Source organism: Trachurus trachurus (genome assembly GCF_905171665.1).
Source record: "Trachurus trachurus genome assembly, chromosome: 19".
In the NCBI taxonomy this organism is placed as follows: domain Eukaryota; kingdom Metazoa; phylum Chordata; class Actinopteri; order Carangiformes; family Carangidae; genus Trachurus; species Trachurus trachurus.
Window position 1 is genome coordinate 10,008,329 of NC_139913.1, and position 53,493 is coordinate 10,061,821.

The 53,493-nt window shown below is 42.5% G+C and overlaps 6 protein-coding genes across 10 annotated transcripts in view; 1 reads left to right on the forward strand and 5 right to left on the reverse strand.

Annotated features, from left to right (window-relative positions):
• Positions 1-1,638: 1,638 nt before the first annotated feature.
• Positions 1,639-3,663, reverse strand: nat9 (N-acetyltransferase 9). Its single transcript, XM_083994016.1, has 6 exons — positions 3,486-3,663; positions 2,932-3,041; positions 2,656-2,796; positions 2,504-2,563; positions 2,279-2,373; positions 1,639-2,187 (listed from the first exon to the last, which is right to left on the reverse strand). Exons 1-6 carry the CDS (start codon positions 3,560-3,562, stop codon positions 2,038-2,040), a joined length of 633 nt encoding a protein of 210 aa, XP_083850142.1. The 5' UTR covers positions 3,563-3,663; the 3' UTR covers positions 1,639-2,037.
• Positions 3,664-4,460: 797 nt separating this feature from the next.
• Positions 4,461-15,548, reverse strand: syt15 (synaptotagmin XV; the record flags this gene model as incomplete). Its single annotated transcript, XM_083994084.1, has 8 exons — positions 15,514-15,548; positions 8,101-8,311; positions 7,460-7,599; positions 6,434-6,726; positions 5,959-6,126; positions 4,989-5,097; positions 4,716-4,898; positions 4,461-4,606 (listed from the first exon to the last, which is right to left on the reverse strand). Exons 2-8 carry the CDS (start codon positions 8,244-8,246, stop codon positions 4,461-4,463), a joined length of 1,185 nt encoding a protein of 394 aa, XP_083850210.1. The 5' UTR covers positions 8,247-8,311; positions 15,514-15,548.
• A 411-nt stretch (positions 15,549-15,959) lies between these two features.
• Positions 15,960-19,544, forward strand: LOC311002664 (elastase-1). Its single transcript, XM_083994085.1, has 6 exons — positions 15,960-16,168; positions 16,272-16,381; positions 17,567-17,661; positions 17,742-18,022; positions 19,035-19,198; positions 19,309-19,544. The coding sequence occupies exons 1-6, from the start codon at positions 16,033-16,035 to the stop codon at positions 19,486-19,488; spliced, it is 966 nt and encodes a 321-aa protein (XP_083850211.1). The 5' UTR covers positions 15,960-16,032; the 3' UTR covers positions 19,489-19,544.
• Positions 19,545-19,759: 215 nt separating this feature from the next.
• On the reverse strand, positions 19,760-23,421 carry timm23a (translocase of inner mitochondrial membrane 23 homolog a (yeast)). Its single transcript, XM_083993768.1, has 7 exons — positions 23,039-23,421; positions 22,867-22,925; positions 22,677-22,770; positions 21,898-21,982; positions 21,751-21,809; positions 21,309-21,419; positions 19,760-20,545 (listed from the first exon to the last, which is right to left on the reverse strand). Exons 1-7 carry the CDS (start codon positions 23,142-23,144, stop codon positions 20,424-20,426), a joined length of 636 nt encoding a protein of 211 aa, XP_083849894.1. The 5' UTR covers positions 23,145-23,421; the 3' UTR covers positions 19,760-20,423.
• Positions 23,422-28,255: 4,834 nt separating this feature from the next.
• qki2 (QKI, KH domain containing, RNA binding 2) lies at positions 28,256-44,073 on the reverse strand. 5 transcript variants are annotated; one of them, XM_083994275.1, is made up of 9 exons: positions 43,338-44,073; positions 40,673-40,821; positions 39,400-39,516; positions 35,597-35,740; positions 34,318-34,405; positions 33,799-34,083; positions 33,036-33,059; positions 32,230-32,304; positions 28,256-29,787 (listed from the first exon to the last, which is right to left on the reverse strand). In XM_083994275.1, exons 1-9 carry the CDS (start codon positions 43,477-43,479, stop codon positions 29,765-29,767), a joined length of 1,047 nt encoding a protein of 348 aa, XP_083850401.1. In that variant the 5' UTR covers positions 43,480-44,073; the 3' UTR covers positions 28,256-29,764. The 5 variants fall into 5 exon arrangements, 4 of the variants coding, with proteins under 4 accessions (XP_083850401.1, XP_083850400.1, XP_083850402.1 ...); XM_083994274.1 differs by having other exon boundaries at positions 32,230-32,307; XR_014596249.1 differs by lacking the exon at positions 33,036-33,059 and having other exon boundaries at positions 32,230-33,035; positions 43,338-44,071.
• A 6,271-nt stretch (positions 44,074-50,344) lies between these two features.
• prph2a (peripherin 2a (retinal degeneration, slow)) overlaps positions 50,345-53,493 on the reverse strand; it is a gene marked incomplete at its 5' end in the record, with an annotated part of 5,197 nt that continues 2,048 nt past the window's right edge. Inside the window, 2 exons of the mRNA XM_083993597.1 lie at positions 50,345-50,559; positions 53,090-53,336. Coding sequence (XP_083849723.1) covers positions 50,353-50,559; positions 53,090-53,336 — 454 coding nt within the window. The 3' untranslated portion in view covers positions 50,345-50,352. The remainder of the gene's footprint in view (positions 50,560-53,089; positions 53,337-53,493) is intronic.

Consider the following 53,493-nt stretch of genomic DNA (forward strand, 5'->3'; position numbering starts at 1 on the left):
GCGCAAAACTTGCGTTCCAAATATCCCTTTGTGTTGATTAGTTTTTTCTATCTTTCTCAGAATTAACTGCGTGAATCTTGAAGATTAAATAGCAGATGATGCTAACTGGCACAACTGGTGGCACTGAAGCTAACGAGGATGTCATTAGTTTTGATAGCAACAGGTGGACAGTTAAATATTTAAATCAATTCAATTGTAAAAGAAGGAAAGTAGGAGTCATTAAATGATAATTAATGAAAACATTCATCATCATTGAATTTTTTTTTTTTTTTTTTAATAATTTAGACAAAATAAAAATAATATGAATATTCATCCTTAACTCGTCTGCAGAGTTTGGAGATAACACACTGAGGTTTGGGTGGCTTCAACAGAGGCCATGTGGTGCAGTATAAAAGGCGTTAGATCAATGAAGTTTATGCACTCATGCGTTTAATCTCCACCACCACCCTTCCTGCTCTGAATGAGAAATGAGAAAATAATGAGAAATGCAGCCGACTAATGCTGCAATTAGGAGGAATATGAGACGAACATGTTCGCCATGATGCACAGACGTGTTTCAGCCAAATGGAAACTCATCCTTTACTGAGATTTATGTCTTCCTTTACTTCAATGTCTGCATTAATATTTCGGAGGAAAAAAAACATCAGTTTTTAAATGTAAAAGACAGAAAATGGAGCAGAGTGGAACCACATTTATTTACTTTTTACAGTAGCCTAACTTTAAAAAACTTTAAACACAGAATCTTTAGGTTCAACGGGACAAGGACTCAAATGCAAACTGACTTCCAAAAAACCACCAGATGTTTCTGTCTTTCATCATTTCTCTCTCTCTCTCTCAGCATCAGAGACCACCACAAATGCTTCTGTAAATCTGAACATTAAAAAGAAAAAAAACACAGAATTTTTCATTATACAGTACATTTCCCCCATTAAAAGTGTCTTAGGGGAAACTGCCAATTTAATGTTACTTTGTGGCCTTTAATGTGCAAGATAAAGCTTCCCTTCTTCCTGTGGTTTTTAATTTTAAAAAGACACTTTGGGCACACATTTTGAAAAATATGCACTTACAGGGAGAAACATCCAGTCCGGCATCGACCAGCACACTTAAAGAACGAGCTGCAGCCTGTTTGTTTAACATGTGCAGAGACATAAAGAAAAAGTGTTGCGCATGTTCCCGGTAATGATCATTATCGGGATACTGTGTTCACATGAACATAGAGAAACCTGGTTGGTTATTCATATCCCTGTTTACATGACAAATACCAGTGTCCCGGTTTCTGACAATTGCATCTTATTTGCACGGGCGCATGTGGTGTTTACTTTTTACAACACAAACGGCAATTAGGGTCAGTACAGTATGTGCTGGAAAACATTGACTTAAACAGCTGAGTGTTTCAGTGCTTTTTTTCCCCATCGAAACATTGAACAATGTCTAATTCTTTCATTATCAAAAGACAAAGCTCCGTTTCCCACTCCAAAAGTGTGAACGGTCGGTTTGCCGCCGCCATGTTTGTTTTGCTGTCAGAAACCAGGATAAGGCGTATACATGCCACAGTTCTCCGGGTAACAAAATCGGGTTTCTAAAAACAGGGATACTCAAAAGTTTTAGTCTCTTTTCCACAATCACCATGCAAACAGATCTGTCACATCTGGTTCCTCCTGTAAAAGTGTCCTTGATTGTGTGATTTTTTAAACTTATTTCTGGGCTGTAACTCACTCTTTCACCCTCTGATACCATGATGCAGCTGTGGTGTTTCTGGTTTAGCAGGCTCATGCTGGACCGGTGACAGGTGCGTCTGAAAGTTTTTACTGCAGAAAAGTGGCCAAAATGAGTGTGTTCACCAGAGTTTATACTGTAGATAAAATCCTGTGTCTTCTGCTGAGTCATTTGACCTGGTGTGAATGCTGATTGAAAGGGTTCAATCATTTCCATCGCAGACAGATCAAGATGTTGAAAAGCAGCTTTCCTGTTTCCTCTGGGTGCTGTCACCTTATCAGAAACATGATCCTCTTAATGGCCTCAAGTCTTTAGGATGTTTCACTGTGAAACCTCTTCCTGTCCGTTGCTGCAGGTCTGAGTGTAGTCCTTCTCCTTCATGAATCTCGTGTCGTCCAGCAGCTTCGTCCGAACCGACTCATCCACCGTCATCTCCAGAGTCACCTCTTTGAACACTCGACACACCGACACCTGTTGACGCACACAGGGATGATAATTAGATCAATTTCACAAAGCTTCTCCGTGCTCAGGCCTCTCTCTCTCACACACCTGATCTTCTTACCTCCTGTAGGCCGAGTTTCTTGAACATACCGATGCTGACCTCGTTGTCCAGACCGATTTTGGCTTGAAACTTTTTGACCCCGAGTTTGGTGACTCCTGGTGAAAGACAAGACAACGACACTGATCAGAATCACCCGGCTTCTACTCAAAAGCTTTTTTTTTTACTGAAAAACTTCAGGTGTAAGTTGGTGCAGTTGCTTTTTGCCACAGTGTTATAATAACTCACCGTAGCTCATCATCATGCGTGTCACCTCCTTCCCGATGCCTCGCCCTCTGTAACTGGGCTCTAGTAGAAACAAAAAACTTCATTAGATTATCTGAATTTTTTTTTTGTTTGATGTTTTAAAACCATTTTATGTGATTTTGCATCATCTCCACCTGCTATCATGATCTCCAGCTCAGCTAAGGATGTGTCTGTGGGGTCAGTCAGGAAGATGTTGACATCTCCCACCATGCACTGCTCCTCTTTCACACCGGGCGCCGCCCACTGCTGCTTGTCCAGAATGATGAATGTGCACTCTGGCAAAAATGAAACACAAACAACACAAACAGCTCTGCTTTTTAACAAATCTAAAGGATAACGACCTGAACGTATGAACAAGCCGATTTAACTCTGAGCTTTTATATTAGTGCGTGTTATTACTGAGGCCTCACTGTCATTATCTTCCCTCCAGCTCCTCTGCATGTCGTACTCCTGCTCCAAGGTCAGCGGCTCTGAGGCCGTCAGCTGCTGCAGCTCAGGAGACTTCATCCACTCATGATACCTGACGAATATACAGTAGAGAGATGAATAAGAAAGAAAGAAAGAAAGAAAGGTGGAAAATCCTCTTTCAACCTGATTCAAAGCCTCTTATCACTTTGATTTGAGTTTTTACATTCAAATGTTCCACAATAAAGATCATTAGTACAATTATGGCCATCATCATCATCATCATCATCATCATCATCATCATCATCATTATTTTTGTCAACATTATTATTACTGTCTAATCTGTATTGATCTAGTCTGTGAACACAGATGTGACAAACTGCATTGCAAACTACATTTAACAGAAACTCCATCAGCCAGGGTTAAGTGTTGGATTTAAAACAATAAAAACACAAAGTAAGGAAAAGTTAAGCATAACAATAACAAGGGGAACAAATGACAGCAGAGATAAATTCATGACTGAATAAAAAATAAACACATCAGACTAATCAGCTGTTACCTGGGCACGTGCTCTGCATTATAAGGGACCAACACAACACTGTGTCCCTCCAGTAAAGTGTTCTCGTTTATCTTCATGGCGCCACAACAGATAGAAACAGATAAAACCACCTCTGTGACTGAACACGGGTCTATAGTCTCATCAACACTGATCCATGTCGGTGTCCATGTTGCCAGGTTTCACTTCCTGCTTCACGCTCGTTGGTTCAAACTGCGGCTGCTCCGACTGACGTGAAGGAGGAAGTCTCCACCTGCTGGACACAATGGAGCTGTACACGGAAACAAGTGGATTATAACATGTTAAAATCTGGTTTCAAAGAGATGTAATTCCCAGGAACGACACTTCTTTCTCAGCTCCAAAAAGCTGTAAACATGTACAGGACATTAAATGTAACTGGGATTTTAATATCTGCATTTATTAAAACCAAATTATTACCACTCTTCCCCACACCAGGACAGTTTTCTGGAACAATAACTTGACTATTGATGCCCTGAATTGATTACAAAAGATGTCTTGACTATTTTATCTGTTATTAAGTTATAACAGTGTTAACATCGTGTGCTCTGTTTATTTACAGGGTATTACCACTGATGTATTATGTGTCATATATAGTTTTACCAATTTATACTAAAACTACAGAACATGGATGGATCCAAGACATATATTTTTGACATCCACAGTATGATTTCAACTTTTGTGTGTCTTAATTAAGACATCAGAATATCAGTTTGAATGTTATTTCATAAACAACAATTAGCTTTTCCAAAGGTCAAGGACTTGAAACAGTTTGTAAACATAAGTTAGGGCATGTTAATGTTAATATTCACTTTGAAAATTTAACATATAAAGTTAATATTTTATAGAATTAAACATGATGTAACCTGGGACTATTCCCAGTGAAGGAACTCAAGGATTCTTCAGGTTTTGCAACAGTATATTTTATTTCTTTTTACAATATGTGTAAATGATTCTGGGCTAAGTGGCCCTGCAGAGTTTGTGCCACTGCTTGACCGGCTCCTGCGGCGTGTTGACCATGTCCATCCAGTGCTGCAGCTGCGGGCCCCTGGCGTACATGAAGGGCCCCAGCACGACGACTCCCAGCTGGGCAGGAGGGCGAGGCTCTGGGACAAACATCACGGAGACATACAGTAAACAAACACGTTGACAACACAACACAACAGCACCGCCTCTCTACAGATAATATAATAAAACACCACGTTGACCTCTGACCTGAGCGGACGTCATTCGGCTGCTGCAGCTCGACCCTCAGACAGGCCTCGTCCAGGTGCTGCGAGCGGAGTTTAAAGGTCGTCCTGTGGTCGAAGTGCAGGTCGCTGCCACCTCTCACCGCACAGCTGCGTTTGATCTTCACCACCTGAGCGTGGATCTGTAAACTCACCTGGACACACACACCTGATGCTGAATTATTTACACTGGAAACATGCTCCTCCTCCTCCTCCTCCTCCTCTGTGACCTGGACGACCCCTGACCTCTGACCCCTACCTGTTGCTGTGAGCGGCTGCAGACCTCGGGCCCTCACAACCACCACCGAGAGGCGCTGCAGAGTCGGACTGTAGCAGAGAGACACCTGCACATCACCCAGCTCCGAACACTGAGAGGGAGGACACAGCCAATTACCAGCCTCACTCATACTGTGATATAATATAGGACATATAGTTATGTTGCCACAACCACCACATATACATCCTTTGGATAAATGAAGATGTAATATACAGTGGTAACATTTGCATTATGTACATATAATAAAATGCCTGCATGATCATGTTGCAACCATATATGGTAATGCTATTTATTTATTTCATATGTTAGTTTATTAAAACTGCATATAAATCAAAAACGTGTGTGCTTATGGCAAGGAAAGGCAGCTTTATTTATATACCGTAACGCATTTCATACTGTGGGGCAACTCAGTGTGCTTCACATAAAAACATAACATTTAACAGTAAGAATTGGACACCACATAAAGACATACAATTTAAAAAAAAATTTAAATAAAAGCAACACATCGCATCATTTGCAGATGTGGTGCAACTTCAGTGTGTAATGATATGGATAAAATCCCAAATAGTAAAAATTAAAAACAATAAACATACAATTATAGCAAGAAAAAATAACAAAAGAAAGTAGGCTATAGGAAAAGTAAAAACTAGACTAAAAGAGAGCATAAAATATGAGTTTGTGGCAAGAAATACTGATTTGTATTAAAACAAGGACTTGAGGACTTACAGAAATGTTTTTAACCTGGATTTACCTGGATTGCTGTTTTCTTTGATTAATTTTATTCTGACTTGTGGAAGCCAGATATACTGAGAGGTTTTGGGATGTGTGTGTGTGTGTGTGTGTGTGTGTGTGTGTGTGTGTGTGTGTGTGTGTGTGTGTGTGTGTGTGTGTGTGTGTGTGTGTGTGTGTGTGTGTGTGTGTGTGTGTGTGTGTGTGTGTGTGTGTGTGTTACCTGTGTGTCGTCCTCGGTCTCCAGGTCTCTCCACAGCACCCTGCCGGCCTGGCCGAGCTCCCCCTCCAGAGGGAACAGCACTCTGCCCACTGCGTGACGTTTCCCCTGCTGATCCACACTCAGCACACACACACTCAGGGTGCTGCGCGACACACACACTCTTGACACCTGAGGAGGAAACACACACACACACACACACACACACACACACACACACACACACACACACACAGTTTCCTCAGTACGGACACATTTACCAAATATAGGTGTATTAAAGTTGCAGATGAAGCTTTTCATATGGAAACAAAAAGTGCCTTCAAAAGTGAAATAGCAGCTTTTTATCATTATTGAACGTTATAATAATCATAGTTGTTTATTTTGTTATTTATTTGCTTTTAAATCCGATTTTTTAATTGATGGTTATGATGTAAATTATTATCCCCAGTGACATCATTTCCTGTTTGTAAGCTTTCACCTGGAAGATGAGGCAGTTGTTGAACTCGGGGTCGGGCCCGGTGCCTCGGGCCTTGGCCTGACGGGGCCTCCGGTCGTCGGGGAGGAGCCGGAGCTCCACCAGCGTGACGTTGCCGTGGAAACGCGGAGGCAGGTTACCGAGGCGCAGCAAGGAGACCATGAGCTGCTCGCCGCCGTGCCGGTACTCCACGGAGAAGCAGAGGCGGGTGGCCATGCCGGGCGGCGGGGCCACCACCTGGTTCAGGGGAGGGACCGAGTAGAGACCGGCCAGGACCGTCCCCACAGGGAACCAGCCTGAGGGGGACATCCGATCAATTAATCAATTGATTATTTTGTCTATTAAAGGGATAGTTCAACATTTTGGCAAATTGGCCCAATGCCATAATCTCTGTAGTCATAGCAGTAGGTTTATTACCTTTAATTGTCGGTGCAAGCTATTTTTAGAACGGCGGAGCAGAGCCGCGAGCTGCTCAGAGCTACGCTACGGAGGCTAATGGGATTTCTTGGTTTCTGTCATCAAACGCATCAAATACACAATCCAACAACTCCACAACGCTCTGGTGGACAAGTTGTGACCTGCACATTCACCACGCTATGAGATAATAACAGAACGTTATGACGGAGTTGTTTTAGAGGTAAATTCATGAAAAACCGCTGATGTGCGTTCCCATCGGCAAGCAGTCTCTGCATTTGCCTCGAAAACAACTCTGTCTCCTAACGTTCTGTTATCTCATAACGTGGTGAATGTGCAGGTCACAACTTGTCCACCAGAGCGTTTTGAAGTTGTTGGATTGTGTATTTGATGAGTTTGATGAGGGAAACCAAGAAATCCCATTAGCCTCCGTAGCGTAGCTCTGAGCAGCTCGCCGCTCTGCTCCGCCGTTCTAAAAACAGCTTACACCGACAATTAAAGGTAACAAACCTACTCCTAAAACTATAGGGATTATGGCAATGGGCCAATTTGCCAAAATGTTGAACTATCCCTTTAAATGATATGGAGTCAAAATCAGAGGCTGTAGAGACTCACTCTGCACCGAGAGGGACCCGCGATGAGCCAGGATGTCCCGCCGTGTCTCCAATCTCATCTCCACCTCCTCCTGCTTCTCCACGTCGCCATGTTTTCGTGCAGTGAAACGAGGAGGCAGAGTGAACGGGATCTCACTGGGCCTGTCACACAGAGATACTCGACGTCAATGATGGATATTGACCTTTTTATTTTACATTTACAGAGTTTACACACTTCACAGTTTCTAAAGTCAAGTAGCTTTGCTAACCCGGCCTGGTCCGTCAATTTTTTTATGTCCCCGGAAACACTTTTGTTGTGTTGTAAGGTTTTGTGAATGTGTTTGTCTAATTGATGATATTGTTTTCAGAATTTCAAGCATATTGTATCTTTGCATGTGTTTCCTTATGAGCTGCAATGCACTGAGCCCTCAGGGCCACCGTACTTTGACACAAAAATTACAAAATGTTTAGTCTGGTCACCAAACGTAGAGCAGAAGTGCAACACTGGTAGACCTGACTCTTAAAACACAAACTATGTTGATAACAGACTCAAATCAGCTGGTTTAAATTTTTACTAGTTAGTAGGCTACTTTGCAGATTCTGGTTAATAAAATAGAATAAATCAAAATATATTTAAATGTTTGATGTATGTCTTTTACTAACGTGGCCCAGGAGCACTGAGAGACTAGGATGACCGGAGCAGAGCATGCTGGTGCTGCTGGTACTGAGGGTGCGGTGGAGAGCAGCTCCTGGTATTGACGCTGATGGTTCCTCTTCTTCCTCCACAGGCAGAAAACCATCAGACCCATGAGCAGCAGCAGCAGCGGCAACAGGAAGCCAGCAGACAGACCGACAGCCAGCACCGACCCCTGGTCTGAGCAGATAGACATGCAAACATGCAAACAAATAACGCCTGAGGTCCAGTTTGTGCTAAACAGAGTAAAGTTTGTGCTCACCTGCCATAGAGGAGTGTTTTTTTTTCCGGTTCTCACACCAGCAGGAGGTAAAATGTCTTTGTCTTTGTCACTGTGAAGAAGCTGAAGATACCTCCCACTGCTAAAGTTATTACAGCGACCGCGTTTTACAGTGTGGGAGTCACATCTGGCTGATTCTCACCAAACTGTTATCACACCACACTCATGAACCTTTAAAGGACCAAAACACTCTTTTAGCCCTTTTTGAATTACATGTAGGGCCTACTTACAGTTACAGTTGTAATATATGTACATCTATTTAATTTCTATATATGGCATGCATGTGCATATAAATTAAAGCACATAAAAGTTATGAAAATAATAAATGTATTGTAAAAAATATATATGAAACCTATGATAAAAGGCGGATTAGTGTCTTTCCAAGACATTTTTGCAATATATGCTGTTTTATATTGTTTTGTTACATTGCTCAATTTGAAATATATAACCATGATAAAATAAAATGTATGGGATAGAATATAATGAAATGTAAAATACTATATGTATATCAATTGTAATAAACAATATAAACATAAATAATATTACACTCCAATAACATAGACTCTGTTTATATAGATTACAGATGATTGTGTATTTTTCTTTCCACTCATGTGCAAATGCCCATGTCATGTTATGTTTACTTAAAGGGTCATTCCCTCCTTACTTGTTTATTTACGTATATTATAACAGCCTTGACAGCTGATCTGATCTTAACTCAGATCAAAATGCTCATTAGCCACTAATCCTCCCACTGTTGTTTCACTAACACACACATGTGCACACACTCTGCCTGTCCAGAGATTGGACGGCAGCTAATGAGATCACAATTAATCCTCAGAGCTAAAGACAGAGGGATGGCCCGCTCACACACACACGTACACACACATACACACACACACCTGCACATGCACACAACCACAGACAAAGAGAGAAATCCCCTTATTCACTCTGACGCCAACTCTGACATGACGTCCGGTGAAGAGAGAACAGACGGAGCAGGAGCTCGAGTCCGGGGAAAAGAAAACTGAGTGTGTTTTCAGGCGGTGAGAGCGGCCGAAGACGGAGAAGTTGATCTTCTTAGTGTGTGACTGAGGAAGAGAGTGAGGGATGAGGGGACGAGGAAGGAGAGACGCCATTTAACTCCACCTGCTCTGTGGTCGGGGCAGAGGGCAGAACAGGCCACGAGGCTTCATTAACTCACAGGTGAGAGCTGGTTTTTCTCTTTTATCTGAACATTTGCATTTAAATAAACATCAGATATGTTAATTAGAAGGATTGTTTATTTGTTTTTTCTGTATGGACAAATAATAAAATAACTGTGGCTGAAACAGGACTGTCAGTTTGGGACAGGAGTGAATTCAACATTTTAATATTACTATGATTCATGTGTGTATAGCATTGATCAGAGAGGAGCATCTGAATAATCTCAGTTTTAAAGTCATAAACACAAAGGTAAATGTACATAAAATTATATCAAAAGTAATATTTATTATAACTCCTTATTATCCATTTTTTTCTATATCTCTTTGTCTCTTGTGCTTTTTTGTCTTCTGTGAACTTTGGCCAGAGGCTCCCGTAAATCCGCCTCAATCAATCCACATTTTTATCTCTAACAATCAAATAATCTGGATTGTGTAATCTCATTAGGCTAATCTGGGAGTGCCTGTGAATGTGTGGGTGTGTTGGTGTGTGTGTGTGTGTGCATATGTGTGTGTGTGTCCTGACTGAGCAAAGAAAGAAAAGAAAAGAAAAGAATAGAGGAGGTTGGAGAAGATTGAACAGTAACTGACAGTTACCGACACTCACTGACAATCTTATATTTTGTTAATTTGATATTTACAATAATTAAAATATTAAAACGTATTTTAGTTTGAAGTTTCTACAGGGTCACAGTGAGGACAGGGTGCTAGGCTGCAGTTTCCCTCTGTTTCCAGTCTTTATGCTAAGCTAAAATAGACCAAGCCTACATCGTATTTTGATCAACATTGTGTCTCAAATTATTTATTTTACTAGTAAGATGTGTAATAAGTGCGATAATGTATAGTGAGCAGGATGGACGGCACCCCAACACGAAGCTTCAGGGTTTCAGTCAGACTTACTAGTGAATAAATAATTTGAAGCAGCCCAAATTTCATCCACCTGCCCAATGCATCGTTTAGGTTTTATCCGATACCGGTGCCAAACCGGTACTTTTGAAATGGTTCCCAAACCGGTGCTTAAAGAATGGAAAACATACCAACTTTGTCCCAAAACAGTGCCTTTTCATTTTTAAGGTGTTTTGTGACATGCAAGTTGAACACAATATTAATTTAAATAGCCTAATATAAATATAACCAAAACTGAGAAAAAAAATTAACCAATATAAAAAAATAAAATAACTGTCATAATTATCATAATAAAAACAACAGAGCATGTGAGTGGAGCAGAGGACTGGACAGGTAGTGGTGCAACTGATCGTTGTTGATCCGTGATCCGTTTGGACCGCTCTCCATGGATCGACACGCAAGTGGTCCGTGGATCAGTTGATGAAAAAAAAGTTTTGCATGTACTGTGATAACACCGGACACACCGCCGCAGCTGAATAAATAGGCAATTAAAAAAAAAACTCTGCTTGAGCTGCCGCACACAACAAAAACTGACATGACGACACGTGTAGCGCCACACAGCAACAGAGCTTAGGGGGCGGGAGGTTCAATGGCACCGAAATGAAGCACCGAAATCTGTGTTGCTTTTCGGTCTGGTTACCGTTTACCGTCAGCACCGGTTCCATTACCGAGTATCGGCACCCATCACTACTCTGATGAAATCAAAAGTAGCCCAACTGGGTGGAAAACCGCCCAATCTGGCAACACTGATGATTAGCGTCTTTGTTAGCAGCTAACGGTTGCTACGGTGACCCTGAGAGCTCAAAACACAGCAACAACAGCAGGTTTCATTACTAAACTGAGCCCAGTTGCAGCTACCGAACCCAGAATAATCTATTACGATACTGTAAGTTTACGGATGAATTCAACTGTCTCTGTTTCAGCAGGTCGCTGGTGTTGCCATGGCGAGGCCGGGGCGCCCGGCGTCGGAGAGCTACCAGCGGGTCTCCTGCTCCGTCAGTCAGTCGGCGTCCTGCTCCAGCAGCAAGGCCGGGCTGCTGGGGCGGGAGGAGGAGGAGGAGGAGGACGACGACAAGGCGCCCATCTTCTCCCTCTCGAAGAGCTCCATGGACGTAGTCACGGCGACGGGCCCGCCGCACAAGCGGGACCCGGCCTGGACCCGGATGGGCCTGCGGCGCAGCTCCAGCGCCAGCACGCACTCGGAGCAGAACTCGGCGCTGCTGCAGCAGATGTATCCGCACATGTGGGAGAACCAGAACCAGAGCCAGAACCAGCTGCCGCTCTCGGCCCAGAACCTGAACGGCGGGCGGCTCGCCGACGTGCAGCGCTGGAGCGTCTGCAGCGGTAGCACGCAGAGCCGCAGCAGCACGCCAGACACGATCATATGGAGAGGAGGGAGCTCGCGTCCCTGCAGCCTGTGGAGCCAGGAGTCGGTTGCACCCAGCTCCCCCATGTCCATACTGACCTCGCCCACCACTCCCTCGCCGTTCGTCTCCCCGCTGCAGACGCCGACTCTCCTACCGCCTCCAGATCTCCTCCCGCCTCCGGCTTCACCGCTCGCCATGTGCACGGATCGGGAAGAGGACTTGCCCGTGTCCTCGTCCGCGCCCTCGCCCCTGCCGCCTCACAGCTTCTCGCCCGTGCCGCCGTCGACCTCCCCCGACCCGCTCCAGCTCACCGCCGCCGCCACCACGGAGGACGAGAGCTTCCTGGAGAACAATCTACTCACTTTCCAGTTCCCCTCGCCGATCCCGTCTTCTGTTAGTTTAGCGGAAACCGACGCGCCACCGTCAGAAGTTGGGAGTCTCGTTGAGGAGGAACCAAACGATCCTGGAGACCAAGAGCTACCAGAAGGAGGAGGAGGAGAGGAGAGTCCAAAGCAAACGTCGACGCCTCCTCCTCCTCCTCCAGGAGAGGGAGAAGAACCAGGAGGAGAACCAGGAGAAGAACCAGGAGAAGAACCAGGAGGAGAACCAGGAGGAGAACCAGGAGGAGAACCAGGAGGAGAACCAGGAGAAGAACCAGGAGGAGAAGGAGCCTCTGTTTGTCGTCTTGAGCTCCCGTGGCAGTCGGAGCTGATCTGTCCAGCAGGACGAACTTGGAGGTCGCCGCTTGTTTCCTCCTTGAGCGACTCGCCGTTGGGTGAACGCTGCTGCCGGTGCAGAGACGGCATCATCACCACCACCAGCACCATCACCAACGACGACGACGACGAGGCCCCGAAGACGGAGGAAGGTACGGTGACGTCTCGGCTGGAGCTGGTGGACGCGGAGGTGCAGACGGTCTCTCCCATCGCCTCCTGGTGGGACCTGAGGAGGGACGTGTCCGCCACGGGCTCACACTCCATCCTGGGGTCTCCTCCCGGCTCGAGGCTCAACCTGAAGTCGTCCGTGGGGTCCGCCTCCAACCTGGTGTCCCCGTCTTCCAGCATGTTCGCGGGCAGCAGCGGCGAGGAGGAGGAGAAGGAGAAGGAGAAGGAGAAGGAACGAGGGGACGACCCGACTTGGGACGTCGACTCCTCCAACTCCTTCCACGACCTGGAGAGGAGGAGGTCCTGTCTGAAGATCCAGGGCGAAGACCGGGACGAGCTGGGGAGGCGGAGCAGCATGAAGCAGGTGCAGTGGGACGAGGACGGGATGACGTGGGAGGTGCACGGGGCGTCGGTGGATCCAGAGGTGCTGTGCACGGCCATAAAGAAACATCTGGAGCTGCAGAACAGCCCGCGACCCCCGAGGCGCTCCTCGAAGAAGAAGAAAGCTCCGAAGCCGCCGATCGTATCCAGCGTGGTGATGAAGGCCTTGGCTCCTGCTGAGCCCGAGAACCCGCCGCCTGTGGTCGCCGCGTCATCGGAGGCCGAGGGCGTGGAGGCCGCGGAGCCACAGGGAGGAAAGGAGCCGATGGAGGAGGAGGAGGAGAAGAAGGGAGGAGGAGGAGAAGGAGGAGGAGGCAAAAAGGAGGAGACGGTGGAAGCTGCTCGGAAGATCAGCAGAGCAGAAGGAGAAGACGCCAAAGGAGAAGAGGAGGAGGTGTACGGCGAGGAAGGCAGCAGCCACCCAAAGTCCCCGTCGTCGCGTGGCGGAGCGCTCAGCCGCAAGAAGAGTGTGATCCGGTCGCTGAGGACGGGCTGGTGCGGAGGCTCCAGGAAGGCAGCGAACTGATCGAGTGAAGCCCATTGGTTATCAATAGCTGATCAATCCATCATCGACTATAACAAACTCTTATCCTGCTGTTGTCTAGATTTTATTTTCATCGTTGAGTAAAAAAAAAAGCTGCAGATGAACTCTTAGACAACTTTTCTCTGTTTCCACTGTTTAGAAAAAACAACCACCAACACGTTTGTTAATGTAGATGTTCAATAAAACCAGAATCTGTCTTTGTATTTCTGTTGTTCTGCAAGTTTTTGTTTCATTTGTGGACATTGTTATAAAAAGAAAAACATAAACAACTAATTGCAAAAGCTTTTCATATTTCTGTATGTTAATTTATGTTATTTATTATCATATATTAAAGCCTGATAAGATACAGGGTTTTTGAGTGATTGATGAGTTTGTTACAGGGAGACATTACACAGTAAAAACAACTATGTATAGACCTCATTTACATAAAATACCTCATCTTTGAGCTCAAATTCAGTCCAGTTTCTGTTTTCAAACTGTTTACACTGTGTGACTCGTCAAATTTAACTATAGATGCTATAAATTTGAATAAAACACCAAAAAACCCAAAGAAAATAGTGATCAGTGTATGAGGAGCGAGTTTTTTTTTGGTTCTGATGTTTTTAACCTTCACATCCGAGGGATTTTCTAAGCAGGACAAAAAAAAAACACCCAACTGAGTCTGAACTCTTCCCTCTCTCTGACCCAAACCGTCCCCTTTCTTCCCAAACTAACTGAACTCAAAAACACACACAGGGAGAGAGCGGAGTTGTACGTAAACTTGGTGAACCACCACGGTGCAGAGATGTGACCATTCAGGCGCTGCCATTCACATGAGCGGGCACATTCTCTCTCATTCACCACAGTGAAAACAGCTCAGCTCGCTAGTGGCTTCCACTGCAGCTACTGTTGTCATATTTTCACAGATGTGTGTGTGCGTGTGTGTTTGGAGCAGGCGGTCGCTCTTCATCTGTTTATTCCATCGTAAAGAATATGAACATTGTTAAACTGTACGATTGATTTAACCAGGTTTTTAGGGGCTTTAGTGGAAATGTCCCAGAAAATAATGTCAACAGTTTCATTTGGGACTATTCCTTATGTACACTGTGTAAAAAAAAAAAAAAAAAACAGTCATAAGAAGTCCTGAAAATCCTGTAGAATTTCAAACCTTTTTTTTTTTTTTTTTTTTTTTTACAGATTTTTTTGTTGTGGTTAAATTTCACAAGGCTGAGGCTTAAATTGTTCATCAGTTTATTCCACAGTTGTGCTTAGAATACAAAGAAAATTAATAAAATATATTGAGAAAAACTGCAAAAAAGTTTTTGTGTTTTCTCCAGCTTTTAACATTAATACATTTTTATTTTAAAAAAGTTTGATTTTTTTTTTTTTTACAGGATTTTTCTGTTGCAGTTTTTTTTTTTTACAGTGTAGGGAAACAAAATGTGTTTTAACATATATATATATATGTTTTTTTTTAACATATATAAATAATATAACAATGTTAAGCATAATGTATCTATAGTTTGTATTTTCATACTTACTTAATGATGGATTCAGCATTTATCAGATTTTGTTGATCCAGAGTTTTAAGCATTTACAACTGAGTCTATAAATTACATAATAATAATTACCATCAGTGTAGTAAGAATGTTTTTAAAATGTGTAGTTATTACAAAGTGTTACCAGAATAAAAATGATTATTATAGCGTTAGATCTAATAACAATAACACAAAAGCAGCATATATTATTTCCCTTCACTCTCTTCAGTAGAAACAATATTTGTATGTTTCGTAATAACTAACTCTCAACAGTGTGTAGTTACGATAAAGTGTAACCTCCTACCTTTAACATGAGTGAATGTCCAAACGAGCCCTGTTCGGTCTCACGTATTTTCTACTGAGTCATGTTTACACAGGTCGAACTAGATGTGGGATATCGAAGATAAAAAGGTCACGCTCAGGTCACTATGTCACCGCTGTAACGCATGTGACATAATGTGTTGTTTGTTGTTTGTTTGTGTACACCAACGCCTGCGCTGCCTTTGTCCTGTGTTGCATGTCCGTGTACCGTGACCATACTATATGTATGTGAAAGTGCTGATGGGACCCCCACCCGCCCGCACGCACCCGAAATCCCCTTTTTTCTCTCAGCTGCAGTGGAAACTCAGAGCTGCAGGAGAACAATCCAGCGCTCGTCCTTTGTTGTGACACTGCTCATTGTCCCTGGAGTTGTGTTGTGTTGTGTTATGTGTGTGTGTGCGTACTATAATGTGTACCTGTGTACAGACATCTGTGTGTGCTCGCTTGCGGCCTGGTATAAATAGCGTGTGGTGTTTGCCGGCGGCTGATTCTGTGGAAGACGATGGCTGCACCGGGACCTCCTCCTCTGCTCCTCCTGGTGACTGTGCTGCTGCCGCTGCTCTTGAGCAAGGCGTCGCTGCCTGCAGCCGCATACACACTGACGCCCCCCGGACGACAGCACAAAGTCCTCCACCTGGGTGAGGGGGAAAACGCACACACATACAGACACACACGTGACAAAACGTGGAGGATCCCGTGTCTGTCCTTGTATTTTTACCTGTGGTGCTTCTCTCCTCCTAGACTGGCCCAAGGATTGTGGGATGGCCTATTTCAAGCCCAACATGGCCGAACGGATCGTGTCTGGGAACGAGGCCAGACCTCACTCGTGGCCGTGGCAGGTCTCTCTGCAGGTAAATCTACATCAGGTTCAGTTTGTTTGTTTGTTTGTTTTTTTTAAAGGATCTGGAATCACGGACACTGAGGCTGGATTTCACCAGTGGGGTTTAATTTAACCTGAGATTTAGCTCTAATCAGAGTTTAGTAAAACTTGGTTTAAAAAAAAGACACATGGACCAATCACACTGTTTTTAAAGATAAAACACATGATTATCTTGTAAAACATGAGGCACTGTTATAGATTAAACTAGTTCCTGATCAGGTGCAACATTTATATTCTGCCTATATATATAGTCTTTATATTTAAACCAATCTTTATCAGTAGTAATCAAACAGTAACAAAATGCTTGAAAACCATATAACAATATACGATGAAAAAGTAAAGTGTGCGTTATTAATATTTGTGATTTAAATGCTTTTGAAAATAATAAATGCAAGATTTTTATTTATATGAGCTCTATTGTGTTTTTTGTATTTTTACTAGTACAATTTTAGTAAAAAAAAAAATCAAAGTAAAAGATGAAATACTTAACATAAAGTATGAAATTATCACCTAATATCTGCATTATAGTCCACATTCAGTCGACTTTTACCATTTATTTTGTAATTTGATGGTCAATACACAAAAAAAACATTGTTTTTCAGTGAGGATATTATTTTTGAAACCACTGCAGCTGTGCCACTCTTTGCATTATTGTAGTGATCATGGTCAAAATTAACCACAGATGCTATAAATTTTAATAAAACCCCCCAAATTAAGCCAACCTCAGTCACACCATTTCCAATAAACTCAGTTAAGTAAAGAATTTAAACTGAATTTAATCAATACGGACAAGGGTGAATATCAAAATTAAAATGAAATGAATAAATTGTTAAATAAACATATGATGATGAGGTGATGGAACCAACATAAATTTGAAAGAAGTGATGGAGGAAAACATTACATTTCAAGTCAACTAGAAAAGTACAAAGGTGTGATTCTGGGCTACTTTTACACTGTAATCTGTTTTTCATTTGTGTGTTTGTCATTTTTGCCTTTTGTCACAGTCAAAGTTTTAGTGTTTGTGACTTTTGAACCTCTAGAAGAAGCAAAAAAAACTCATTTCTGGAGCAAGTTTGTAGAGAAGTTTTGCAGAAATGTGTTGTAGCAGTTGTTAAAAAACTTGAGACTCACTGAGGTGTGTTTTTGTGTCGACCAGGTTCGTCCCAGGGGAAGTAAACACTACATCCATGTGTGTGGAGGAACTCTGATCCATAAGAACTGGGTCCTCACTGCCGCTCACTGCTTCCAGAAGTAAGAAAACATTAAGTTGTGTCTGAGTGTGTGTGGAAGTTGTGATTAGACTGTGACTCAAACCTCTCGGGGCCTCTCAGGGGTAAAGCCGAGGACGCCGGGAGCTGGAGGATCATTCTGGGGAAGCACCGGCTGAAGCGCTCCGAGACCGCGGAGAGGATTTTCCCGGTGAAGAGGATCTACCGGCACGAGAACTTCCGTTATCCGGCTCACAGCGAGCTGGACTACGACATCGCCCTGGTGAAGGCCGGCACCGACATCGTCCCCTCCAACTTCATCCGCTACGCCTGCCTGCCGCGCAAGCAGACCAGCCTGAAGCCGGGGCACTACTGCTGGGTGACGGGCTGGGGAGACACCCGGGGTGAGTGGGGGAGGGGACGGAGGAGGAGGAGGAGGAGGAGGAAGAGGAGGTGGTGCATCTGGAGGAGGAGTTCATGTGCAGCTTTAAATTTGTTTTTCAAGGCTTAAAATTTAGAATATTGAAGATTTTATTACTCAAAAAAGTTTGTTTAAAATCAATTTGTCAATTTGTGTGGAAGCACAGAGATGCTGTTATTATCTGAAATTTAACCACAATGCAATATTGAATTGGTAGTGTTGACTTTTCACTAAATTTATCTGCTAATTAATTATGTCTGACTTATACACAACGCATTTTCTATTTTCAAATTGGACAAATGAATAAAATAAAGTTAAATTTGAAAAAGTGGATTCAATTTAGATTCAATTTCAAATTTGAATGACAAATAATTACATCCTTTGTGCCACCATAAGAATAGACCAAATGAATAGAACAGTGGTATTTGTGTTGATTTGTTTTGTTTTCCCCCTTTTTCTGTTTGTTATGATGTAAATAAAAAGAAAATGATAAAGATTTTGACAAGATGCTGGCACTAGATGAAAAGTCAAGTAGCTACCGGTCTGTGAGAGGAACTGTCCAGGAAACGTTACAAGACAGAGTTGTTTTAGAGGCAAATGCAGCGACTGCTTGCTGAAAAACGGGAACGCGCATCAGCGGTTTTGCATGAATTTACCTCTAAAACAACTCTGTCTGGTAACGTTCTGTTATTATCTCATAGCGTGGTGAATGTGCAGGTCACAACTTGTCCACCAGAGCGTTTTGGAGTTGTTGGATTGTGTATTTGATGAGGGAAACCAAGAAATCCCATGAGCCTCCGTAGCGTAGCTCTGAGCAGCTCACGGCTCTGCTCCGCCGTTCTAAAAACAGCTCGCACTGACAATTAAAGGTAATGACTCTACTGCTATGACTACAGGGATTATGGCAATGGGCAAATTTGCCAAAATGTTGAACTATCCCTATCGCTGTGATCTAAAAATGTATTTATCAATCTGCTCTGTCAAACATCTTCCAGGTGGGAAGGAGAACGTGTCTCTGGCTGAAGCCTTGAACCAAGCTCGACTCCCCATCATCGACTTCAAGACCTGCCGGCAGAAGAAATTCTGGGGCGACCGTGTCCGCGACTCCATGATCTGTGCTGGGTTCAGAGATACAGAGGATCCACCTGCTGCATGCCAGGTAGGAACCACCGGATAAACCGACCTTTTACCTTGTCAAACCGGTTGAATCAATCACTAAAACATGGCGTTGTTGTCGTGTGTTTCCTTTCCTCCTTTTGCTCCTCTTAGGGCGACTCTGGCGGCCCTCTGCTGTGCCAGCTGGGGCGGGACCGCTGGGAGGTGCACGGCGTGGTGAGCTTCGGGCCCATCGGCTGCACCGTGGAGAACAAGCCCAGCGTGTTCACCCGCACCGCCGCCTACATCCCCTGGATCGAGGCGACACGCATCAGGGACTTCTTCCTGCACTGAGCGGGACCACGTTGACTCAGCGCCGACAGCAAACATAAGCTCTGCTCCGTTTTACGTCCGACGTCCACACACGACTCCACGCTATGTTTTTTTTGTTTTCGCCATTTCTGGAACCTACGCAAACAACCACTTCAAGTTGTAAATAGACGTTCTGAATGTGCCATTATTATTTTATAACACAGCATAATCTACAGTTTACACTTTTGCAAAGTTGGGACCCTAGTTTTTACTTTTACATCCAATAAAACTGGTGAAAAGCAAAAAAAAATCTTTCCAATTTTTTTTTATTTGTTTTTGATACAGTTGTTTTTTTCTTTAATGGAGACACATTAATAGTAATTAATGCACTTCCAGCACAGCTTTACAGCGACTTCTTCTCACACAGTAAAACAAAACCCGCCGCACGCAGACACGCTTCAATAAATTACAAGAGTAGAACTGACCGAGAGGTTTTTGTTCTGCGTTCGCACGTCTCGCTCTTCTGCACCAGAAGAGTCTTTCAGTCCAGTGGTGAAGCTCACACCAGATGTCTGACAAATCATATACGTACATCACCCGTTACGATGTCACGGGTTCACTGATTTCAAAAACTAAGACTAACAAGCCTCCGATCAACAATGATAAAACAGCTGACACGCCTCTGTGGGACTTCCCTCGACAGGAAAACCTCAGAGGATAAATATTACGATGGAATTTAACTTCTTTTTCAGACGCATCCCAGAAAGCTCCAGGAAGGGAAAGTGTCTCAATAGTGGCGGTGGTGTTGGTTGGTGGTGGTGGTGGGGGGGGACCAGCGAACTGGGGCCACCTCACACTTCCCTGGAGAGCAAGCACACTGCTTTTGACCAGAGTCTTTATTCCTGTGGTGAAAGGCTGCGTCCTTGAGGGAGATATTTGGCCCCGGTGGTGTTGAAGTATGAAGACGAGGTGACGGGTCAGTAGAGCCTGGAGGACGGGGGCGGGGAGCCGGTGAGGTGGTCCCAGTTGTTGTAGAGAGCGTAGGCACCAGACAAGGCTAATCCGACCAGACCGCCGCGGGCGATACCCCTCACTCCACCTGTGAACGCACAACAGGAGCAGGATGATGAGTGGAAACAATCTGACAAACAGATATAAAAGCAAATCATTCTGACTTTTTAACCGCAGCACAACAGGTTTTAGCCTACCTGTATTTTATAACACTGTCAAGTTAAGCTGCGCAATTAAATGCAACGTTGAAAAGCAAGCAAACAAACAAAAAAAAACATAATATCCAAATCTCAGAAGCTGCAATTTTTTTTTCTCCGCTGAAGATAAAATGTGTGTGTTGCTATGAAAACACTCTGGACCATATAATATTCTCAAAATGTGCTGTAATCAAGCATGTTTGGTAAAAAAGCCAACAAAAATCACATCAACAACTTTGTATTTTTTTGAAGTTAAAATGAAAAGTAGTGACCTTTCACGCTAAAATCAAAACATCTGCTCAAATAATCACAATATGATGTTTTTTGCAGATCGCGCAGCTTTAACTGACTGTTGCCTGGATAAAACAAGCCGTCTTCAATACTTTTTAGATAAATAAACTGAAAATGTAATATAATATACATAATATATTAATTACACAGATTATCCATTAAAGGAAAATAATCTTTAGCTGTTTAAATTTAATGATTTCACTTGTCGTTGTTTTTGGATGAGGTTGTGAACTCTCAACAGATGACTTATGAAATCCAGATGTCGTCTTGTGCGATTTAATACACATGTGAAAATACTTAAAACACACACACAGCGCACACTGATGGCTGATATACGAGTAGGGCGTAAAAAATAAAACTTACTTCCTGATTTAAAAAGCATCCCAGTTAACGTCCCAGCAGCCACTGTGTTGAGGTCATCCTCTGCTCCTCTGGCCTTTTCTATGGCCACGCCGAAAACACTGTACAACAACGCTGCAGAGAGGAATTCACAAAGTTTAGTTAAGGGCAGGAAAACTGTGATTCAAAAGAAAGAAACTCAACAAAACCAAAATCAATCAATCTGCACTGACTTTTTTATTTAATTCTAATAAACCAAGTCACCTCAGTCACTTTAATAAACTCTTTATATTATATTATAAGTATTTTTGTATTGCTGCCATATGTTTATTCATTAAGTATCCATCTATCTATCTATCTATCTATCTATCTATCTATCTATCTATCTATCTATCTATCTATCTATCTATCTATCTATCTATCTATCTATCTATCATAAGTCCCTATGATCTTTTTTCTGACTCACCGACTGAGCCCAGAGAGTTGGCCCATGATGCACCCTGCCTGGTCACCATGTTGAGGATCCTGTGGAGACGAGGAAAAAACATTTACTTATAGGACGGGTCAAGACACCGGGCTGCTGCAACAGGAGGAGCTTTGTTTCAATACTCACTGTACGTTGCGGGGTTTGGACCACGCCATGTCGCTCGTCTCCTTCAGGCCCATCCTGAGACCGTTCACCGCTCCAAACGCTGCTCCTGAAGCCAGGACAAAGAAAGAGAGAGCGGCGGTGAATGATTAGCTAAAGAAACTTTCAGCCATTTCTGTTTAGGTTATGATTATTTAAAGTGTAATTTCAAATAACCAAATAGATCTGCCACTATAACAGCTTCACTTCTTTAGGAAAAGTTTCCATGAGATGTTTGCAACCAGCTGAGGAGAAGCATTTCCTTGTGGACGAGGGTGTTGTTGTGTTTTTGATTGTTTTATATGCTGGTTATTGTGTCTCCAAGACCACGTTTCATGTCTGTTTTGAGCATGTATGCAATTGTTTGTCTTTGGTGAAGCTGTCTTGAGTAGAACTTCCTCAAACTGTCATGGACAAATATTATTACCTAATACAAATGTGTGCTGAAGCATTACAATTTACACAAATCAAGACAATTTTGCTGAAAACATATAAACACAAGCTAATGTTGCTACATCATGCTCTAACAAACATTACTTTAGTCTCATCTGCTGTGATGGAAAGTAATTTATTTGCATAATGGCATTTACCACAACTTCAAACTTCTAAAACTATTGCTCAGTTATTAAAACGTCATTATTCATTTTCTGTTGATCTGTTAATAGCCTAAATGTTGCAGCATTTACATTGTACCATATATAAATGTAAAATATGAGGAAGCTGTGTGTCACTATGGAAGTTGCAGGTGTTTCATTGTTTCTTACCTGTCATACAGGAGCCTCCGATGGTGAAGAAAGCCAGTTCAAACCTCCCTCTTGTTTTATTGGCACCTGTGGGTAGAATGAACTCATCTGTGTCCTGAAAGAAAACAAAAAACAAACAAAAAAACAAGTTTAGGTCACAGAAATGAACGAAGACGTGAATTTGCTACACAACTCTGCTGCTTCATCTCACCTGGACCAGGTAACGAGGGTCGACGTTCAGGTAAGGGGACAGAGGGCTCATTCCCGTCACTGAAATCACATTATAACACATCGTTACCATCAGTTATATCATAAAACTGAATGTAAGTTACCGTTGTTAGCTCTGAAGCTAACCGAGGCTACAGCAGGTTGGTGACACTTACAGGGGACACCGGCCAGCTCCGTGTTGGAGTACTCCGGTCCTCCGCCTCCAAAGAGACCCCCGAGGCCTCCTTTCATCCCCCCCGATCCTTGCGAGTTGTTGTCCATGGTTTTTATCTGTTTGTTTGTTTCACCTGGAGAGAAAACTGGAGGCTAACGCTACCTGGCTAACGTTAGCTGTGTCGTAACTCTGGACGTAACTCGGGGCGACGAGCTGCTGGATCCACCGACACCGACACCGACAGAGACGGTCCTCACGGTGTGTGTGTATGTGTGTGTCCGAGGCGGATTTAACGAGAGAAAACGCCGTTTGTTTCTTAACAAATTAGTTTACTCGTCTTTGCATCATACCCCTGACCTCCAGCTTCCAGCCGCATGCTCTGCCGTAAAGTGACGTGACGTCGAACGCTGCTCTGCGTCATTGCGTCACAAAACAGATTATAAAATGTGAAAAACAATGATACTCGCGTAAATGTTTATTTAATTTGTTGATTTTTTTTTAGTTTGTAGTTTATTAAAATGTGAAAATAGACTAATAAAACTCGTTGAGCTGACGTTAGTAAGTCCGACTTTTTTACGACACTTAAACAGATCCGGGATCTGTTGATTTAACTCAAGGGCAAACAAAGTGAAGGAGATACAACAGTTCAAAACTGACCTGGAAGCGGGGGACACTTTATAATAATGTAATATTTATTTATTTTATTTTATTTGTCACATATAATTACAAGAAATTACAGTGAAATTCTTATGTAGCTACCTTTTGGTCATTGCATAAAAGTACAAGTAGGCCTACAAGAATATAAAATAAAATATTTAAAAGCAATAGAAGAGGTAGTAGTGCATTTAAAATAAAAAAAAATACTAGAGATAAGTGCAAATATAGCGTAGCCTATATAATTACTTATCCTCATCCTCTCACTTTATATGTTATTGGCTAATTTGGTTGACATGTTGTTTTCATCTAGTGAAAAATAAAGTTAGCAGCTATTGCCATTGTCATTTTTAATTTCCCCCTCACATTAGATTGTTGGATTGATTCCCAAACTCAGCAGCTGGTGTAACTCACTTGGAGATTTTCATTGAGTTTCTCTCGTAACAACCACCTGCTAATACATTTGTCATTAGATTGGCCAAAGCAATTCACATTTTTACACTTCTATGACCTTTTCAGTTCTCACAATCTGACAATATCACCAGTCTGACTTACTCCAGGGACAAAAATCTTAAGGGGACAAAAGAAGACAAAAACAGGAAATACTCACATTTTTGGCATCTGCCGCACTCACTAAATTTCTGTCGCTCATCTCAGTGCCATTTTCACATGCTGTTTTCTCCCACGCACACAAATGTACCATATGTCCGTGTATCCACTTTCCATATATCACATAGGCCTATTGAATAAAACATGAATGTGAAAATTCGGGTATGTATAAAACCAATCAGATGTTGGAACATTTTGATTATGAATATGTGTGTGTGCTAATATTGTAGACAAATGTCACATACTGTAAATATATTTCCATCCCAAACCACTTTCCCAGAATGATAAGACATGTTTAAACTTAATGAGGAATGAATAAGAAACAAATAGACACAGAGAACTGTTACATGCATACATACATACATATATAAATTGATTATAAATTGTTCACATACAGTATAAGTTTGCATTGCAACATGTTAAACACAGAACAACTCATCTTGTATTTCTAATATACATTTTACTATACTCCATAAACTTACCTCTTCATACATATGTGATCATAATATATCTGCTTGTGTGTAACATATATAGCACCATAACTCTTGATAATGAGACATACAGTATATGTTGTATACATACATGTCTGCATGGGCTGCTGGTCATGTGTTGCAGTTTATAATGAGTCTGGTCAGAGTTAAAGGGAGGACGTCTTCAGATGTGACACAGGGAGGCAGCAGAGAGCTGCTGGTGGCGGCAGACTGCAGCGTATGAGGGTCAAACCTGTTGGAGCTGCTGCTGCTGCTCCTCAGTGCTCATTCTAATTAGGCCCTGATTTAATTGACTGATTTAGTTTTGGTTTTAAATTTGTTTCCCATGCAGTCAGAAGAGATTCAAGCAGAATTTGCATGACGCTGTTTAGTAGTAATGCATGCACGTAAGGAAGTAGAGCTAACTTAAATAACTTCCATATGACACCTATCAGGGCTGTTAAACACTCGATTCCTCCACCTCTCATGGCTGCAGGGTATATAGGGTGGGGTGGTTGGGGGCTGCAGTGAGCACGCACACAACACAACACGTGCATGCGCGCCGTCCGTGCAGCTCGGCCCCGGCCATCTGCTGCCGGTCAAAGGGACAGAGGCAGTGAAGGAATTTAGTGTGTTGAATTTCACGAATAACAGAGCATCTTATTTGGATTCTGCCATTGTATGTGTGTATTCAGAAGGGGCCAAGTGGAGCGATGAAGTTTGCCATTGTCGCCCAGTGTGGGTGTTTTCAGACTCTCTGGCATGATCTGTGAGTTAGTGTTCTCTGTGTTACTGCCCAGTGTGCCCACTGTCTTTCCCACAATGCCCCATTCAGCCCTGGGCCTCTCTCTCTCTCTCTCTCTCTCTCTCTCTCTCTCTCTCTCTCTCTCTCTCTCTCTCTCTCAGACTGACCTGCCACCCATTTTGTGCTTCTGGCTACTCCTCATCATCATCATCACCATCACCATCACCATCCTCATCATCATCATGGCCGTTGAGCTATGAACCAAATTTTCACTTTAGCTGTGATGTCATCTTTGTCATCTCTTTCACCAACTCTCTCTCTCTCTCTTACTCCCTATCCCTCTTTCTCTCTCCCTCTCTCTCTCCCTCTCTCTCTCTTTCTTTCTGTCTCTCTGAGCTCCCGAACACAAAAGACAGAGAGGCCACGACAGGACCCCAGTGTATGCTGGTTGTCAAGGAGACAAGGAGACAGTGTTGGGTCTTTAAACTGCCTCGGAGGGGTGTGTGTGTGTGTGTGTGTGTGTGTGGAGTTAGGGGGAGTTGGCCTTATTTACATGGGAAGAGGACAAGAAAGAGAGAGAGAGAGGTTTTGAAATACAACTTTTTTTTTTTTTGAGCAGCTTATAGGACTCCACTGTTATTCAACTAAAATCATTCCGCCGCCGCCACTACCGCTGCCGTCGTTGCCGCTCGGTCATCAAATATTTACCAAGCAGAAGAAATCTGGAGCAGTTCATTATGTGGAGAAGGCCGTGCATACATAGCAATGTAAATCAACCTGTCTTATCCTCTCTCTCTCTCTCCCACACACACACACACACACATACACACTTTGATTGTAAGTGCTGGGAGCTCTGGGCCCCAGTGTTGGCAAATGGTGAGAGCTGACTGCAGAATACATTGCCAGATGCTTGAAGAGTGTTTCATTCCAGACTAAGAGAACAAGAAGAAGAAGAAGAAGGAGAAGAAGGAGGAGGAAGAGGAAAAAAAGAAAAGAAAAACAGCACGAAACTTGACTGAAAACAGGAAAAACAGACACAAGAGCACACACACACATGCACCACCACCCATCCCTGTCCATGCATTCCCTCTCTTTTATTTCCCCCCACTCTCTCTCTCTCTCTCTCTCTCTCTCTCTCTCTATCTCCACTCTCTTGCTCCTTCCTGTCCAGAGGATTGTCAGCAGCGCTCACATTATGTCCTTTCTCTCTCTGTGATCACGGGGGCTGGTGGTGGTGGTGGTGGTGGAGGGGTTGGGGCTGCAGCCACACAGCAGAGCAGAGCAGAGCAGAGCCGGCTCAACTCCAAGCCTGAAGTTCAATATCACCCCTCAACTTCACAATGAAAGCAGGAAGGGCAGGGAGAGGACGAATGAGCCACCCACTGCTGCATTCACCACGGAAAACCCCCGTGTGATTCAGTTTTTTTTTCAAAGTTGAGTGTGTGAAACTTTAAAGGTGAAGTTTTGACTTCAAACTTCCAAAGTGTCAAAGGCTTTTAAAAAATTACCTACGGGTATCTTTCTCTTTTTACTGGTATTTAATTAAAATAAATCCCCTTTTAATTTATTTAATGAGCGCGCCCTCTGAGAGGTCGGTTGTAATTGAAACAAATGGAGCTACCATGACACATGTTGGTTATTAGCTGTAGGTTTTTCACAGACTTCAGGGACGTACTGTGATCCTGTGTAATATTTACTCTGCAGATGTTTGAGGGCGAGATTGCACAATCAATTTCCCTTCAATTCCCCCGTCATGTAGTCCTCCAACCTGAACCACCACCCACCCCCATTTCTTTTTTCCCTGTTTTTTTTTTTTCTTCTTTCTCCGTTATACATGCGCATGCCTCTGAGGAACCATGGTGAGCTGGGTGTGTTTTGTTCTCTCTTATTACACACATCCATGTCTTGCAATGTCCAACTTAAAAAAAAAAAAAAAAGCAGAGGAAGACAGAAAATAAGAAGTTAGGGAAAAGGAGGAGGAGGAGGAGGAGGTGGTGTTGGAGAGAGGGAGAGAAACATGTTGTAGCCTTTTCCCTGCATTTCGTCTGAAGTATCTGCTGTTTTCTTTTCGTCCCTCTGTGTGTGAGTGAGTGTGTGTTTTTTAAAAGGGAGTGTTTGGTGATTAGTATGCAGAAAGGAAGCTGATTTGCATAATTAAGTGCTACAGAGAAAAAGCAACAAAGTTTGTTAGTTTAACAACTATGAGTTTAATAGTGTACAAAGAGTTATTCCTGCTCAGAATACTTTAAAAGTTAAAGGTTCATTGTTCAACACATATATTTTCTTTTTATGTTTCTCACTTTTCTTTTAGACACACACGTATTTGTTTTTGTTTTTTAAAAGGAATCAAAAGCAGAAGACAGATACCATTAAAGTGGTTAATAATCACAGAGGTGGTAACAGTTAGTAACCTACACTTGGCACTGAAGAGTAGATTAATGTTGTACTACACTGTTAATTGTCACACTTATAGTTTACAAAAGGCACAGAAGGCAAGCAATGCTGATCTCAAAAGGCTCAAAAGTTAATACAGAAAACATCAGACTCCAGTTTCTGAGTGACTTACTAATGACACATGAAGGATTGTTATACTCATCAAATTATTCTCCATAATAAGGCATAATGTTCTTATCTGAAAAGGTCATTTAATGTTATTTTCATGTACAAAATAAAATATAAAAATACATTATAAACTTGTTACAGATGTTACGACTCCATGTTTTTTCATTTTTTGTTTCTCTTTAAGCGTCAAGGCATCAGCTGGTTTGTGTGTGTGTAAAAGTGTACCACACCCTCGGATACACATGCCAAAAAAGAAATAATATATATATATACTGTATGTATGGACGAGTTCATCTCCGACAAAACAATCAACCAAAAAAACAAACAATCAAAAACAAAGTATAACACTGTCGTCTCGAGGCGTCCAAAGCCTCACATAAACATTTCAGACACTGTAGCTAGAGCTTCAATACTGCATTGCACTTCCAATTCAAATGACCCACTGTTTCTCTTTTCTTTTCTTTTTTTTTTTGGCAATAAAATCTGAATTGAAGAAGAGTTATGTGATGTAAAGCCGTAAAATGACGACACATGCAACACATTTCCTGCAGCCGTAATTAATCTGCATCAACCCAAATAACATCATAACATCATGCTGGGGCACAAAGCCACAGTGTAGTGATAAAAAGATTTAGGTGTTACATTGTTCCATCGCGCGTCAATAAATAAAGGCACTGTTGTGTCGAGCTCATACAATACTGTTGTGTTGAAAAAAAGGCAAAAGGCACAGTTGTGACAAAAGAAGTGCAACCTTCCCTCTGTATGTGTTATACTGCACTGGAGAAGCAGCTTGGCATTTTATTATATCGACTGTATATGTCGACTTTGTATCTTGGTGCTTTACCTTTTTAAGAAACACTCAGAGATACTTTGGCATTTTGGATTCCAGTTTTGTAATTTTTCCTCACCAAGCACCTGTCGCTTTACTAAATTGGAAAAAGGTTGGGTGCTGGCATTTTGCTCGACTGAATGATGGCTTTATTTTAAGTATATGCTTCAGATATGGTGCATGCAGAATGAAAAAACAAAAAAAAGGCATGTGACATTTTAACACGTCACCAGAACTGCATACACGACCATTTAAACACCATTATAATGTGCTACAGTGAAGTTAATATACGTTGGGGCCTTAGAGGAAGCGACGTCAGAGGTGCCTGTAGAGGAAAAATATCAACAGATCTCTTCCAGTTTAGTATTGATGGATGGTTTCTGTAAGTACAATTACCATAATTATCATTGAAGTTACCATGTTATTAATAGAGTCGTTATTATTGCGTCGCCGAGACAGTTTGGGGGGAATTAGTTTAGGAGCCCTTCACCAGTTTGGGGCCCGTCCTCAGTGGAGTTTGCTGATACTGATTGGGATTTTCGGCAGTCGAATGGTTGTAAAACAAAAAAAAAATTAAAAATTCACAGACTGGCTTTGGAGTTTTTTTTTTTTGTAAGGAAGGCACGTTTGGTAAAGTTTAGGTTAGGACTCGGTGGTGGGCGGGGTCCTGAGGTTTATTCCCATGATCGCTGTCGTCTGGTTGGCTGGTTAGACAGAAGCAGCCGGGTTGTTCCCAACGTGCCGGTCTCTGGTTGGCTGAGCCGGGGGAGTGGTGGGGGGCCGTGTTGCCAATGAGCACGCCAGCGGGCAGAGATGGGTGGGTCATCAGTGGGCGGAAATGTCAGAAGGTCAAGGGGGTCATGGGTTAGTTGCCGTGGCAGCTAGAGTTAGACGGACAGAGACGGACAGACATGGAAAGGAAACAAAAAGGGCACATAAAAGGGGGGGACATAAAAAGAAAAAAAGATAGAAGAGAGATTAGTGTCAGCTAGTGGCGTCAGGATGACAACAAGGCAGATCTACTGCAGCCGCGCAGCATGAGGGGTATTACATAAGAGCGGCGCAACACCTCCATGAGCCGCCGCCGCCGCCTCCACGACCATTCACAAAGACTTACACCAACCACCAGGTGTGTTGGTTGGTGGTGTAAGGAATGGCGGGAAACGGCAACACGGCGCGCTCATGGAGGCGTCTGCAGGTGTTAGCGAGATACGAGATACCCCTCGTGTTGCGCGGCTGCCGCTACAGTGACACTACTCATGCTAGCTGGGCTACGTCTAGCACAGACAAGACAGTGAAACCATGGACAGAGAGGGAGACAGCATGGTTTCATGTGGGTGAGAGAGTGACCTTTTAAAGGCTACGTCCAAAGAGGAGTGTCCCGTAGGCTATACGGTGGCCCTGAGGGCTCAACACACGCAAAAGACAAGAATGTGTATCGCAAATTCAGAAAAGTAGCTTCGTTAGTTTGACGACTAAACTCAATGCACAAGAAGTGTTTCTGGGGCGGTGTTTGTTTGACGCTTCTTGACTTTGGAAGTCGTGAGGACGGCTACCTGTTAAGGTGAGTTTGTTTGGTTTATTATTACGTCAATAAGAACTGTTAGCTTAGCATTAGTCTTTCGCCAGGTCCGTCACTCTCTTGCGTCCCCCCGGAAACACTTCTGTTTTGATGAGGGTTGGTGTTTTCAAAATCGAGGAAGTTGTTTTCTGAATTTGTATCGTTTGCGTGTGTTTCATTAAACTGCAGTGCATTGACCCCTTAGGGCCACCGTAGTCCGGGGGGCCTCGGAGATTTATTTTCGCTTGCTGACGGAGTAGAGGTTTTTGTTTAGCAGCAGGCACAGGATTTCAGTGATTAACTGATTATTGATTATGGTTTTAATCTATTTGCTATGGAGTATTAGAAGAGCACCTAGACTACGGTAAGCAAAGAGGCCGTAGGAGACAGCAATGAGAGGTTAAGAGATGGTGATTTTAGAAACAATTTAACAATAGACAGACTAACTACAAGAATTTAGAGGCTTTGGTTTTTTTTCGAGATTTTTTTTCAATAGTCATCTTTATTGCCTTTTAGTGTTTTTTTGTCCATCGTGTACAACAAGAGCACCACCGCTCACACACACACACACACACACACACATATATTGTAGCTAGCTAGTCCATTTCTATTGCATAAAACAGTCACGAGGCCTGTGAATCGAGAAGGTCACCTCGTCTTAAATACACAGAGTATAATAACACTGCCTTCATTGCCACCGTCGCGGTGACTAAAACAGTAGTAGCTACACACTTTGAATAAAGTTTGAAGTTTACATGGAGACACTTCATCTATAAAAAGCATACCATAAAAACAAAAATAAAAATTTACAAACTAAAAAAAAAATACTACAAGTATTTCCAAGCGATCTTGTTCCATAAGCTTCATATAAGCACTTAAATCCTTAAAATCCCTATATACAAATTTATTTTTTGCAGCTAAATACATGGTAACAGCACCACTCTGGCTAGGAAATATATGAAAGATGTAAACAGCCCCAATGATAAAGTCCAGTGGGCGACTGATAAGACCACAAACAACAGTATTTCATACAAAAGAGCTTGTAACACAGACTTCAGTAGTTATCACACGCTGTGTTTTAGTAGTAAAAACCAAAGATCATATTGAATTGAATGACCTTTAGAAAAAGAGACAACCACTGTTACTTTAAGTGTCATATAGTCATTGGGCACAACACAGGATTTAATTTATAATAATAATAATAATATTAATAATAATGATATAAAAAGAAACATTTGTGGAAATCTACTGGAATGAAGTTGGGTATAAATAAATGTTCCCACAGTATTTGTAGGGTCAAAAAAAGTAGTAAGGAGATAAACAAAAAAAAAAAAGTTTCTGAAAGAGAAAGAGAGAGAGAGACTCCGAATCCAGAGTCACAAGGACCGAGTCACATGAACGGACTATCCACTCTAATTGAGAGGGTCCCGGCCTGCGAACCGTCCAGTTTATCTAACAGGCGAGTAAAGAAAACCGCGGCAGCTGTCGCCTCTGACATGGTTCCTCCCAGTCTTTCTCAAATATTTCACTTTCACTGCAACAAATACTGTTTCACATTTCAGCGTGTGACCTTTTCGCCCGATACAGTTACTCTTTTTTTCTTTTTTTTCTCTTTTTTTTTTTTAAATCTTAAAGGCATGCCGTATTACAGACACATGTAAACTGAAATTGGTCCATTGGTCTGCATGCACGCACACTAAACAACAACACAGCACACATCCACATACACATACACATTAAAGTGGCTGGTGAGCTAACTAACCTCTGTCTGTGGTCACTACCCTTTGGTAAGGATGGATTCTCTTGTCGTGGCGTCGTACCTTAGTGGTCATGGCACCTGCTAACAGCCATTGACATCGCCAAAACAGAACACAGAAGGTTACTCATCAGAGAGACATCAAACAGTCCACCCATGGCACCAACATCAGTGAAACCAGGAATTTACAAAGTGTTCAAGGCTGAAGGTGAAAGATTTAAGCAAAATAAAATAAAAAAAATCTCACTTCTAAGAGATAAAAAAGTTTTTTTTGTTGTTTTGTGGTCTTCCTCTTCTTCTTCTTCTTGTTCGCTAAGAAAATTATTCATCCAAACCACTAATTTCACTAGTAGATTCAACATCAGCTGTAAGTAAAGTCACTCTATAGCTCTGTGATCAAGATAAGCTGTAACGTAGATTAAATTCACAAACAGCAGCACTAAAATAAACTATGGGTTCCACTAAAAAAAAGTGTTAAAAGTTACAAGCGGAAGCTGAACTATTAAAAAAAGTTAAGTAACTTGTCACACCACAACACTAGTCTGCTAATACAAAAAGAGGAAATTAACAGGAATGGACACTTGACTACAGAATCACTGTCGAGGAATCTGTCATCCTAAAGTATGAGCAAACTTGCAGTGTTTGCTCTGTTGGGGCAAGTATGTGTGTGTCGGGAGGATGGAGGGATGGAGGGATGGGGAAGGGGATGATGGGAAGGGAAGGGGAAAGGGGAGGAAGGGTCTCTGCAAGCCAGTCCGTGTGTGTGCTAGGAAGGGTTGCTATCGCTTAGCCTTTGGTTGGGAAAGCCATACCTGCAAAAACACAGGGAGAAGAGACTGTTAGCCCAGAAATGAGCTTCAGCGAACACCTGTGAATGTAGTGGATGTATTACAAGAGCTGGATACGGCAGCCAACGAGCCCTAGTGGCAGAGCGGGGTACTGCAGGTATAATGCTCCCCAGCTTCAGGCTTAAATCTGGACAAAGTTTGTGTTATAGCTATATACTACCTATGTAGTATATTGGATGTAAAGCCGTGGCTGCTGCAGCTCTACCCGTGGATCTCGTTCTTGTTTATGTGACTTAAAGATATAAGTTCATTCACGATAATCGAAACAAGGAGATTTCAGATGATGTCATCCCACAAAACTCAAACACCACCGCACTCAGGTCATGTGATGACAGCTGATCAAACTCCATCTGCTGCAAAAAGCTGTAGTTGTGTTTTTTTTCTCTTCTATTTCTGGCAAACAGATTTCCCCTTCTTCCTTACGAGCAAGATATGTAATGCCCAGAGGGAAGACGAGTGAGGAGACAGAGTGAGGTCACTGCCTCGCCTTAGGGCGAATGATGAAATATAGAGCAAAAAATATATCTTCACGTCCAAGATTTAAGTTGTTTGCCTAAAGTTTATTCAAAGTTTTCAGGCACAGGTGGAATTTAACTGAGGCCCATAGGTTCAATATCTATATAAAGTCTATGGGGGAAGTGGGCGTGGCCATTGGCGTCCGGTATCCAGTTCTCACAATACATCCATTGACCATGTATGACAGTGATGGCGTCCTACATCCACTTACCTAATACTCCAGTCGAGTCAATGGGGTATTCCAATATGGAGGGTGTGAGTGTGTACGGGTACTCGTAGGGCGTGTAGATGATGCCGGACTCGGGCCCTTGCTGCACCAGCGCCGGGTGCGGATTGCCTCCCTGCACGAGGGCGGAGCTCTGGATCTGACGAATCAGAGGCATGAGGGTCGGTGTGTTGACGGGGGTGGGGTTGCGCAGGGAGGGAGGCAGGACGGGCGTTGGGCCTGTGATGATCCGAGGCGCCTGGGGGGTCGCTAGCGGGAAGCCGGCGGTGGCTGCACGATATCGCCAAGTATGCACACGCCCACAAACACACACAGACACATATACACAAACACAAACAAAGCGCACACATGCACAATAGACAGGGAGGAAGAGGAGAGGACAAACAGACTATTTAACAGCAGGAACAGAGGCATTGTTCATATATACAGTGGACTCCTGTGACGAGACCCCTCCCTTTGTCTCCCACCAACCCTCCTCCACATTAACTGTGATGTCATCCTTACGCGTCTTGACATTGGCGTCTCTGTAGGTCCCGTTGAGAATGGCCAGCTCCATCAACTGCATTTTCTTCAGGTTGTCTTCCCCCTCGGCCTGCGGCGAAACAAAGCAGAGCACTGAGACTGAGACTGAATCAACTTTTTGTACGTCACAGTTATGTGAAAGAAACTAAGTCTAAGTTTTTTTGCTGATATCATCTGCGCTGCTGTGTGGAGAGACCTTGAATGCACCACGCCAGGACATATTGGGTGTCAAACACGCTGCGGCTTCTTAGCTCGGGTTGCAGCTTGGTGAGAAGGTTGACTGATTTACAGTTGGGCAGCAGGGTCGCCCGGGTTAAACTAACACACATTAACTTGAGCTGCCACACACATGCACATACACACACACACATACACAGATTAACAGGTGTTTGCCTATAGACACTTCTCAACATCCGATCCCGTGCTGTGGTAGGAGCAGGAAGTGACGGCTGATTGCTGCAATAGAAATCCACCCTGCTGGTCTTTTCACACTTTTTCTATTGTTGTGTGCAGAGGAGAGGGGGAAAAAAAGAAAAAAGAAAAGAGTAAAAACTGAAAAACTGAAAAACACAAGAAAGAGCCTTGTGACATAAAAATATGTGCTGGTGTCAGACGGACAGGATCATTCAGAGAGCAGCACTCCTCGCATTTCGTATTTGTCGTTATGTTTTTATTTTATGTACGTATGTATGCGAGTAGCTACGTGGGGGTGAGGTGGTGGGTGGCTTGGAGAATGTGAGAAATGTTGAGGAGTGCAATCAAAATGTCCTCTTGTGTGGACAACAAGACAAAAAAAAAAAAAAAGAGAGAAAAAAACATGGAGAAAGAAGAATACTGTAGCCAGTAGTTGGGAATGAAGTGAGTTGTGGACAAGTGAAAGGAGTGATGGAGTGGGGAGAACGAGTGAACAGACTCTCCATTCATTCACTCAGCCTTTCAAACAACCCGGGGTTACCATGGAAACCCCTTTATGTGTGTACCCTAATTACCCTAACTCCTTACACATACTCTCTCATACACACAGAGCTACACACAAAAAGACACACACACAAACACACACACACATACACACATACACACATACACACACTTTTTGGACTGACAATCCCCTTCCCCCCTCTTCCATGCATACCAACACAGTGAGCCCTCATCCAATCACACACACAGCCTCGTCTCCATCAGTCCAAAGTAACCATTGATAATCATGGTGATTATTGGTTATTGGTAGGTGGTGTTGTTGTTGTTGGACCGATATACTCACAGCGGGCACTAGGAGTTTCTTGACCTCGTTGATGGCCCGCTGGAGCTTGATCTTGGCCCGGTTGTGTGTGTCCTCCACCGTGATGAGGACGTGCAGGTCCTCGCTCAGGTGCTCCCAGTTGGGCTTCCCTCGGTTCATCTCCTCCTGGAACAAGCAAACGTTTGATTTTTTAGTTTTGCAGAGAGCATGCACCGCTATCCATTTACTGCAGGATTGAACTCCTTTTTTTGTTTTTTTTTGTTGGCACAAATCTCGAATCGGCTTCCAACTGCACACGGCTCAAGGTCGTGCAGAGCAGCTTCGGACATGTCATCGAACTCATGAAATAACCATGTTTGGTGTTTTATCTGTGGATTCTTTGCTTTATCTCATCTGTCCCTTTCTTTCTATCCAAACCACAGCTGAGAGGATTTGTCAGTTAATTGGTATTCAGCTGCTGATTCAATGACAACGACGCCCATTAATGTCAGAATAATCGTTTAGTGAGTCATTATAAAGTAAAAAACACCACACTCTGACACTGTGGATGTTTATACTTTGTACACATTGTTTGTTTCCCTCTGAAAACAGGTACAGGTTGATTTTTGGTGCAGTTTTTGGAAAAGTTTCATTCACAAACAGAAGCTGCATTAGCTGCTTTTCTGTTTCAGGTCATTGTAATATTATTTTTTTCTAAATAAGTTCTTCAGACAAATGTAATCTGAGGACAGTCTGTGAGCTCTGGGAACTTGTGACAGGGATTTATTTTTATTTTTAGCTCCATTAAGACTAAGGAATGACAATGTCAGTCCTCCACTTTGGCCCAGACTGAAATATCAACACCATCTTTAAATGGATTGTCATGAAATTCAATACAGACATTTGTGGTTCGCAGAGGATAAATCTTCACTTACAACGTCAAAACTCGAATTGGATGAAGCCATTTATAATTGTCTTTATTCTTGGTGCTAATTCGTAAATGTTAGCATATGTTAAGTTTGCTAAAGGAAGATGGTGACAGCAATAAACATGAGCTGTTAGCAAAGTCATTGCGGAGGCTATAGCTCAAAGCACCACAATGCTAATATAGCCTACTCACTCACTGATTCTACTTTCATACCTATTCATTAAAGCTACAGCCAGGAGAGACTGGCTTTAACTTAGCATCGCGCCAATGGTTATAAAATTACCTGTTTAAAGTAACAGAACAAAAAATATTTTTTGGCCGGTCGCAGCAACTACTGCGTCACCTTTGTTTCCAGTTGTCTCCAGTGGTCATACATTATTGCTATCTTTAAGATCAAAGCAACTCTGTTCTAAAATTTAGTAATAGTTCAGTTTGAGGAACAGTTTGAGAAACTTCACTTATTGATACCACTCTCTTATCATATTGAAGCTACAGCTACATGAGACAACTATAGTTTATCTTAGCATGTAAGCTAATGGTAACCAAATCCATCTAATACAGTGGTTCCCAACGTTTTTTGGATCATGACCCCATTTTGACATCTCAAATTTCTGGCGACCCCACGTGGGGTCCCAACCCCAAGGTTGAGAAACACTGACCTAATAGCATGTTTAAAGCTCACAAATTACATCTTTTTGATTAATCTACACACTAAGGGTTGGTTGATTGGGTTTTTTCCTACTTTTTTGTTTTTCATTGGATAAACTATGTCTTCCATATCAGAGATCGACACATTTTCCATTAACCCTATTGGTTGATTTGTGAAACGACTAGTGGTTACTATATTTGGTGTCATTGATATTGCTTTTATACGGCAAAAACAATAATAAAATTGGTGATATCATTACTGTAATGCACATAGTTATGTTACTGTAGCTTGTTTAGCTGTCAGACTTCAGACTTTCCCTACGGGCGGCGGTTATGTGAAATAACCTCAGCTGGCCATCTCCGGACTGCAACCTCAGATTCATGAAGAGGAAACAGATAAGGCGCATTTTGCACAACTACTCGTCCAGGTGCAGCCTCACACAGAGACACCAACGCGCCTCCACCACCAACCAGATGTTAATGAAAATGTTAGTTGCAGCTCGCTCAGCTAAAACTGAAATTATGACTCCTCCTGTCTGAGGTGGTGCTGGGAGACGGACGAGCTCTCTGTGGATGTTTTGTCAAGTGAGATGTATCATTTTGAAGAACACTGAAAGTCAACATCTTTCTCTCGTCTCTCTCTCTCTCCCCCCCTCAGCTGCCTCCCACTGTGTCTCTGTTTTCCTTCCTCTCTGTCTCTGAATGTGTGTGTCTTGCTCTCTGAGGGGCGTGCGGGGTAGGGAATGTTCTGGAGAGAGAGAAAGAGAGAGATAGATAGAGAGAGAGAGAGAGGAGAGGGGGGTGAGGGGTGGTGGTGGGGGGGGTGGAGGAATGCTGGACTTGCTCCACCTGCCGTTTGGAAAGCTTGAGCCGACTCCGTCCAACAGCAGACACCAGGGGAGAGGAAGGGAGGACAGATGGACCGAACACCAGGACAGGAGAGAGAAAACTGAGCACCACAACCTCAGAGTGATAGAAAGATAGATAGATAGATAGATAGATAGATAGATAGATAGATAGATAGATAGATAGATAGATAGATAGATAGATAGATAGATAGATAGATAGATAGATAGATAGATTTTCTTCCTTCACAGCTCATTTTTTTTGGAGGAAATCAAATCTATTTTAAAATTTCTGAGCTTATCTTTCTCTCACTCTCATGTAAAAAAAATGCTGGAAAGTCATCTGCGAACACATCCTGTGCTTGTGTGTTCACTTATTTTTCCTGGTTGTTGTTGCTGCTGCTGTTGACTGGTAATGTGTCTCAAAATAAGCTCAATTTAAAGCACATCACACAGAGTGTAAGTTTGGAGAAAGATTGCACCTAATTTTCGGGGCTGATGGACAAAGCTGAATGAAAACAAGTGAGAGCCAAGATGAAAAGATTTAAACATGTAGTTTGACAATGTCAAACTACATGTTTAAATCTTTTCATTTAAACATGAAAACAAATTTTTACAAAATGTCAAATTGACATTTTGTAAAAATTAGCTTTCTTGCTTAAAGTTAGATGAAAAGACAGACGAGGCAGCACTCGTGTCTGAGTGGCAAACAGGATGGAAGCTGCGGATTTTAGCTTAGCTTAGCATAAAGACTGGAAACAAAGGGAAAGTATTAGCCTCCCTCTGACACCCTCTAGCCCAAAAAAACTCGCTAAATATCAGAAAAAATAATACAAAGTGACAAATTGTGGTTTTAGCAGTGGTTTCGCTCAGGTTTGTGTTGCTGAATTTAACAAACCTTTAACTTTTCTGCTTTAAAAGTGGATTTTGTCATGACTGGATAAGTTTTCTGTTTCCCCGTTTCCAATCTTTGTGAAAAACTATATCTTATTCTTGTTATTCCACTTGGTGCAGTTTGACAGATCAGTTAGGCTAAATCTGCTTTATTGCTGAGAGTCAGATGAAAAGACAAATGTCTCACATCTGTACAGTAAACATGAATCTGCAGCTGTTAGCTTAGCATAAAGAGGGAAAGCGCTAGCGCTAGTATAAAGTAACGCATTGTGGTTGTATGGTTAGTTTTACTTAAATCTCTGTTTCTCAATGAAACAAATGTAAAAGTTTAATTTGTGAGATTTGGGTGCTTATAGGCAGATTGCGTTACCTTTGCATGAGTTTTCCAAGTTCAAAAACTGCATCTAATTCTTGGCCAAATACCTATAAATAAGGTAATTTCCCTAAACTGCACATTCCTGTGGTCTATCAGAGAATAAAGTAGACGTATAACCAGACAGTGAGGTATGTGCGTTCTCCGCGTTGTTTACCTTCTTCTTGTCTCTCATGGAGCCTTTTCCTCGCACCATGATCTTGCAGCCTGTTTCTGCCTCGAGTTGTTTGGCTGTGAGTCCACGTGGGCCCAGGATCCTCCCCACGAAGTTGAACTACGCAAAAAGAGCAAAAAGATTAAAAATAAACGAAGGCCCGAAGGAAGACGAGTACATCACACACTCACACACACTCACTCACTCATTTACACACAAGAGTTGTCTTTCTTTTTCTACAATGTGTGTATTTACATGTGCGAGTGTGGCTTCGAGGTTTGTGTGTCTGTGATGTGTCTGTGTTACGGAGAGAGACAAAAATAGCTCATTATATGGGTTCTGGCTGCTGCTGGTGGCATGACAGGACAGCGCCGTTCTCTTAACCTTATCTGTCACTAAGACTGAGTGATTAACTAGACAGCTGCCCCTGTGTGTGTGTGTGTGTGTGTGTGTGTGTGTGTGTTTGAGAATGTGTGTGTGTGTGTGTGTTCGTTCACCACTGCACTGTCCCTTTTGTTTTGTCTTACACTCCTCATGACACGTTTTATTCCTCCACTGAGTTTTAAACCAAAGTTAGGCCTACAATATATTATGCGATGACCCCTGTCTCCTTGACGACACACACAAATCTAGATAGAGGAACTTGCTCTCTAAATTTAACCCTGATCTCAACCGTTTTCCAGTGCCCTGTGTGTGTGTGTGTCTGTGTGTGTGTCCTGTTAGCCTCCTGTCATGTGAGTGAGGACAGCCTGTCATTGTACTCGGTGATTGGCGAGCTGATGCATGGAGAAAATCATGTGAGCCGTTCAATTTGGATCAACGCAACTCATATTGAAGTGCTTAACCGTACTTGGCGCGAGCGAGTGGCGATGTGCTGGACGGTGAAGTTTCCTCACTGCAGCGTTTATAGAAAAAAAAAAAAAACTTAAAATTTAATCCACCTTTTAAAGCCTTTATAAATATTTATAGTGTCAACTTGAGGCTGAAAATTGTCTCACATGGAGGAGGCTTAAAGGAAATTATGAGTGAACAAAACGTATCCTTAAATATAAAGTGTAAATGATTCATTTTTATCTGATTGGAAACAGGCCCGAGAGGATCATTACCGATCAATTTTAAGACTTGATTACATCATTGGGTGTGAGCGCAGATGTTTCAGAGTGAAATCAGCCCTCAGATAAAACGTCAACAGTGGAAAAAAAAAAAAAAAGTAAACAGGAGACTCTTCTAACAAAAAAAAAAGGTCAAAGGTCAAAGGTTTCGTCGGTTCACTCACGTCAGGATACTCTTTGACGGGCACGTAGAGCTTCTCCTGCAGCTGGGCCACGGGGCCGATGGCCTCGGGAAGCTCCTCCATGTCCCGGCCGTTGAACATGCCGCCGTTCAGCGTGTCGTTGTACATGTCCTTGCGTACACGTCCGATTTCTTTTTTTTTTGGGTGGGAGAGAGAGAGAGACGGGAAAAAGTTAAGTGGAGTGAAAAGCGTCACATTTCTCGGAGGATGAGTCACTGTCAGCAGAGATACAGGAGGCTCTGAGTGTGACAGTGGACAGACAGACAGTTACAATCCTCCTGCTGCACAACGTAGAATCTAACCACTGGATGATTTGCAATCACTCCTCTATTACTGACAATTTCTCTCTTTTCTATTTCATCTTGCAACAGTGTTTGACCCGCACACACACGCACACATACACACACATACACATGATGTTCCCCTTTCACTCTGTAAATAATGTGAGAGAAAAACATACATGTTTGCTGGGTGTCACAGTGACCGACCTATTCAAACCCACTGCTGCTGTGTTTGTGAAGTTCTCCTCTGAGGAGAAAACAGCACAAGAATCCTGAAAAGGTCCACAAATAACGTTCAATCGCCTTCATTATAAATCTGTAGATCAACAGTCGGCCTATAAAACGCCAAATTACACCTGTAATTCTCTTGTTTTGTCTGTAAAACGAATCGTCTCACTTGAGAATCACCAACCAAATGGACTGCTTGAGTTTTTTTGCTGAAATAAATCAATAATCCAGACAAACAAATCATGTCAAACAGGTGATAACTGATTTTGTTCTTATTTCTATTTAAAAAAACAATAAAAAACAAATATAATCAGGCTAATTTTAGAGCTGAGATCAATTTCTTGAAAGGTCAGATGTTTGGCTGAGTTTATAGATGCGGAGGTAGCGTCGTGAAACGAGACAGTGTGTGTCTGACTGTGTGTTTGTTTAGGGTTTGTGTCAATGACCGATGCTAGCCTCTGATGCCTTTGTAATGACACGCTAGCACAATAATAACTGACTACTGCAGCAGCACACAAACACATACGCAACACATAACACACACGCACACGCACACACACACACACACACACACATGGCTGAATAACTTGCCTTGAGGCACAAATATCATCTGACCTAAGCAGGCTGACAGCCATGTCTCCCTGCTCGCAGAGTGATAAGTCTGACCATAATAACTACAGTAGGACACTATAATTACAGCCGCAGCCACAGTGACAACCATGGATCCTCTAATAACCTATTCTGACCTGTTAACAACCAAAAAAAAATACAGAAACACAACAGAAGTGTGCAGGCAGAGTGCTCGTCACGCCTCAGAGTTAAAACACTGGAGGAAAAGGAGAAGTGAAAGAAGAAGAGGAGACTTGAAGGAGGGGGAGATAAAGTGCAGAGCTGTGACAGGCCTTATCTTAACACTTCAACCTGTCGTAGGTTTAAATATAGGCCGCAGAAACATGCACTGTGATAGAGTCTATGTGTGTGTGTGAGGCCGGCAGTGCTTTTCTTATTACCCGGCCGCTACCCAACGTTTTTTGGTTCACACTAGCTCTCATGCCTGAGTGGCTCGTCCACATAACTCAGGCGGAAGATCCATGGGCCCGGCTCGGTACAAAGCCTCCTGCTCCCTCTCTCTCTCTCTGACTGACCGAGGGTGTCAGTCGGCTCAGCCCCCATGCATGCCATGCAGCCCCTCCAACGTGGAACACCAAGCAGCAAGAGATGTTGACCTATTTGTCAAGAGGTCGTCTGGTACGAGAACAACCTCTGCTGCTGCTGCTGCGTCATGAGACTTGTCACAGTGAGCAACAAAGTCAGGACCTGGATGATCCTGATGAGCAGCAACAGGAGCAACAGGAGCAGGAGGAGGCCTCAGATCGCTGGGCTCGATCCTCTTAGTGTCATTTCAGGAAACCATAAAAAAAAAAAAGAAAAAAAAAAAGTGGGATATCAACAAGTGAAGGGCATTGATGAGCCGTGCAGCAGCAGCAGTGTGAGTGTGGAGGCTGTGAGAAGCCTCAAATCAAATATTTTACACCGTGACACGCTCTCGTTCCTGCTCAGGGATGGGCTGCAGCGTTCACATAAGCCTGCGCATTAGGTCACTGGGAAAGACTAACAACTGTCTGTTTGTTCCCATCAGCAACTGACTGAGTGTGTGTGTGTGTGTGTGTGTGTGTGTGTGTGTGTGTGTGTGTGTGTGAGTGAGAATGTGTGTGTGTGTGTGTGTGTGAGAGAGAGAGACAGACAGAGACAGAGAGGGAGAGACTGTGCTCATCTGCTGCTCTCAACAAATTAAAACTGTGACTCCGGGCGGTTTACAAATCCTCCCCACATATAGTTTCACAGCATTATTTTCCTCTTTACGGTGAATTCACAACCTCAGTACGAAGAGGAATAACAATAAAGATGATAATAAAGTGAATTATGTATTATTATAAGCATCTTCCAGTGCTGGCTTGGCTTTAGGCTACTGACACATTTTTCCCCTGGAGGAGGAATTTCCTGCAGGTTATTATGACAGTGATCATTTTTGATTAACACTAAAAACTCCAGTGTCTGTTTCCAACTGAGAGGGAGGTGCACTGTCTTTCCTGTGAGGTGTGTGTGTCTGTGTGTGTGTGTGGAGAGGCCCAACTTACCTTCATCCAGCAGCCGCTCCAGATGCGTGAAGATGCCGCTGAAGTTGGGCAGGGAGCTCATCACCTTCCTGTCGTTCATCAGCTGCATGAGATAGTCCGGGTTGGACTTGGGTCGCTCCTTCACCTCCGTCTCCCCGACCATGGCTCCTCTTCTCTTCAACAGGTCACAAACCACCGAGCAAAAGTCGGAAAACTTACGACTGAAATGTTCTTTTCCTTTTTTTTTCTTTTCGTTTTTTTCCCCCAATTATTTATTTTAGAAAATAAGAAAATACACGCACCAACACACACACGCACGCACGCACACACACAAACACACTACCGACGCAGCAACGAGAGGACCCGAGGAGGGGTTTCCACCGGCCGCGACCTGCTGACCGCCGCCTCTCGGATAAAAAAACTCAAAATCTCAGCCCCCGGTTCGCTCGACTGTCCTCCCGGTCAAGGTTTGTGAAGTGAGCTCCCCCTCTCTAACCCCCCCACCACCTCTGTCCGACTCTCTCCGGAGTTAGAAAAAAAGTTCCTTCCCGGGGGGAGTTTGGCTCTTTGGGCCACTTCAGGCGACACTTTGACCCGACTCAGTGCACTTCTCCTGCGGCTACACTTGTACCATCGACTCGTCTCCAGTCCTCCGCCCCGTCTCCTCCGCCCAGTGTGTCGGTATTCTGCAGCGGGGCTCGACTCCCAATCATATGATTACAGTACAGCAGCAGCACGAGTGGGCTGCCGGGAGCGCGCCGCGCGTTGCCGCCGCCCGTCAGAGGGGAGGGAGGAGGCTCGTGCTTGCTTGTCCTCTTCAGCAGCCCCTCGTTGCCCCCGCCTATAGTCCCTCTCCCTGTCTATCTCTCTACACACCCACGGTACAACAATATATAACAGCCCTGCATAGGTATGTACACCTGTTCTGCAGCAGGCACTGTCCATCACTGCTCCTCTGAAGTGTGTGTGTAGGCTATGTGTGTGTGTGTGTGTTTGTGTGTGCAGGTGTCAACACTTAAGTAGCTTCATTTGTTTTAAATACTGAGAGACCATTGTACTTTTTTCCTCTTTTTTTTACACAACTATCTACATCTGTGTGTGTGTGTTATTGAGAGGGGCTGCAGGGCTCCGGGGGTTTATATCATTAAAACAAGAATTATTATCAACAGTCACTTCATAGAGAGGCTCAGAGGGGTCAAAGGGGAAGAGGAGAGGAGGGGGCCCGTGGCCTCTGTACAAAGGGACTGTTAATAATAATTCTTGTTTGAAAGTCAGAGAGCTCAGTTCAAAGACACAACATGGACACAAACAGACGCAAAACAAGGTCAAAGAGAAGAAAAACAACCACAATGTGATGAGGAAAGAGACACAGAACAATCCTGAAGAGAGGAAAAGCAACAAGAAAGATGTGAAAAATGACCACAAAAGAGACAGAAACTACAACAGAGAGACACAAAACTACAACAGAGAGACAAAAACTACAACAGAGCGACACAAAACTAGACAGAACTACGACAAAGAGACACAAAACAATCCCGAAGAGAGGCAAAACTAAGATGCAAAAAGATAAACTCACAAAACGACTACGAAAAGATTCAAAGCATCCACAAAATAATACAACACAACAGTTTTTTACAGAGTTGTGTGTTTTCTACTTTGCTGTGTCCCAGGGTCCATTTTCTTTTCATATGTTGACATATGTTGTTTACTTACGCAAGTAAAACGACCAGAAAAGTAGAGTAATACTGCATTCAAAGTCCAACTATAGAGAAAAATACTAATAAATGTTAATTATTTTGAACTGTTTTGTCAAAAACACAAAGGTTCACAATGACATAGTATAAATCAGTGGTCACTTAATCACATAAAACTGTTTATTTACGATCAGAATGATTGACTCCTAATCTTGGTGTTGATTGGTCCGTTCAGTCAATTAAACCTCATTAAAACTCATGACATGACAATAATAACACGACTTTTACCAGTGATCTAGCACTTTTATAAATCTTCTGCTACTTTACTTTACTTTACTTTACTGTTTCTATTTCCACCCCCCTAACCCCCCCCCCCTCTCTCTGAGTCTCTGAGGACTTTAGTGCAGCATCCTGAGATAATAAGATGGTGTGAGGTGTGCGTTTGTCCTCTCTGGGTGGCAGCAGAAATGTTATTGCTGAAGGAACAGATAGGTGCTAGGATCTAAACTTAACCCGCTGTAAATCACACACACTTGTGCACATACACACACACACACACACAGACACACACACTCACAGACAGACACACAGACACAGAGTGAGGCGAGACAATATGTGTGTGCCCATGCATGCCGTGACTTCAGCCTTTTGTCGGCCCTGCTGACCTCCGACCTGGTTTCTCTCCTCCAGCCACTGTTGGAGTTGAGTGTTTTTACCTTGTAAAACTCAACTTTTGATCGACACTGGGTGGGATGCAGCGTGTGTCTGTGTGTGTGTTTCTGTGTGTGTGTGTGTTTCTGTGTGTGGTGTGTGTGTGTGTGTGAGCAGCAGGAATTGTAACGGGGCAGCAGCAGCAGTGTTGGTAATGGCTGGTCAGCTGGTATGGCGAGTATTCAGGGCGGGGGCAGTGCATTGTCCTCTCATAGCTCCAACAATGCCCCTCTGAGCAGGGCCACACATCTACCAGTCACGGGCCTCTCTCTCTCTCTCTCTCTCTCTCTCTCTCTCTCTCTCTCTCTCTCCCTCTCTCTCTCCCTCTCTCGGCCTCTGTCTCTGCTTTTCTTTCTGTCTGCCATATTTATTCAACCCGTAGTGAAGTGTAAAGTGAGATGTGATGCGCGCTTGCTCGTCCCTGACCTTTGGCCTCACAGTTAATATTAGAAACGTTTTGTCATCTGTCTGTTTCACCCCTTCATCATCATCATCATCATCATCATCACCGTCGTCGTCACTCTGCATAATTTATTAACTCCCCCAGTGTTGCATTTATTCATAAGAGCAGTATCTTCATGCATAATTAATAGATGTTTGTCACATTCTGGGTGTATTGGTGTTGTTGTTTTTATGAATCAATCAATCAAAAGATGATTCATCAATGATCAGCTTTTTTCAAAAGAAAAAAAATGCTAAGTTTTGTTTCTTGAATTTTGATTTTCTCTGTTATCAAATTGGATTAATTGACCTATTATTTGTTTCTAATCGGCTGTGGAAACTTTTTGTTGTTGGTTTTATCTGCACATAAACTGAATGTTTTAGACTCTTAATTACACAAATGATGACTTCACATTAATCTCTGAATATCAGATAGTTGATTAATTGATCAACAGAAGATTTATGGGGTAGTACATCACAATCAACATCAATTTAAATAATTATTTTAAGAGTTCATTTAGTGACAGTTTGATTTAAATCACAGTGAATGTAATGTATTGGTGATTAAAGGTGTTGTCACCTTGTTGTTTTGCAGCAAACGGGACATTTTTCACAGTTTCCTGTCGTTTTATAGACCAAACAATAAACTGATGATAATTAATGTGCAGATTAATCAACATGAAAACACTTGTTAGTCTCAGCCCTCCTCATTTATCACTGCTTTGTCTCATCTTTTAGAATAAATGATCATCAACACATTAATAAATCCTTATAATGGCAGTTTTATGAATATGATTATTTAGTGAGATAATTGAGATCTTGTGTGGAGTGACAATGTTTTTTTTTTTTATTACACAATTCATTCATTTATCCAGTGGGAAGTGAAAAACAATTACAAAATCTCATACATATCTATAAGTTAATTGCTTTATACATGTTGTGTGATTAAAAGTTAAAGGTGTTTCAGTGTTTTTTGTTTTGTTGAACATAAAAAAGACTTTTCTGATCTATTATAACATGAGAAAGTTATTCTGGTAATTATTTATGAACATTATTATGATTATTTATGATTTGTTTACATCATAAAACTATTTAATGCAGTTGTTTTCTTACAGTTCATAAAGTTACCCTGCTCCATTATGACTGATGGACAGACGCTCTCTAGTGGAGAACTAGTGTAACTGTCGCTGTTCAGATTCACAGCGTGTTGATTCATTGACACCAAATTTACCCAAAGACACAGAAGGAGCCAAAAAAAAAAGAGTAACAGCATCAAACCTGGGACTGTGACCAGGGAGCAGCACAGTTGGAGTCATGATGAACTTTCAAAATAAAGTGAACCAGCAGGGAACATGAGTACAGATGAGATTCCTGCAGGAGACCCAGGAGTCACACAGAGTTGATTCATTGTCGGTGTGTTTCCTGCAGTCACCAGCAGAGAGCAGCAGAAAACTCTCTGTATGTCCTCTCTTTTTAAACTAGGTCTGTAGGGACAAAACACACTGAATATTAATCAGTCAAATGTGTATTTTAAAGTAAGTCACTTCCTTTAGTATTAACTGGTATTGAAACCAATGGAGGAAAGTTTAGAAAACTTTAGCTGTAAGGATAATTTTGGAACCTTTCTACTTAGCATTTCCTCTTTATTTTCCTCCACTACACTTCAGATTACACATTTATCAGACAGTTGATCACTGTAGAAACTACTCAATAGTGTATAAAACCATAAGAAGCTGCACATAAGGCCTGATTATGCCAAAACATATAATAGAGGTCATTCTTCATCACACATATTTTCACTTTTTACACTTGGAGTGCATTTTGTTCCCTGATGTTTCTTTTGTGTTTCTTTTGAATGAAACAGTATACAACAACACTTAATTTGAGGCTGCAGTCAGCAGTACAAATACTCAAATACTGTTCTTAAGAATGATTTGAGGTACATGTACTCTGGTATTTCCATTTTCTGCTTTATGCTTCTGATTCGAAAATATAGGCCAATTTATCTGACAAACCACTTAATGGATTAAAATGTTAAAATCTCAAATAAAGTGCAAACAATTCAAACTAGTGATATGCATTAAGTTTAAACACTTTTATATACAATTATTCCCTAATATTAAAATGCTGTTTACAATATGTCAAAGCTTAAGTCAAAATAAACACATAATATATAGTAGTAATGTACATAGTAGTTTTGCTGCATTTTGAGTAGTCGGCTCTTATTAATACTGCTATGTGATATTAATCCAGGACTGTTATTGTGCCACTTTTTTAGGTTTCACATTATTTTTTTATTTTTCCTAAAATGACGTCTTGTGTTTCATCTCCCTGCTGCTCTGATCTTTACTTTCTCCTGTTTGTCTCTGTCTCTCTGTCTCCGTGACGTGAGTCCTGCAGTAGGACATCACCTGCTCACCTGGCTGAGGGGCTCATGCTAATCTAAAGCCGATTAGGCTTCTTATCTACTCAGCGCTGGTTATGTGCTTTGGGCCAACAAAAATACCGTGCAGAGTTGGCCTCTTTACCGTTCCTGCTGACTCTTCGCTGCTCCCCCCATCTGCTCTAACTAAGCCACACTGGCTTTAATATCACGGCTCCTCACTCTTCCTGTCTGGGCTTTGCAGAAAACGTGGATCTCTGTTCAGATGCATGAATTTTGTAGTGGATTATGCTTATTGAAACTTATTGGTTGCAGCTCATCTATATGGAACCAAAGGATTTGATACTTGAAACCTCTGAAGTGAGAACTCATTCAAAAACAGATTTAAAGAAAAAAGCAACAAAAAAAAATCAAAGGTTGTGCATAAAATAGTTAAGAAAATATAATTACACAGGAACTTACCTAGAAAAGTCATTTGCAAATACATGCACTGTTCTGTCTGTCTGTGAATGCATATCAGGTGCACATCCGCACACACACACTCGTCTTTACAGTGGACATGTGAAAAGTCATCCCATGTCCATGTGAAAGCTGTAATGCCATAATTGCCCTTATCCTATTGACTTAATCAGGAGCCCTGCGGCACTCACTGCATGCCTCTCTCCTGATCTCAGGTCTGTTCAATTCAAGGTCGAGACAACACCACGTCATTGTTTCACGGTCGAATCACAAATCTAAAATCCTTTATTCATGTACACAATCAGCATAAACGCCTCTCTACACAGACACACAAAAAAAATCATATGGAAAAAAAAACTTTACATGGATTTAAAATAAAAGGTTTAGCTTATAATAATTACATTATTTTTTAAAAAAAGTTAAATTTTCTTTTCATCATTTCTACACTATGTACAAAGACAGCAACCCAGGTGTTAGAATATACATACATAGGTGTCAATATACAGATGGTGAATGTGCGAGGGAACCGTCAAAGAGGATCTGAGATCACAGCTCAGGGGCCAGGAGCCAACGTTTAGCTGCCAATTTCAAGTCGTCCTCCACAGGTTGGGAGTTGCCCCGTGCTTCTCTCTGGAGCTCGCCTCCTGATGCCCAGGCCTCACTCTTCGACGACGTGCCTCCACGTTTGTGCATAATTCATACCGATTCATTCAATTTGTAATTTTACTCCATCTCAGGAGGCTCTCCAGCCGTCATCAGGTGGACTGGAGCAGAAAAGGTGGTGGGTGAGGGAGGCTAATTTGCTCTTTTATACACAAACAGACACTACAGACAGAGACAAGCTTCAGGGCCGGAAATCCTGTCTCATCATCATGAGAGGGGGGGTTGCATGGCAACCACCATCCCCACCAAACTATTGGACAACGAGACAAAGGAAAAACGTTACATACTTACTCATCATCAAAGAATCTGACATTTATTAATATATATCATATTTATTGGACTTATCGTTTTGCACTTTTTTTGTTTTTTTTTTTGGAAAAAGGGATCCAAATCCACAGAATCAGGAGAACTCAAGAGTCGAGCTGGTTTGTTTGGGGGGAAAACCAAAATTAAAAACCAAAACATAATTCACGCTACTCATAATCTCTCTCTACAAATGAATATACAGTATTATTTGTGTCCATTTTTTTTAAGGAGTCCGTTTAAAAGGTGTCCGTAGCCAAATGTGTGTTTGCAGGTAGTGTCTACATATTAAATGTTGGTAGAAAAAAGTCCTAATCTCACAAGTCCCCTTCCTCTCCTCCCTCAGGCGGGAGTGATGTCAGTTTTTGTGGGAGGGGTCAGCTCAGCTCACTGTGGCGACTGCTACCTCGCCCCCCTCCTCCACCTTGGTGCCTTTGCCCATCGCCTTCATTGAGTCCATGATGTCAGTGAACGTCTCCTTCACAGTCTTCTCCAGGATCCAGCCCTCGCTCTCGCTCTCCGGGTCTTCTGGGTTGGCCAGGGTGGACTGGGAGCTGTCGACGTACTGAAGACCGATGGTCACCGCCACCTGCAGAGGACACAGACATGTTGCAGTAAAACACATAGGCACTCAGATAACAAATAGAGACATTATATACAAAACTTTAAACACTCATATACTGCAGCAGGTACAACTTCATATAAACAAACGTACTCAACTGGAAATGACTAAATATTGTTTGATGAAATGAACATACCAATCTAAAGACTGGCCTTTGTATAGTACATTCAAAACAGTATTATCATCATCATCACTATATAAAAATTAATTTAAATTAAGGTTAAATAGGAAAACATGATTAATAAAAGCAGTTTCCATAAAAAGAAATACCACTGTTACATTCACAGTTTCTCAAGAGTAAGAATTTGCTGCTTTACATTGTTTTACATTCTAATAAAATAAAATGAAAGTAATGATATTTCTGGATTTCATGCTTTCAGACAAAACATAACATGTTTTATGTTAGTTTATCACTAGCCCATCTGATTCTTGCAGACACAATGATTCATGGGTAAATTAAATAAATAATCGGCAGATAATACGATTTAACTGTCAGTTGAAGCTCTATTTTAAATATCTGTATAAAGAGCTCTACATAAATATACTGTGTACATATTCTCCTTACTATACTTTATTTTTTTATTTTTTTATTTAATTGTTATTGTATTTTTGTACTTTTACTTGTTCTTTGCACTTTAAACTTTGTCTAATTCCTTGTAGTTGTATTACTCATGGGCAATAAAAGCTACTACTCTGATTCCAATTTGAGAGACAACACAACAAGAGGTGACATAAATGGAGTGAGTGAGTGAGTGAGTGAGTGAGTGAGTGAGTGAGTGAGTGAGTGAGTGAGTGAGTGAGTGAGTGAGTGAGTGAGTGAGTGAGTGAGTGAGTGAGTGAGTGAGTGTTGATTTAAAGTGATCTAAAGACTTAAATCCCACCGTCCCACTGGGGAAGTTAAGAAGTCGGTAACTATGAAAGGTGACTTCAGATCAGGAGATCAATCTCCCGGAAGTGGGTCTGTGCCTGTGGCCTCCCTGAGCCCACTATCTGTGTCAGCATCAGGACGCTTGCATAACAACTCTTAAATCTGGGATTCCTCCGACTGCGCGCCTGATCAGCTTCCATGTTAAATCCAAGTTTTTAGAACGCAGGGTTTCGTCTGCAGGACTTCGGGTGTAAAGGTATTATCCAAATGATGTCAGTTGCAGTCTGATGGAGGTGAGGCGACGCAGAAGTTCACCTCCACCGCTAAGCTAAAGGATTTAACAGTGCGTGTTTGTAAAGATGAGCAGATGTTGGTAGTGGAGAGAGCTGGAGAGAGGACAGAGGCCATTTGGCTGCTACAGGTTTACACTTTGTGTAGAAAGTATAGCAGCAGGTGAGATGCTGTTGATAAACTGCACACCCATACACGCCGAAGGTAGTGCCAGGTAACCTGAGCGTAGGGCGGGAGGGGCGATGTTTAGGTAAAGAGGATAGAGTTGTTTGGGAAGGAGATGCAGTAAGTGGATATAGATAACTTTGGGGAGGTGGAGTGTGGACAGGAGGAAAGAAAAGGAGGAGGAGGTGATGGACAACAGAGATGCCAACTGGGTCAAGGCTTTGCATGTTTATACACAGGATTTTCAGTTCCCACTACTCGGCCATCAAAGTCCTTGATTGACTCCCAAACTATTTTACTGAGCCATTAACTGAATTGTTAAAGTCGCCTTCCACTGTGCAAATTGATGTAGCCTATGTGTGGAGTTTTATATTAGACTTTCCATCTCATCTTAAATCTGAGTTTAAGACGTGTTTGTATGAATTTGAGACATTGCTAGTTTTAAAAGCCATAATGGAGTGCACAAAAAAACACTATGTCTGGCCCTAACTGCTTAGATCCATGGGTTGTTCTGTCCATAGATAAATCATAGCATAAAATGCTCAATGAACAGATTTCTTAAAACATACCCTTTGAATGTAACAATTTCATAGTAAAATAGACCCTAGCCCTAACCCTAACCCTTTGGACTGTCTCATGTCCTGCATTAGAGACAGTCCCAGGTGGACCCATTGAAAAGCTATGAGAAGCAGTTCTGAATTGAACTTTAATGGAACTAGAGAAGTAAACCAAACATATATTTTCCAAAACAACCAGTTACAATTCATCCTTTGTGTTTTTTCACTTGCAAAACCACTGGAATGAGCCACCAAGAAAACGTGAAATTCACTTAACGTCACTGAGAAGTTTGTTTAAATGGGCTCATCAATGATCTTGAGAGTACTGGGTTAAAAAACATCAAGGATCATTGGGAGTTTTCCATCCCCCAGACTCAGATGGCAGTGAGGTTTCATTCATATTTAACTGGTTTTACAAGAGAAACAGCTTTAAGCATGAAGACTAACTGGTTGGTTTGGCAAATATGTTTCTGGTAAAGTACCCTACATCCCTAGGCTTTTCTATGGAGCCATCCAGGCCAGGAACCAGTCCTTCAGATAGTAGAAATCAAAGCTGATCAACTTAAACCTAACAGAGCAACTTCTTTATTTGTGTCCGTGTTTCTGTGGCTCTGACCTCCAGCATGGTGATCAGCACCACCAGGGCTCCGATGGTGTTCATCATGCCTCCATAGTAGGACAGCAGGGCGTCACGGCAGCCTCGCTTCCACACGTTGAGCTCCTCAGTGTAGTGGTCGTAGCTGTAATGGGCAGTGTTGTTGGTCATCTGGAACTGGATGCAGGGTCTGGGGGAGCTGGGGTTACAGCAGCTGAATGGGACTCCATCCATCAGGTACTGGCCGTCCACGTTGCTCCCAATGCGGCTAAGAGGAATCAAGCAAGGTGTCAAGTTCGTGTCATGTTATGATGGGTTGGAGGTGACAGTGAGGTGAGATTAGAAGGTCTTAGAGGAGCATGAAGTATAAATAGAAAGTCCAGGTTGGACTTCGACCACGTCTACTACTTTCTACCAGAAACAAC

What these genes read in the sequence shown, in the direction of transcription:
- nat9 (XM_083994016.1), bottom strand. Translation starts at nt 3,562, where the DNA reads ATGAAGATAAACGAGAACACTTTACTGGAGGGACACAGTGTTGTGTTG. An exon ending in AATGCAGAGCACGTGCCCAG is followed by an intron (nt 3,042 to 3,485) that starts GTAACAGCTGAT and finishes TATATTCGTCAG; the next exon opens with GTATCATGAGTGGATGAAGT. An exon ending in CTGGAGGGAAGATAATGACA is followed by an intron (nt 2,797 to 2,931) that starts GTGAGGCCTCAG and finishes CATTTTTGCCAG; the next exon opens with AGTGCACATTCATCATTCTG.
- LOC311002664 (XM_083994085.1), top strand. Translation starts at nt 16,033, where the DNA reads ATGGCTGCACCGGGACCTCCTCCTCTGCTCCTCCTGGTGACTGTGCTG. An exon ending in GCCGCTCACTGCTTCCAGAA is followed by an intron (nt 17,662 to 17,741) that starts GTAAGAAAACAT and finishes GGGGCCTCTCAG; the next exon opens with GGGTAAAGCCGAGGACGCCG. An exon ending in GGGCTGGGGAGACACCCGGG is followed by an intron (nt 18,023 to 19,034) that starts GTGAGTGGGGGA and finishes AACATCTTCCAG; the next exon opens with GTGGGAAGGAGAACGTGTCT.
- timm23a (XM_083993768.1), bottom strand. Translation starts at nt 23,144, where the DNA reads ATGGACAACAACTCGCAAGGATCGGGGGGGATGAAAGGAGGCCTCGGG. An exon ending in CGGAGGCTCCTGTATGACAG is followed by an intron (nt 21,983 to 22,676) that starts GTAAGAAACAAT and finishes TCCTGGCTTCAG; the next exon opens with GAGCAGCGTTTGGAGCGGTG. An exon ending in GATGCTTTTTAAATCAGGAA is followed by an intron (nt 20,546 to 21,308) that starts GTAAGTTTTATT and finishes GTGCGTTCACAG; the next exon opens with GTGGAGTGAGGGGTATCGCC.
- qki2 (XM_083994274.1), bottom strand. Translation starts at nt 43,479, where the DNA reads ATGGTCGGGGAGACGGAGGTGAAGGAGCGACCCAAGTCCAACCCGGAC. An exon ending in CCGTCAAAGAGTATCCTGAC is followed by an intron (nt 39,517 to 40,672) that starts GTGAGTGAACCG and finishes CTTTTTGCGTAG; the next exon opens with TTCAACTTCGTGGGGAGGAT. An exon ending in TTCTCCCTGTGTTTTTGCAG is followed by an intron (nt 32,308 to 33,035) that starts GTATGGCTTTCC and finishes AATGGCTGTTAG; the next exon opens with CAGGTGCCATGACCACTAAG.